Raw genomic sequence first — 71,658 nt, forward strand, 5'->3', positions numbered from 1 at the left:
GTTAGTAGTTGCTTTGGAGAGACAGGTTCCAATCAAAGCCTGTCTTGTTGGTTATTCATTGCCTTCTGTTGTCAGGGGCATTAAAGAGCCATTCGTCTTAATGCTTTTGAAGGTTAAATGCAAAAAATGGCCAAACAAAGTTCCCCATGAGCGACTACTAGAAAGGCACATGTCATGAAACAAAACCTAGGAGCCTAGATAGTTTCACTTTTCTGGCTGGTATCAGAAAGTGAGATGGAAAAGGTGTGGATTATAGGAAACAAGAAATATAGAACATAAATGAAAGATAAACATGGAATAATCTCCTATCATAGAATAAACATTGTGAAGGAATCTATAAATACTTTATCTTTGGTGCTGAAAGACTATTGGCACAGAACAACGCATGTCAAGAGTCCAGACTGCTCAGTTTACTGTACCACTACCAGGTCTACAGAACTTTTCTCGATCCTGCAAATTTGTGCTGAATGCAACTCACGCCTTTGGCCATTTGAAATACTCCCAATGTATTATTGTACATGGGTCAACTTCTCGTAGGGAGAAAAAATGTATGGGGGCTCTGAGTTACTGGTGTCCATTAAGATAAACAAAACTTTAAGTGGTGACAAATGAGATGTTATCTGGGAAAAATGCCAGCTCTCCAAAATGAACAGCCTGCCAAATGTAGAGGCTGTAACAATAATAATAAGCATTTGTATAAGGCCAGGATTCAATCCGAGGCACGGTATACAGCAGCACACTGGACAGCCGACAATGTGCTAAATTTGAGTCTTCTGTGTGCGTGTGTGTGTCTAGTCTGGAGGAGGTGGGCGTGCTAACATCTAGTGAACCACCCTGCATGTTCACCTCTGCCACCAATGAGGAATTGAACAAGACAGGAGAAGAAAAGCCCTCGCTCTCTCACTCGTTGAGTGGAGAGCACTGATTGGACCACTCTGACACTCTTACTTCCTCACACTGTACATTCCAATATGGAAGGAATATCCAGCTCCATCCTGTATGTGTTAGTGCTGTGGCTCCTGAGTGTGTGACTCGCCACATACGGTGTATGTTAACAAGTAATAATAGAACAAGACATGAGGAGCAGCTTGCTAATGTCTCTCTTGGGCACTTAGGAGTTTGATCCTGAGGGCTGAGAGGTCTTTTCTGGCTGGCTGCTTTGACATAGAGCCCTTTGGCATCTAGTCAGTCGTCCTGGTTACATCTCTCATATTTCCTTGTGTTATTACCCTACTATTTGGTTGAATGAAGGTGGCCTGAATTCATATATCTAGCTATTTTCTGGGTGTGACCGCAGTAGCAGAGTGGATGGATTTGATGTCTATTTCATGTAAGAGATTGTGTGACATTGCTTATCCAGCCCAATAAATTTGAGAACTAAATAAATCAGCTACAAGGGAGAGATGTTTGTTTTACGATGGACAATTGTGGACAGAAAAGGGGCATTGAATTGTTTGCTTTGTTATTAGTGTTGAAATTTGGTGTGAGTAGGCCAACTAAAATGCTCTTATTGTTGGGAGCAATCTTTCTAGCCCACAAAGTCTTTTAACGGTTCAAATGTGAAGTTCAGCTAAGAGAGGGGTTCAAACAGTCTAGAACTATATAAATACATGAGCAAGGCAAGCATCACTGTTGCCGGTACTATAAACACATTTCAACCGTTGCTGACAAATTATCAGCAAAAATGTGTGTCATCCAGGATGCACAAATTGTATGTTTTTGTTGATGAAGAGAAATACACATAATTGTGTTGATGTGGAAACGTGTTGCCTCAAATATTTTTTAAACGTCATTGAAGATCTGGATTTTATAGCACCAGGTTCATTCAAAAGGAGCAGTTTCCAATGGACGTGGATTCTTGAATCAGATGAACTATTATCTAAGAATGGTTTGGGAAAAGCAGCATGCCGAATATGCAGACCAGTTCATTGACTCATGACACACAAACCAGCTTTCCAACTGATAGCTGATAACCTCTCAGAGCTGTCCCATACTAAAACAAGACTACTCACAATGCACACTGTCCTGCTATGCTGTAGCAGCGCATGGTTCCTTGATATCTGAAAGGGATGGTGCCATCTAGTGTCAAATGACCACTGTAACAACGTGATTTGCGTGTAACATTGTGTTGGACAGTATAGTGATTGTCAAGCTACTCAGGAGCATACAGGCTAGTAGCCTATTGTAATCATTAGGCTAAAGATTCCATTATGTAATGGATTAGTGTTGGCAGTAGGCTATTAGTGATAATAAAGCCATAATGCAAATATATTAATCAAAGATCCACTTTGCTATATATAATGCTATCCATTCTGGATAGTAAATCCAGACTGTTGATAAAATTCGATATCAATCTTGGAGATATGTTGTAAGAACAGATCTGGTTGAATTAGTGTTCTTGAAAACATATAAATCACGACCCCATTGGTCATTTGGTCCCCTTGGTTTAACAGCGATTGGATAGATATGATGCCTATCATTAGCGGTGAACTGACTGAATTGACGTTCAATATACCCTTGCTCTAGTCGAGGATACAAACGTTTATTTCATAGCTACAGTCGTGTATAAATTCTAAATTACAGGCGTTGGGAAGTTAACAGGAAAATCAGAAGTTCTGGGACGTGATATTTGTGTGTCGAGTGAAGCAGATGTTATTGTTTTCTTTTCTGTAGAAATGGGCTCGACAAATTCCACCCTGTCAAAAATTCCAAACGTCGAAGAATTAATGCAAGAAACGGGTTGTAAGTTCTCGGACGGGTAGGACTGTAGTTTAAGCTACTAGAAAATCTGTATTTAGATTGTCATGATTGTACAATAACGTCATTGTTTATGCCAAACTCGAGGACACATCTTCGAGAGTGGGCGTATAACGGGATTTCATTATGAATGTTTTTGTGACAGCTATATGGAGCCCAGTTTTTCAATTCCTTCTATTGCATTTTTTCCCAAAATGTTTTAGAGCGCAGATATTTTGAAAAGTGTCCAAATTATTAATAGCTTTCGCAAACATAAGAGTTATGTTTGACAGGTGGGCAAATTGCGCGCACAACTTTGTCTGACCAAAATACGCATGTGTCTTACCCAACAAAATACAGTATTGAATATCTAAGCTTTGAACAGAGACTTATATTGACATATGCATGTGGCTTTGAGAAGTTGTAGGTAAATTAATAACTTGGCGTTTAGGCTACACAAATGCTACACAAACACAAATGCTTGAATAATTCATGGAGTGTTTGCTTGAACGCAATCCAGAGCAATGAACTGGCCTTGTTGCATATATTGATTCAATGATTTGGTGTGCCGCTGTCCTGCCCAATACTAATACTAATAGCATGAATCGATGGTTCTCCTGTTTTCTCTTTAACATAGTCACCCCTGCACACATTGTTCGACTTTATGACCGTTTCGAAGCATTGGACAAGGAAAAGACAGGCCATCTCCGGTACGTGGTGGTACCATGTCAGCTTTATGGAGTTGACCAGTGTTGACTAAAACCGTGCATGTCATAATAATGATATTCATGTCTGAATGTCCTTGTCTGAATGTCCTGTCTTTGTTTTATCCCCGTTACTGTGAAGCCCACAGGATTTTGGAGCCATTAATAGGTTGGCGATGAACCCCATCGGGGATCGGATCATTGGGGCGTTCTTCTCTCCAGGGTATAGAACAACATTTCTTACAGGTTTGAGTAAAATTGCTGACTTGATTACCTCACCAATTAAATGGTAAAGTGAAGGTTAATGTCCATTTTCACTGTAATATAAAAGTCCAGGCTTTTTGTAGGTCTCCTAAAAAAAAAGATTGCACAATCAACAAGACTAAATATTGATTTCACTTCAGTCAATTCTGTGCAACAATAAACGTATTTTTAAAATGTTTTATATCCATGTATCCTGTACATTTGGAATGCAAGCAGATGTTGGTCTTAACATAATCTCACTCTTAGACAGGAAACAGTGGACTTCCACTCCTTTGTGAGGATCCTGGCCCACTTCCGACCTGCGGACAAAAAACGTCCCAAAGATCCCAGTATGCCTGAACCTGTCAACAGTAGGACCAGTAAACTCAAGTGTGAGCCCTCTGGCATTTTTGTTGTTGTTGTGGTTGACTCACATAATAGATTTTAGCATTCAAATTCAACTCAATCAGATCCCCCCTGGTTTTCTCCTTCCTTTCAGTTGCCTTCCAACTATATGACCAAGATAAAGATGGAAAAATCTCCAGAGCTGAGCTTCTACAGGTCCGTAATAACTGTTAGCTTTACCGACAATAATACTCTGTATGGTGAGCAACACAATATACCACTAATAGTTAGTGATGTAAATTGTTTCTCTGTTGTAAACCAGGTCTTGTATGTCCCTACAATTTATGGCTGAAATGCCCACACCCTATACCAGAGGTATTCAAATCTTACACTATGAGGTCCGGAGCCTGCTGGTTTTCTGTTCTACCTGAAAATGTATTGAACCCACCTTTTGTCCCAGGTCTAAATCAGGCCCTGATTAGAGGGGAAGAATGAAAAAAAGCAGTTGAACTGGTTTCATAGTCGGTATTTAAATTTTGAGGGCCCTATACAATAGAATGAAGCCATTCTCCATGGGTTTGGGATGTGATTGACAGCTGAGGGGGATTGACAGGTGCTGCGGTCCATGCTGGAGATGCAGGTGACGGAGGAGCAGCTAGAGAGCATCGCCGACCGCACCATCCAGGAGGCTGACCTGGACAAGGACGATGCCATCTCCTTTGAGGAGTTCCGCAAGGTACCACCGGCTAGAGCTCTAAGACTGACTTATCAACATGGTGCATTGCAGCACAGGGCACCCAGAATACTAAGACATGCAAAGTTCATGCCCATAGAAAATGATGTCGGCCATTGCTCAAACAGCATACTGTACATTGTACGTTGACAGTATTTTGCCCATCCTCTCTCATATTCAGTGGCTGCATTTGCTTATAGCAATATAGCAATTCCACCATTCCATTCAGTCTAACTTTGGCTGTTCCTTCTCCTTACAGTCCCTGGAGAAGGTGAACATCGACCACAAGATGAGCATTCGCTTCCTGCGCTAGCTAGAGTGGTTGCACTGGGTCAACTGACTGTTCATGGAGATGTTTCCCACTTTGTGTCTACTCATCCCTCCATGGTAAAAACAAGGCTTCTGCAGGGAAATATTACTGATTCCTTTAACTGGATGACTAACACCAAATACCTTAAATGACTGAATAATATGCTGTAACCTAATATGTTGTTTACAGCAAACTGGATTATATGGGCATCATGCTCCAAAGTCTAACTGTACTAGAGGCCTACCTACTATAACTACATAGTAACTGCTTTTATATAATACAATCAAATGCAATTTAATAATAATAATTATACATGGGACTTATTTAGTGGTAATCAAGGACACAAAGTCGCCTTACAATTGTAGAAGCAAAAAAATATGTTTGTTTTGACAATAAGCTTTTATGAAGGGAAACAGATACTTGAAATTCATTTTTTTGAACTACACTATTTTTTGAACTATACTAGCGGTCAAACGTTTTAGAACATCTACTCATTCAAGGGTTTTTCTTTATTGTTACTATTTTCTACATTGTAGAATAATAGTGGAGACATCAAAACTATGAAATAACACATAGAATTAAACAAAAAAAAGTGTTAAACAAATCAAAATATATTTGAAATTCTTCAAATAGCCACCCTTTGCCTTGATGACAGCTTTGCACACTCTTGGCATTCTCTCAACCAGCTTCACCTGGAATGCTTTTCCAACATTCTTGAAGTAGTTCCCATATATGCTGAGCACTTGTTGGCTGCTTTTCCTTCACCCTGCGGTCCGACTCATCCCAAACAATCTCAATTAGGTTGAGGTCGGGGGATTGTGGAGGCCAGATCATCTGATGTAGCACTACATCACTCTCCTTCTTGGTAAAATAGCCCTTACACAGCTTTGAGGTGTGTTGGGTCATTGTCCTGGTGAAAAACAAATGATAGTCCCACTTAGCCCAAACCAGATGGGATGGCATATCGCTGCAGAATGCTGTGGCAGCCATACTGGTTAAGTGTGCCTTGAATTCTAAATAAATCACTGACAGTGTCACCAGCAAAGCACCCCTACACCATAACACCTCCTCCTCTATGCTTTACGGTGGGAAATACACATGCAGAGATCATCCATTCACCCACACGCGTCTCACAAAGACACGGGAGTTTGAACCAAACTTCTCCAATTTGGACTCCAGACCAAAGGACAAATTTCCACCAGTCTGTCCATTGCTCGTGTTTCTTAGCCCAAGCAAGTCTCTTCTTATTATTGGTGTCCTTTAGTATTGGTTTCTTTACAGCAATTTGACCATGAAGGCCTGATTCACACAGTCTCCTCTGAACAGTTGATGTTGAGATATGTCTGTTACTTGAAGTCTGTGAAGCATTTATTTAGGCTGCAATTTATGAGGCTGGTAACTCTTTAATGAACTTATCCTCTACAGCAGAGGTAACTCTGGGTTTTCCATTCCTGTGGCAGTCCTCATGAGAGACAGTTTCATCATAGTGCTTGATGGTTTTTGCAATTGCACTTGAAGAAACATTCAAAGTTGTCATAAATGTAATGTCATAAAGTAATGATGGACTGTCATTTCTCTTTGCTTATTTGAGCTGTTCTTGCCATAATGTGGACTTGGTCTTTTACAAAATAGGGTTATCTTCTGTATAGGGCTATGTATAGGGTTATCTTCCCCCCCTACCTTGTCACAACACAACTAATTGGCTCAAACGCATTTAGAAGGAAAGAAATTCCAAAAATGTACTTTTAATTGAAATTGCATTCCAGGTGACTACCTCATGAAGCTGGTTGAGAGAATGTCAAGCATGTGCAAAGCTGTCATCAAGGCAAAGGATGGCTGCTTTGATTTGTTTAACACTTTTATGGTTACTACTTGATTTCATATGTGTTATTTCATAGTTTTGATGTCTTCACTATCATTCTACAATGTAGAAAATAGTAAAAATAAAGAAAAGGCCATGAAAAACCACATTTTGACCCAGAGTAACGAAAGGGTCTGTTTGTGACTGATTGGATGACTTTTGAATTGTGTGCCAAAATGTATTTCTCAAATCTCAGCATTTTTTTGTCACGTACATGGAATCTTAATTAAATAACCCTATTGGTATTTGGCTGGAGTATTTTTTTGCAACTGATTTTCATATTTCCAGCATCAGTACACTTTCAGTAAGTAATTTCAGTAAGGTAAATTGTTAATATTCATCTATGCATGTGATGTCATCTAGTAACATCGGTAGATTCAAATAGTGACACCTCCTGTTGCCATCCACGGCAATCCAACACTGGGTTCTTTTCAAAGTTTGTTCTGTGTGAAATGTTCCTTCTAATTTCTCTGATTGAACACAGGGTGGCAGGAATAGATCATTTCATTGAGGTTGAAGTGAAATGACACATGGGTTGATAGAGGAAAATAGGGCTTGCCTTGAAACAGAGGCATAATAGAGAGATTTCTGTATTCTGTACATAAAGTGTCCCATGACATTAGAAGAAGGTCATAAAGTGGAATTGATTTAAACAAACACATGCATTCGCAGGGCTTCCTCATTTGCCCTTGGGCTGACAGGCACGTAGAATCCAGAATAAGGAATATCCAGTGCCTAAAAAGAACACAAAGACACACTGATTACAACATATACGATGCAGCATAGAAAACCATCAGCACAGTACTCCAAATGTACAGAGTGCGTTGATGGAAGAATGTAACAGGTACCTGCGGAGGGTGATGGTCATTGTTAGCCGGTAGAGAAGGACATCAGTGGCCCCTCCCTTGATGTGGACTGGCAAGCCGTTGTCCGCCTGTAACCAAAGTTAGGGATCAAATACCTATTCATGATCATGAATCACTGGGGCCTTTATTGTAAAGCCAACTTTGGGATATGTGATGATAAAACCAAATGAAATTGCGTTACAAACCATGACGGAACAACTATTCCCTCAAGCCCCTTTAAAACCGGTAATGCTCTTTTTCTATGTTCAATACTGTGATAAGATTCTAGGTGCTGACCAACAACAGTGGACCTCGGGCAATTCCTCAATTTCGTAACACGACACATGCAGTAGTTCAAAATCAGGTCAATGTTGCTCAAATCACATCTGGTTGACATTGTTGGCCCATTTGATTGCCAATAAATATCTAAATTCACTGATTAGATACCTCTTGTTTTCCTCGTTTGGGATTGTTTCTCACCCAGGTGTCCTAATGATGTCATGCTCCCCTGGAATAGGTTCTGACGATCTGGCACCTTGTTCTTCATCTGTTTGGTTGTTGTGCTGAAGGCTCTGGTAGCCAGCCGGGGCAGCTTCTGAAAGGATCCCACAGTCACATGTTGACCATGTTACCCTGCGTCTGCATATGATGTGAAAACTAAATAGAAAATGCAGGGCTTATGACAAAACATTCCTCTGCATCCCTAATTTCCAAATGTCCAAAAACAAATGGGTCGGATGCTTTCTGAGCGGCTGAGGCTAGATGCTGTTTTCATAGTGTTTCCAGTAGATTAAATCTTTTGATAATAACATAACAATAGTATATGAAGTTATTTAGAGAATGGATGATCCGGATTAGATGGGAATATTAGCGTGGTGTTTACCTTTGGGGTTCCACACCTGTTTTTCTACTTTCACTTTTAAAGAGATGTGATACTAGCCTGTTGTTTCCTATAGGAGGAAATAGCTATGGGAAACGTTGGGTTACTCTTACTTCCCTCTCCGTCTTCATCATGACAACATCTGCTATTGTGTACAGTCTTGGTTAGGAGAGGAGATTATCCACCTCTAACTGTTTTTGACGTTTTGAGTACCAAATAAAGTTCAAGTGGTTTGCATACACAAAAAAATTTAACTACACATTTGTATTTCATTTTAACAGCATGCAGGGGGGAATTACACATACTTGTTGGTGTAGTATCACCTTCTTCCGTATGTTTTAGACTTTTTGAGTGAATATACCATTTTGGCATCTTAGACATGCTTTCCATCCAAGGTGATGCTAGTTTCAAAGACAGCTGTGTTGTCACCTCAAATATGCTGGATTAAATCAACATCCTCTAAAATACAAAAAAAAAAAACCCACAAAGGCCTTCTCTGTGAACAAGGCAGAGATTCAACTTCCTTTGACAGATAATCTGTCACTCCTAATGAAATATAAAATCAGACCACTTATCGATGTTCTATAAAATGACCCTATCAAGTGCATAGCGGTACATAAACATTATTGTCAATTAGATAATCTGTTGAAAATAGAGGTCAAACCATACCCATACCACTTGGTCTGACCCATTGTGTTTATTCATTACAACAGGACTATTTCATCACTGGGTACTTGTGTTCTGAAAGAAAGTCATCTCTTTTCAAGTTTTTAATCTATTGGTCTTTGTATCACGTAAACATTCTCTTGCTACTTTTTACTATCACAGGCAAAACCTTCTAATTTCATTGAAGACCATTTTGTATACTTCTGTTGACTTGGGTTCTGTCCCTTGAAGATCCCAACGCTCTAACCACTAGGCTACCCTGTACGTATGTGTAAGCTATATGTGGACACGGCACAGTTTGCTTAGAGAAATCATAAAGGACCGATAGAGGAAATGTGAATCAATAGAAATAGACAAGACTAATATACCATCGCATTTTTCCACCTCACCTAGAAGTGAGAGGGATATAATTAAAATGATATGACCTCTCAGTAGGAGCTTGTAAACTAGATATTTTAAAAGAACAATAAGACCAAGTTGTTTTTAAATACAAATTTAATCTGAATGAAAATATGAGTCCAATACGACCTTACAGAGAGATCATCTAAATTATTTACATTTCTGTAGAATGACATCAGAATCTCCTGGGACCAGCCATTTTGTTTTACTATCTAAAGCACCTTATATGCTGGCCTCACTATCAGTCGACCACCGGAGTTGAGACAAGGCCTGCAACAGGTTAATTGAGGCCAAGGTCCGTCTAATTTATCCCCCACGCATACTGGAATTATTTACTCCATCTAATACTTAGCAACAGGTAATCAGGAAGACAGATTGCACAACTCATTTTGCATTCTACTCTCCACATTAAAAAAGTTGGTACAAAGGTTAGTCCAACTGTACTTCCCTTTCCAATTAAGATCCAAGGTTCTACTAATAATATTATGAATCTTTATATGATTCAGATGACAGAACATTTAGGAAAAATTGTTTTTTTACCAGTAGGTGATTCATGGTGGAGTTTGTACTCTTGCTGGGTACAGTCACATACTGTATTGCAGCAATTCTGAATAGGAGCCAAACTATGGAAGTGCTCAAGCCTTCACTCCCAAGGTCTAAAATTACTTCTTTGGTTGCCGTTGTTCATACTGATTTCTGTCCTCACACGCTAAATATAAATATGTTTATTTTGAATTTAAGTGAAATTCTTTATATGGAAGATGTACGCTTCTCATTGACAGTTTATACTTACACTACCATTCAACGGTTTGGGGTCACTCGCAAATGTCCTTGTTTTTGAAAGAAAAGCAACATTTTTGTCTATTAAAATAACATCAAATTGATCGGAAATACAGTGTAGTCATTGTTAATGTTGTAAATGACTATTGTACCTGGAAACTGCAGATGTTTTATGTAATATCTACAAAGGCATACAGAGTTGCAAAGAAGAAAAAGCCATATCTCAGACTGGCCAATAAAAATAAAAGATTAAGATGGGCAAAAGAACACAGACACTGGATAGAGGAACCCTGCCAAGAAGGCCAGCATCCCGGAGTCACCTCTTCACTGTTGACGTTGAGACTGTTTTTTTGCAGGTACTATTTAATGAAGAGAACTTGAGAACTTATAAGGTGTCTGTTTCTCAAACTAGACACTCTAACGTACTCGTCCTCTTGTTCAGTTGTGCACAGGGGCCTCCTACTCCTCTTTCTATTCTGGTTAGAGCCAGTTTGCGCTGTTCTGTGAAGGGAGTAGTACACAGCGTTGTACGAGATCTTCAGTTTATTGGCAATTTCTCACATGGAATAGCCTTCATTTCTCAGAACAAGAATAGAATGAGGAGTTTCAGAAGAAAGTTCTTTGTTTTTAGCCATTTTGACCCTGTAATCGAACCCACAAATGCTGATGCTGCAGATACTCAACTAGCATAAAGAAGAATGTGCTTTTCTTTAAAAAACAAGGACGACAAGTGACCCCAAACTTTTGAATGGTAGTGTAGGTGATATCAATCCTGTATTTGCATCATTCTAATTGATTCACTTGCTTTCAGGGCACACTGTACATCTTCCAGTTGTGTGAATAATATTATTTAAAAGTCTCAAAGCCAGACAGTCTTGGTTTAATTTCTGGGTTGAGGTCCTCAGAAAGGGGAACTGAGTATGTTGTCTCACCTCTCCCCAGCTGTGATCATGAAAACAGACAAACACCTGGTTTAGCTTCTTTTTCCCCCACATTTGCAGAGAACTGTCAGTATTGATCAGTCGCACATGATCACTGTCTCTGGTAAGTCTCATAACAGATGTATTAAAGTCTCATAGTTGTTATAGTTGTACCATAGGGTTTTTGTAAATGTGACGTTTATAGGCATACATGTATGTCTCTAGCTGTCCTTGTTTGTAGTTAGAGGTGATAACGAAGATAAGAAGTAGCAAAGTGTAGACTCGACAGTAAGGAATGCCCATGTGAATTGTACGATGCCTCTTCGACGCTCAACTGGCGTCGAACACAAGTTGTTAGCGCGTCATTTACAATGACGTTCCTATGAATAGACACATTTGCGGTTTCTTTAATGTTTACGAGAGCAACATATTTCAGACTTTTTCCCACAAACAATTGTAGCCAACATATGTTTTATGTCACTCACTCCTAGAATAGAGTAAATATGTCAGGGCTGCTCATGGTGGCCTTGCTCACTGTCCTTACCCTCACCCTGGAGTCTGACCACTGGACAGTAGGCCCTCCGGAAAAGTAAGATAAGGATCTTGCATTGTAAATACTCCAATCCAATGGTGTAATGTAGACTTTTCAATTTAAAACTGCTTTTATATTGCAAGTCGATTTTTGACTATTATCTTTTTGGACAAGTATACTTGAGTGTGACGTATTGTTATGTTGAAATATTAAATAGTCTTGGGCATTAGGATACAGAATCATTCCATCTCTCCCAGGTTCTGTACATGGCAGTGTTTGAAGTTGACTCTGCAGTGGCCTGGGAGCTTTTGTTTGGTGAGTTTAACCACTTCTCCATAGCACATCACCCATTCCTGTTATTCTAACTCAATCTAACTCTGCACAGGGTCTAAAGAATTCATCTCAATGCAGAATACCTCCAAACATCCAGAACTGGACCATCCATGGACTGTGGTATTATTATTTATTTATTTAATCTTAAAGGGGAAATGTGTGACTGGTACATTAAAATTAATTATATATATATCAACTGATTTGTTATTCCCCGTCAGAATAAAACATTTTGACTGATCTTAATAAACTGAATGAGAATGCCAATTCATATCAGCATTTTTTTTTTATTTTTTTACCTAGGCCTTTGAAAGCTCATACATGTTGTCGCTGCTGGCCAATATTCCACTCTGACCTCAAGGTAAAACTCGTCTCCGGTTACAGTCACCATCGAAGGACAATGAAGAATCCATGTGTTCAGCAGAGATCCCTCTTTCTTTCAGGAGCTGGACCCTGAACTCTCTCAACTTTGGCCATCCCTACTCAAGACCCACTCCAGTTTTCTCTTCTGGTAAGAGGCAGTACGTGGGTCAATGTATCACCTAAATAGCTTCTCCTTTCGGGTCATGGAGAAGTCGTTAAAAATATATGCCCTTTTTTAAACGATTGAATTGGAATGTCGGTTTACTTCCTGAATCGACTGGCTTTAATTCAAATTGACCCCAACCCAGTTAAGGTCTTCTTACAAATGTGATTCTTCATCTTTTAATATTACCTGTCCACCGTCTGTTATACAATTTAGCATTATTTTCTTCGTTAGATTGAATGGAAATAGTCAAGTGGTCGCCACAGAATATTAGTTACTACTGTATTCCGGTTAACAGAATGTTGGTTATGTGTTACAGGAACATAATAGAGCGTGTCACTGAGTGTGCATGTGTTTCTCCAACAGGAAAGATGAATGGATCAAACATGGTTCCTGTGCTGCTTGTGTGGAGGGCATGAACTCTACTTTGCGTTACTTCCAAATATGTCTGAAACTACGCGAGCGCTTCGATATTGACCGGTCAGCCCCACTGATCACATTCACACATCTAACCTGCCTGTTTCACCATTACACATCGTCAAACCTGTGTTGACAGCTTGCATTTTTATTCTGGCTGAGCTACCTGTTCTCCACCCATTGTTCAGAGCCTTAGAGGATGCAGGCATCAAGCCCTCCTGTAACCAGTCTTATCAGGTAGGTAATACCCATCACCTTGGGGAAGGATTAAAATACAGCTATTGGCATTAAGGTTTACAGAAATTAAACTATGATTTTCCTGTACCCTTATTTGGATGTACAGACAGACACTGCATCCAAATAAGGATATGAAGGCTATAAACATTGTAATTCAATAATCGTGTATTTTTGCAGCATGGGTTTCAGTAGGTGCCTTATAATATATAACCACTTAAGTGAACTTGTTTGGTTGAGATCTGAAACATTAGAAAAGAGAAACCCTGAGAACATGGCAAACAATTCCTATTTATGACAAAAAAAGCAATTACCTTTTAACATAAAACGTTTTCATGAGGAAGTAGGATGAAACTTGAGGAATTCCAGCTGAATAAGTCTACTACTGCATTGTTCTGCCATCTGTTCAGAGCGATGAAGTCAAACGTGCACTGGCCCCAGTCATTGGAGATGACCCCGGTGTCCAGATTCAGTGTATAAATGAAAAGGTAAGCATCCCTAGCCTGAGGGCCAGTCTGTCTGTGCCATCATTCCAAACTGTTTGGCTTGACAAGGTCAGCAATGAAATAGGCATGAGCACAAACAAATCTGTGAACAAGCTAAAGCATCACCGTAGTACTGTACCAAACCATACATTATCACCACTTGAGTGTTGTCTGTTTGCCTTTGGTGTAATTCGGCAATAGCGTTGATGCTTCAAATAGATTGGTTGTAGAGAAACATTGTTTATTTGTGGCTGTGTAAATGGAATAACCCATCACTTCCCTCAGGGACGAGAAGTGTTGGTCCAGGTGAAGATCCCTCTGTCTCAAAACCTCACCCTTGGATGTCTTCACGAAGAGGACCAGGGAACTGAACCTCAACCTACCCAGCTCTGGCACCCCTGTCCTCATGACTCCCCCGTCTTCTACTTCCCTATAAACCACGACCGCCCACACCAGCCCTGTGACTAGTGTTACGTCTGCCCTCACCACAGACTGGGTTGCCATGCCATGCCTGCTGGCTTAACCTAACGATAAGCAAGTTGTTGAATTGCAGGGCTTACATCTTTGAGGTAGATTACATTAAGGCACTCATTTAGTATACAGCCACTATGTTCTTTCAGTATTTTTCTTCTGCAAAACATGCTTTTGGAGATAAAAAAAAAAGACAAAACCCTTTAAGTGTATTTTAAAGCACCTTATTGTTACCTATATACAAAACACAATGTTTTTAAAGACACCACACATTGAAACAGTTCACATTTATTGACATAGTATACTCTCACCCAAAAGGTAGTTTCTAAACCAAAAATGTAAAGCAATAGACCAAAAATTACAATCACAGAGCACTAAAAACCGATGGGATTTCACTAAGACCACACATTTGACTAAATGAAAAAACATTTCTCACTTTAATCTTTGATAGTGAACATGGGGGCACATATTCTGCTTGTTTTGAGTGACGCTGCTTTGCAGTGAGGGCGTGAGGTTGGGGTGTGATGGCTCAGAGCTCCAGCTTGCCAAGGAAGCGGAGGTTGAGAATCTTCAGCTGGTCATCCAGCTCCATCCTTACGATGCCGTCGTCCCCGTCGATACTCAGTAGGATCCCCGTGGCCTCGCGGTCCTCCCCTAGAATCACCTTCACCTGGAGAGAAGCACCACAGACAACACACCATGAGCAGCCAGGGCCTTATGAACCCAAAGAACCATGCATCTATGCACTGCCCAGTTTCCCCAGACCCCTGTGAGCTCAAAAGGGGTGTTGTTTTGAGAAGAAGCCTTACCTTGTTGTTCTTAGTTGGGGTGACAGGCTCCAGGTGTTCACTGGAGATGCTCACCACCTTCTCTGTGTCCTGGAGGAAGACGGAGCACATGCCACCCTGAAGAAGGAGAAGATTCATCAGGTCAACGATGGAGTACATGGTTCAGAGCATTCATGTTGTGTTTGATAGAACAAACTCGTCAACGTAACACATGGTTAAGACGGGTAAAGGGGGGCTCAGCCCCCTCGAATGAGACATGAGATCCCCTATATGTGTCTAACCTGGGGGGGTGGGGTCTAATTTAACCGTTCTCCTATGTGTTTATACCTATAATAACAATATATAATAACAACGTGGAGAGGTGGTGTGATCTTTGCTACTCACCGTGACACTGCGAATGATGCCTGTCTGGTTAACCACTTGGCTGTCCAGGAAGGTGTCTTTAACGCGCACCAGGATGTCGGTGGTGACCCAGTCGCAAGAGGTCTGGTCGATGTTGGAGCCGGGGGTGTGGGGATTGTAGCCGCCCGGGGAGGGGGCGCCGGGGGTCATGGGGCTGTAGCCTACCGGGCTGGGGCTCGGACTGGCCTGGGTCGACAGTAGGAGACAAAGATCAAAGCCGGGATTCTTGCGATGGAACTTAGGCCATCACACCCCACCAGCTATGCTAGCGGTCTTCAGCTAACCGGTCATCAGCTAAGCTAACCTTTAGCTCGGAAAGCTCTCGCCAGCTCGAACAACGCGACTCTAACCAGAGCATAACGGACCTATTTATTTTTCATCCCCGGATTCATCCCTGGATTCCCACCGCAAACGGAACATTTCAGCTGGATCTTCACAACTAGCTATCTAGCTAAACCGCAACCCCGGATGATTACTCCTGGCTAGCGCTTCCACCCACTTAGCGTGAAGCTAGCCCGGCCAGCGCACCTGTACCACCACCGTAGCATACTCCTGGGCTACAATACCCGGGCCCACGACCGGTCTATCGATGTCACTGCATGAAGAGGAATAAACAGACTCACCCCATCGCGACGTCCCCTAAAGGCCAACTCTCTAGCCCTCGCTATCTCCCTGCTTGCTAAACTCGGCCTGCTAACTGCTAGCTTGTCTAGCCCCGGTCCGCTAACTGCTACCTTGTTTAGCCCGGGCCTACGAACTGTTAGCTTGTTAGCACAGGCCTGCTAACTGCTAGCTTGTCTAGCCCGGGCCTACGAACTGTTAGCTTGTTAGCACAGGCCTGCTAACTGCTAGCCCGGGCCTACGAACTGTTAACTGTTAGCTTGTTAGCACAGGCCTGCTAACCGTCTGAATCGCCGCGTCCCAAACACTCACCGGACCCATATTTACTTTCTATCTCTTCTTGATTTTTAATCTGTTTACACCTTTCCGGAAACCTGCCTCACCCAATGTGATACGGAATCGCTATTATTTTTAATTTTTAGAACACACTCAAGAACCTCCAGAAGCTAACCAGCTAACTAGCTACAAGCTATTTAGTCATTGTTAGTTTTTTTTAACCTGGATAACACTCGCCAGTCCAGCTTCCCTCCCCATCCACCGCCCCATCCACATAGCTGATGCACTGCCCCCTGATCTCTTTGGCTACATAGCTGATGCACTCTGGACTGTCCATTAATCACGGTACTCCATTCTGCTTGTTTATGTTTTATCTATGCCACTTGGCCCTCATATGTTGCCATCTAGTCAACGCCATTTTACCTGCTGTTGTTGTGCTAGCTGATTAGCTGTTTTCTCACCTACTGTTTATGTGACAAATAAAATTTGATTTGATTTTGATTTGATTTAGCTGATTAGCTTTCCCTAATTCAACACCTGTGATTACTGTATGCCTCGCTGTATGTCTCTCTCAAATGTCAATATGCCTTGTATACTGTTGCTAAGGTTAGTTATCATTGTTCTAGTTCACAATGGAGCCCCTAGTTCTACTCTTCATACCCCTGATAACTCCTTTGTCCCACCTCCCACACATGCGGTGACCTCACCTATTTCAACCAGCATGTCCAGAGACACAACCTCTCTCATCATCACCCAGTGCCTGGGCTTACCCCCGCTGTACCCGCACCCCACCATACCCCTGTCTGCGCACTATGCCCTGAATATATTCTACCATGCCCAGAAACCTGCTCCTCTTATTCTCTGTCCCCAACGCTCTAGGCGACCAGTTTTGATAGCCTTTAGCCGCACCCTCATACTACTCCTTCTCTGTTCCGCGGGTGATGTGGAGGTAAACCCAGGCCCTGCATGTCCCCAGGCTCCCTCATTTGTTGACTTCTGTGATCGAAAAAGCCTTGGTTTCATGCATGTCAACATCAGAAGCCTCCTCCCTAAGTTTGTTTTACTCACTGCTCTAGCACACTCTGCTAACCCTGATGTCCTTGCTGTGTCTGAATCCTGGCTCAGGAAGGCCACCAAAAATTCAGAGATTTCCATACCCAACTATAACATCTTCCGTCAAGATAGAACTGCTAAAGGGGGAGGAGTTGCAGTCTACTGCAGAGATAGCCTGCAAAGTAATGTCATACTTTCCAGGTCCATACCCAAACAGTTCGAACTACTAATTTTGAAAATTACTCTCCAGAAATAAGTCTCTCACTGTTGCCGCCTGCTACCGACCCCCCTCAGCTCCCAGCTGTGCCCTGGACACCATTTGTGAATTGATCGCCCCCCATCTAGCCCCAGAGTTTGTTCTGTTAGGTGACCTAAACTGGGATATGCTTAACACCCCGCCAGTCCTACAATCTAAGCTAGATGCCCTCAATCTCACACAAATCATCAAGGAACCCACCAGGTACAACCCTAACTCTGTAAACAAGGGCACCCTCATAGACGTCATCCTGACCAACTGGCCCTCCAAATACACCTCCGCTGTCTTCAACCAGGATCTCAGCGATCACTGCCTCATTGCCTGTATCCGCTACGGAGCCGCAGTCAAACGACCACCACTCATCACTGTCAAACGCTCCCTAAAACACTTCTGTGAGCAGGCCTTTCTAATCGACCTGGCCCGGGTATCCTGGAAGGACATTGACCTCATCCCGTCAGTTGAGGATGCCTGGTCATTCTTTAAAAGTAACTTCCTTACCATTTTAGATAAGCATGCTCCGTTCAAAAATGCAGAACTAAGAACAGATACAGTCCTTGGTTCACCCCAGACCTGACTGCCCTCGACCAGCACAAAAACATCCTGTGGCGGACTGCAATAGCATCGAATAGTCCCCGGGATATGCAACTGTTCAGGGAAGTCCGGAACCAATACACGCAGTCAGTCAGGAAAGCTAAGGCCAGCTTCTTCAGGCAGAAGTTTGCATCCTGTAGCTCCAACTCCAAAAAGTTCTGGGACACTGTGAAGTCCATGGAGAACAAGAGCACCTCCTCCCAGCTGCCCACTGCACTGAGGCTAGGTAACACGGTCACCACCGATAAATCCATGATTATCGAAAACTTCAATAAGCATTTCTCAACGGTTGGCCATGCCTTCCGCCTGGCTACTCCAACCTCGGCCAACAGCTCTGCCCCCCCGGCAGCTCCTCGCCCAAGCCTCTCCAGGTTCTCCTTTACCCAAATCCAGATAGCAGATGTTCTGAAAGAGCTGCAAAACCTGGACCCGTACAAATCAGCTGGGCTTGACAATCTGGACCCCCTATTTCTGAAACTTTCCGCCGCCATTGTCGCAACCCCTATTACCAGCCTGTTCAACCTCTCTTTCATATCGTCTGAGATCCCCAAGGATTGAAAGCTGCCGCAGTCATCCCCCTCTTCAAAGGGGGAGACACCCTGGACCCAAACTGTTACAGACCTATATCCATCCTGCCCTGCCTATCTAAGGTCTTCGAAAGCCAAGTCAACAAACAGGTCACTGACCATCTCGAATCCCACCGTACCTTCTCCGCTGTGCAATCTGGTTTCCGAGCCGGTCACGGGTGCACCTCAGCAACACTCAAGGTACTAAACGATATCATAACCGCCATCGATAAAAGACAGTACTGTGCAGCCGTCTTCATTGACCTTGCCAAGGCTTTCGACTCTGTCAATCACCATATTCTTATCGGCAGACTCAGTAGCCTCGGTTTTTCGGATGACTGCCTTGCCTGGTTCACCAATTACTTTGCAGACAGAGTTCAGTGTGTCAAATCGGAGGGCATGCTGTCCGGTCCTCTGGCAGTCTCTATGGGGGTGCCACAGGGTTCAATTCTCGGGCCGACTCTTTTCTCTGTATATATCAATGACGTTGCTCTTGCTGCGGGCAATTCCCTGATCCACCTCTACGCAGACGACACCATTCTATATACTTTCGGCCCGTCATTGGACACTGTGCTATCTAACCTCCAAACAAGCTTCAATGCCATACAACACTCCTTCCGTGGCCTCCAACTGCTCTTAAACGCTAGTAAAACCAAATGCATGCTTTTCAACCGATCGCTGCCTGCACCCGCATGCCCGACTAGCATCACCACCCTGGATGGTTCCGACCTTGAATATGTGGACATCTATAAGTACCTAGGTGTCTGGCTAGACTGCAAACTCTCCTTCCAGACTCATATCAAACATCTCCAATCGAAAATCAAATCAAGAGTCGGCTTTCTATTCTGCAACAAAGCCTCCTTCACTCACGCCGCCAAGCTTACCCTAGTAAAACTGACTATCCTACCGATCCTCGACTTCGGCGATGTCATCTACAAAATGGCTTCCAACACTCTACTCAGCAACCTGGATGCAGTCTATCACAGTGCCATCCGTTTTGTCACTAAAGCACCTTATACCACCCACCACTGCGACCTGTATGCTCTGGTCGGCTGGCCCTCGTTACATATTCGTCGCCAGACCCACTGGCTCCAGGTCATCTACAAGTCCATGCTAGGTAAAGCTCCGCCTTATCTCAGCTCACTGGTCACGATGGCAACACCCATCCGTAGCACGCGCTCCAGCAGGTGCATCTCACTGATCATCCCTAAAGCCAACACCTCATTTGGCCGCCTTTCGTTCCAGTACTCTGCTGCCTGTGACTGGAACGAATTGCAAAAATCGCTGAAGTTGGAGACTTTTATCTCCCTCACCAACTTCAAACATCAGCTATCTGAGCAGCTAACCGATCGCTGCTGCTGTACATAGTCTATTGGTAAATAGCCCACCCATTTTCACCTACCTCATCCCCATACTGTTTTTATTTATTTACTTGCTCTTTTGCACACCAATATCTCTACCTGTACATGACCATCTGATCATTTATCACTCCAGTGTTAATCTGCAAAATTGTAATTATTCGCCTACCTCCTCATGCCTTTTGCACACATTGTATATAGACTCCCCCCCCCTTTGTTTTCTACTGTGTTATTGACTTGGTAATTGTTTATTCCATGTGTAACTCTGTGTTGTCTGCTCACACTGCTATGCTTTATCTTGGCCAGGTCGCAGTTGCAAATGAGAACTTGTTCTCAACTGGCCTACCTGGTTAAATAAAGGTGAAATAAAAAAAAAATTAAAAAAAAGGCTTAAGTGTTTTACCCGAAGCATCGTTCCTACAGCAGCCGAAGACGTAACGCTCATTTTTCAAAACACCACGCAGAGAGAACGTTTGCATAGTTGTTGGAGCATGTGTCCATACTGATGGGATCAAATAAAAGGCTGCTCTCTGATCAGTTTTCTTTTCAAATCTTACTTAGACACCTTAAAGGAAAACACTTAAACTATAGCTGAGATATATATATATATATACACACATATATATATATATATAGTTGAAGTCATAAGTTTACATACACTTAGGTTAGAGTCATTAAAACTCATTTTTCAAGCACTCCACAAATTTCTTGTTAAACTATAGTTTTGGCAATTCGGTAAGGACATCTACTAAGTAATTCTTTCCAAAAATTGTATCACAATTCAAGTGGGTCAGAAGTTTATATACACAAAGTTGACTGTGCCTTTAAACAGCATGAAAAATTCCAGAATATGTCATGGCTATAGAAGCTTCTGATAGGCTAATTGACATCATTTGAGTCAATTGGAGGTGTACCTATGGATGTATTTCAAGGCCTACCTTCAAATTCAGTGCTTGACATCATGGGAAAATCAAAAGAAATCAACCAAGACCTCAGGAAAACAATTGTAGACCTCCACAAGTCTGGTTCATCATTGGGAGCAATTTCCAAATGCCTGAAGGTACCACATTCATCTGTACAAACAATAGTATGCAAGTATAAACACCATGGGACCACGCAGCCGTCATACTGCTCAGGAAGGAGACACGTTCCGTCTCCTAGAGATGAACGTACTTTGGTGCGAAAAGTGCAAATCAATCCCAGAACAACAGCAAAGGACCTTGTGAAGATGCTGGAGGAAACAAGTACAAAAGTATACACATCCACAGTAAAACGAGTCATATATATCAACATAACCTGAAAGGCCGCTCAGCAAGGAAGAAGCCACAAAACCGCCATAAAAAAGCCAGTGTACGGTTTGCAACTGCACAAGGGGACAAAGATCGTACTTTTTTGAGAAATGTCTTCTGGTCTGATGAAACAAAAATATAACTGTTATAATGACCATCCCTATGTTTGGAGGATAAAGGGGGAGGCTTACAAGCTGAAGAACACCATCCCAACCGTGAAGCACAGGGGTGGCACCATCATATTGTGGGGGTGCTTTGCTGCAGGAGGGACTGGTGCACTTCACAAAATAGATGGCATCATGAGGCAGGAAAATTATGTGGATATATTCAAGCAACATCTCAAGACATTAGTCAGGAAGTTAAAGCTTGGTCGCAAGCTAGGTTGCAAATGGATCTTCCAAATGGACAATGACCCCAAGCATACTTCCAAAGTTGTGGCAAAATGGCTTAAGCACAACAAAGTCAATTTATTGGAGTGGCCATCATAAAGCCCTGACCTCAATCCTATAGAAAATTTGTGGGCAGGACTGAAAAAGCATGTGTAAGCAAGGAGGCCTACAAACTTGACTCGGTTACACCAGCTGTCAGGAGGAATGGGCCAAAATTCACCCAACTTATTGTGGGAAGCTGGTGGAAGGCTACCCGAAACGTTTGACCCAAGTTAAACAATTTAAAGGCAATGCTACCAAATACTAATTGAGTGTATATAAACTTCTGACCCACTTGGAACGGGTCATATATATTAAGACAATAATTACAGACCTAGGCAGTATTTAAAAATTAGCAACAGAACTTGATTGAACATGAAATTGATTTCAATATATAAGCATATGTAGCCTACTGTATTCATCTTTTAATGCAGACATCCCAGTTCAACTTAGCCTACACTTGTTTGAATCAATTGCAAAGACCTTGGCACCGTTGTATTTATAGTGAACTTCATTGTGAAGTTATCAGCAGTCAAAGAGACGGATAAATATCTTGATTATATGTTTAGCAGAGAACTAAGTATAAAGTGACACAGAAGGGAAAGAACACATCTGGACCACAAGAATAGTGGAGGCTGTCAGTAATTAACAAGAGTTCTAGGGAACTTATTAGCCTTTTGGGAAACTGGATACAGATCAGCATTTAAACGCGTTTGATCCTAAAATACATTTTCCCTGGCAAGACCTTACATTTTATAAACAAAGTCTTAGCGGGAAAGAATGAGCACACACAATGTCAACACATGCTACAACCGCATATTGCATCAACCTTAAAGAGAAATAAATACTAGAGACAGATGTCTGGGAAATATGACGTGTGTGGCAGGGCTCGACATTAACTCTAACCCAGCCCCCCGCAAAAAAAGGTTGGACAAGAAGAATATACCCCCTTAGCCTAAATTCGTCGTGGCATGCACTATACAAGGTGTCATAAGTGTTCCACAGGGATGCTGGCCCATGTTGACTCCAAGGCTTCCCACAGTTGTGTCTAGTTGGCTGGATGTCCTTTGGGTGGTGCACTATTCTTGATACACAGGAAACTGTGTTGTAGTTCTTAACATAAACCGCTGTGCCTGGCACCTACTACCATACCCCATTCAAAAGGCACATGTTTTTTTTGTCTTGCCCATTCACCCTCAATGGCATACATACACAATCCATATCTCAATTGTCTCAAGGCTTCAAATCATTCTTTACCCCATCTCCTCCCCTTCATCTACACTGTTTGGAGTGGATTTAACAAGTGACATCAATTAAGGGATCAATGATTTCACCTGGTCAGTCCGTCACGGATATTTTGTAAACTCTGTGTAGATTTAAGTTGTCCAAAAAAACTATTTCAATCAGAATTTGATCAGAGAAGCCAACAATGGAATAATATTCAAATCTATTTTTCATATACAGTACCAGTCAGAAGTTTGGACACACCTACTTATTCCAGGGTTTTTCTTAATTTTTTACTATTTTCTACATTGTAAAATAACAGTGAAAACATCAAAACTATGAAATAACACATATGGAATCATATAGTAACCAAAAAAGTAGTCACCCTTTGCCTTGACAGCTTTGCACACTCTTGGCATTCTCTCAACCACCTTCATGAGGTAGTCAACTGGAATGCATTTCAATTAACAGGTGTGCCTTTTTAAAAGTTAATTTGTGGAATTTCCTTCCTTCTTAATGTGTTTGAGCCAATTAGTTGTATTGTGACAAGGTAGGAGTGGTAGTATTTTACCTTATTTGGTAAAAGACTAAGTCCAGAAATGCAAAGAGTGTGCAAAGCTGTCATCAAGGCAAAGGGTGGCTACTTTGATGTTTTAAAAAAATTATATATTTTTATTGTATTTTAAATTTTACCCCCCAATTTCGTAATATCCAATTGTGAGTAGCTACTATCTTGTCCCATCGCTACAACTCCCGTACGGGCTCGGGAGAGAAAGGTCGAAAGTCATGCGTCCTCCGATACACAACCAAACCAACCCGCACTGCTTCTTAACACAGCGCGCATCCAACCCGGAAGCCAGCCGCACCAATGTGTCTGAGGAAACACCGTGCACCTGGCAACCTTGGTTAGCGTGCACTGCGCCCGGCCCGACACAGGCGTGACTGGTGCGCAATGAGACAAGGATATCCCTACTGGCGAAACCCTCCCTAACCCGGACGACGCTAGGCCAATTGTGCGTCGCCCCACGGACCTCCCGGTCGCGGACGGTTACGACAGAGCCTGGGCGCGAACCCAGAGTCTCTGGTGGCACAGCCCTTAACCACTGCGCCACCCGGGAGGCCTCATTTTGATATGTTTAACACTTTTTTGGTTACTACATGATTCCATGTGTGTTATTTCATAGTTTTGATGTCTTCACTATTATTCTACAATGTAGAAAATAGTAAAAAATAAAGAAAAGCCCTTGAATGAGTAGGTGTGTCCAAACATTTGACAAGTACTGTACATAAATAAAGAAAAAGGCTTACATATCCAAAGTGTAGGTGATATGCAGATTGGCTACAGCTTCATGTCCAAACCGATGCTGACATGAGGTGGCAAACATTTTTGCCAAACTTTAATGACACTTCTAATTAGATAAATATAGGCTAAACACCAGTTATGTTTGACAAATATAACGAAGGATAATAAAAATGAACGCCTAAAGGCTTGATTCTGTTGACGGGCATGGTTTGTTTGGATCAAGTCATCACAAGACCGGAGAGTGAAGGACAGTGCTTTTTGCAAATGACATTAAACTTCCAGGTTTTAAACAATTAAGTTTATTGTTAAATAGTTTTAAAAATGTTGACCGCATTGCTCAGATTCAAGTTGGGTGATGTCTTAACTTGTTTCAAAGAAGCTTAGTCCTATGTTCCATTGTTTTCCAATTTAACTTATGTTATTGTCAAACAGCCAAAAGGCACAATCCTGGTCATATTAGTAACCCATTGCTAGTTGCTGCACCTTTAGATCCCCCCCTCTTCATTTCTAATGGATATTCTCTGTCACGTGAAAACGCTTGCGAGTGCGGTGTGCTTTTGAGAACGGTGTTTTCCCACCAATTGCACTTTGGAATATTCATGTGTAGCCTACAGCCATCAACATTTCTATCAACATTTTAAGCTAAACGGTTTGATCGGTTGCAGCAGCCTTATTGCTTTAAAAAAGTGGTTATATGAATTTTGGATTTGTCATGTTTTCTCGTCCCAGGGACGACGCCCTTAATCTCAAGCACTAGAGGGAATTATTTTATAAAGACATAAAATGTATTTGGTTGTGATTGTTATGTTCCAATATTTTCATAGGCTACCAGGCGTGGCCCACCATCCTTCAGGGGAGCCTTGAAGGGGCAGTGTTGTATTTTGAAACAGGCTTGAATACATTTGTCTGATACATTCATTTTATTTTGTAAAATGGTTCCTTGCATCATACAGTGACGTAGAAATGGTGTTAAGTAAAAAAAAAACTTTAAAAATCCTACTAAGTGGCTAAAAAGCTAATGTCAAGCGTGGTGGGTCTTACCTGATATGCCATGGGTGAGGGGGTGGGGTGGTAGCTGGCTGGTGAGTGTGTGTTCTGGTAGCCCACTGGGCTGGGTGCCACCTGATGGTAACTCTGAGGACTGGGGCTGGGCTGGTACGAGCCCTGTGGGGAGGGGGCAGCGTACGGCGAGTACTGTTCTGTGTTGTACCTGAGGAACACACACACAGTGGACTTGGCTAGGACAGAGAAAATCAAATCCACATTGAGCAGTTGATCGCCACTGTAAAAGGGGCCTAGAGACATTGAAGATGACAGGAAACAACCAAAAATATTGTGTGTGTGTGTGCGTCTCACATGGCTGGGGTGCCTGGTGTCTGGGGGTTGTACTGGGGGTTGACCTGGGGTGACGGCACCTCTGGGTAGCCGGGGGTCTGGGGGTTAGGCGTGCCCCCGTAGCCCTGAGGGGACGGGGAGGGCTCGTCATCATAACCAAACTCATAGTCGTCATCCGCCCTGAAACCAGAGGAACAGGTTAAAGACTGCTTCCAAAAAATCATCCTATTAGGGAAACATCTCAGGATCTGTAGTAAGTACAGACAAAAGCTGTATTCAACTTTGACACAAAAGACCAACAAACCCTTATCAACCATAGATTTATTTTTTCTACTAATCTTTCATTTAATATTTTTCTGTAGCTGAAACATTGTTGAGAGGAGAGCTGGCAAGAACTCTATTTTCATTGTACTTGTGTACACTACCCATATGGTTGGCATATGACAAAGACACTTTGCTTTGACATGACAGAGAGAGCCCTATACAACACAAGCGGGGCCTCCAGGCTGCCAGGACGTGTAGCCTACCTGGACGGTGTGTTGGGGTTATTGGGGTCCCACGCTCCGCTCTGCCCCGGCGTCCTGCTCCCATCATGCAGCGGAGTCTGCGAGCCGTAGTGAGGAGTACGGCTCCCTGTGGGGAACAAGAATCACCACAATGAGAACAAGCTCTACTGCAGGTCATGGGGGTATATATTCTGACGGAGGTCCATAGAGGTATTCCCTTGGTGGGGGTGTGCGTCTCACCATCGTGTAAGGGGGTCTGAGAGCCGTACATAGGGGTACGGGAGCCTGTCCCGTACATGGGGGTCTGGGAACCGTACATGGGGGTGCGTCCGTGGGTGGAAGTCATTCCTCCATGCCTCTTGGCTCCCCTGAATGTAACAAAAACACGTCAACACTCAATAACACTCAAAAGGTGAAATACTGCATTAATATAAAACTGAATTCACAATATATCACTGTAATATATCTGTGATGTGAACAAACATTGTGGTGAGACGCTGTCGGTCCACAGAGATGGTCTGGCATGTCGAGTGCAGTTCCACTCTGGCTGTCGACTCTGTGGCGTCCTTCACTACTCCAATATACCCTGGGAAATAATGGCAACAGTTAAGCCAAAAGATAATCCGTCTTAGTCACATTGGGGTAAGTGTTGGAAGTCAAACACCCATGGTGCAACAGCATCTTCTGCAAAACGTGCCTATTGTTCATTCTATGGCAGAAGACAACGCTGTCTGGTTCCCATGTGACCTAAACTATGAGAAACTAGTGTGTATTCACATGCTTTGAACTCATTAAGAACTCAGATTGGCTAATGGCAAACAAGCTGCGTCAACCATAAACTGAAAGTACACGTATCAGGCTCTCAAACAAATTATATTGTTAGAAATATCTATTGTTTATTAAAATGTTTATTTTATTATTATAAAATAATATTTTTCTGTTGCATTTGCCGCCGAAAATGCTGTTACTGAGATCATTTCAATAGTATGCGATGTCAGATTTCAGCATGTGGGAGAAGTCGGAGCTCAGAGATGATAAATGTGTTTCCCACTAGTAATTACCAGAAGAGGTGTTCAAGCAGATTCTTCCCAGTTGTAAGCTGATATTTACTAATTTACGAGATGTTATGAACGCAGCATTACCCTTGTATGGTCCCTGGGAGATGCGGACGGTCTGTCCAATCAGGTCGTTGTCCCTCCTGCCCCGGCCACGCCCCATCTGTCCTCCACCTCCACCGCCCCTCTGCTGCTGGCCTGAAGTAGAGGACAGGGGTTGTTTAAGACTTCTGGCCTGATAGTAGTTTAGTGTTGTATCCTGCACTAAGAGTCCGTTCCCTAATATCTACAAATGAACAACAGCTGTGCAATAAACAGTTTATGATGACTGGGTCTATCAACACATGATCTCTGTGAGCTGAGCTGTACTCTACTCACCACCACCACCTGGATGCATAGGGCTGCTGATGCGTGGACTCATAGGCGCGAAGCCTCCCACAGTGAAGTTGGTGACATCTCGGGGCTATAGCCAAAGAATGGAAGAATCAGATGTCAACAACACCTCTGATGGGTCCCACTGGAGAAGGTTAAGAGTAGATGGAAGACTTGAACGTGATGTAAAAGTGGTGATGCGGTGAAAGCGAGTGGGAGACTGACCTTGGAGCCCCCGGCCAGCACCACGTGGCGTGTCTTGCAGACAAACATGCCCCCGTTCTCCACCAGCTTCTTGCAGTGCAAGAAGGCAAAGCCTCGGAAAATGTGGCGGATCTCCCCCTCACGCCCCTGGCAAACAAACCACACACCACTGATATGCTAACAATCTATTCATGCTAATCGTACCTCAACATACAGTCCCATTTTGAGCATGAAAAGGCTCTTCAAGCCAACTGCTCCAAATTTGTAAATGAGGGAAGAAACTGGCCTTTAAAGTATAGTAGCCAAACCTAGATGGAGGCCAATAGTAGAGCCCTAGAAAATATGACATTTTTTGCTTAATTCCGTTTAGTTTCCCCCCAAATGACATTTTCCAGTTTTCAGATCCTCGCACTCTTTAAAAATCAGGATACAAAAACAAGATTGTACAACAACAAGGCTTAAACGATATCAGGAAACCACATTTAACGTCTGGGGAAAATCTAAGGAATTTTCATTTTTGGGTACAGATGCTCTTTACCTCAAGTGTGCAACTGCAAAAGACTTTTGGTTAGCAGTGTTTCTATAGCACACGTGTGATTGCAGACTTTGCTAAACAACTCGCCACTAGAATGATGCAAATAATTAGGATTATTCTGCCAGGTAGACAGACTACTTTGTAGTTAACATTCCATTAAGGTTTTTTGGAAATCTTTTCCATCTACCAGAACCCGGTTCTCATTAGCATCATCGCTAACGGCTACACAAAGTGGTGCTGTAGACAAACACACTCACAGATAGAGGCAATTTTGTGTTGACTCTTCAGAAAGTAAGAATCACTGATGCATTTTGTAAATGTATTATGATCATCTTAGGCAAATTAATAAAGTGTTCTAATAAGTTCAATACGTTTATTTGATTTCCAACCAACATATACATTTTGAAATATTGTTGAATTACGTTTTAATGTCTGGATTCCATGATTCCGTCCGTGTTCTTCCGCATCGATTTTATAGGGCCCTACTATAGCTGGAGTTGAGAAATACATTTTCTATGAGTTTAGACCTACAGAAAGCAGAACTGTGGTCGTGAATCTTACCGAGTGTGGCCCGTCGATGACCTTGACGATGTCTTTGACGTGGATATTGTTCTGCTCAGAGTCCAGTGCCACGGCAAAGCGGTTGTCTTTCCGTCGATTCACTGCCTGGTGACGCACTGTCAGCACCTTGCCATGCATGTTGAGGACCTGGGGAGAAGAGGAGGAATAAATGTGTGAGCCCTATAGGGATTCTCAGGGATTTAGACTCATCTGTCACAATTTAATATACGTTACACATGGAACCAATTTTAAAATTGCGCAATATCACAAGTACCCATTCCAAGAACAGATGAAATGGGACAAAACATCTTTCCAGCAGACACGACTCTAAGCCCACATACCCAATCGCTTATAAAATAATTTGCCTAGATCTGAACCTGATTATTTCTGGAAGATTAAGGATAACAACCTGGAATGTCTCCCTCTCCAGCCTGACAATAACTCCCACGGTCTGGGGGTCCAGTTGGACCAGCTCCCCCCACTCGTGCTGGCCCCCGGCATCTACCCCTGACGCCGTCTCAGAGCACAGCTGTAAGTCCCGGGGCAGGACCTTCAACTGTAAAGCACACACACCCCCGTAACATTGATAATGGTTCACTGAAGTTACATGGGAATTATGCAAAAAACATCATTATAGCAAACAAGTTGATAGAGTCCAATAATGTGACGTTGCTTACCTCGTGCATGGTGAGGTCAGAGAAGAGGATGACAAAGTTCTCCTCCACACGTACGATGAGGCCGGTGTCGCCCTCGTAGCGGCCTGCTATCACCTTGACGTGGTCACCCATACGGAAGTACTTCCTCAACTCGTGGGCCGGGAACTCCAGAGGATCCTGCACACAGACCAGGCATCAATGACAAACCATTATTTTGCATCAGTGCCGTTGAGAATGAACAGAACACAGTGGGAATGTCTGGTTGCCTCGTGAATGTGTTGTGTGAATGTGTCCTGTAATTCTATCCGTCCCACATTTCTGGGAAGCCTAATGTCTTCATCATGCTCTGATGTTATGTTGCTGGTATTTCTCTCTAACTTCCAGTTTATGTGGCTTGACTAATAAATACCACCAGACTAGAGGTCGCCCGAATATGATTTTTCAACGCCGATACCGATTATTGGAGTGCCAAATAAAGCCGATACCGATTAATCGGCCGATTTTTAAGATGTATTTGTAATAATGACAATTACAACAATACTGAATGAACACTTATTTTAACTTAATATAATACATCAATAAAAATCCCTTTAGCCTCAAATAATGAAACATGTTCAATTTGGTTTAAATAATGCAAAGACAAAGTGTTGGAGAAGAAAGTAAAAGTGCAATATGTGCCATGTAAAAAAGCAAATGTTTAAGTTCCTTGCTCAGAACACGAGAACATATGAAAGCTGGTGGTTCCTTTTAACATGAGTCTTCAATATTCTAAGGTAAGAGGTTTTAGGTTGTAGTTAATATAGTATTTATAGGACTATTTCTCTCTATACCATTTGTATTCCATATACCTTTGACTATTGGATGTTCTTCTAGGCACTTTAGTGTTACCAGTGTAACAGTATAGCTTAAGTCCCTCTCCTCGCCCCTACCTGGGCTCGAACCAGGAACACATCGACAACAGCCACCCTCGAAGCAGCGTTACCTATGCAGAGCAAGGGGAACAACTACTCCAAGTCTCAGAGCGAGTGATGTTTGAAATGCTGTTAGCGCACACCCCGCTACCTAGCTAGCCATTTCACATCGGTTACACCAGCCTAATCTCGGGAGTTGATAGGCTTGAAGTCATAAACAGCGCAATGCTTGAAGCACAGTGAAGAGCTGCTGGCAAAACGCACAAAAGTGCTGTTTGAATGAATGCTTACGAGCCTGCTGCTGCCTACCATCGCTCAGTCAGACTGCTCTATCAAATCGTAGACTTATTTATGACATAACACACAGAAATTAATATGGTTGAATCCGGAAACTATCATTTCGAAAACAAAACGTTTATTATTATCGCATATACCCTGACTCTGCGTGCAATGAACGCAAGAGAAGTGACACAATTTCACCTGGTTAATATTGCCTGCTAACCTGAATTTATTTTAGCTAAATATGCAGGTTTAAAAATATATGCTTCTGTGTATTGATTTTAAGAAAAGGCATTGATGTTTATGGTTAGGTACACGTAGGAGCAACGACAGTCCTTTTTCCGCGAATGCACACCGCATCGATTATATGCAACGCAGGACATGCTAGATAAACTAATAATATCATCAACCATGTGTAGTTAACTTGTGATTATGATTGATTGTTTTTTCTAAGATAAGATTAATGCTAGCTAGCAACTTACATTGGCTTCTTACTGCATTCGCGTAACAGGCAGGCTCCTCGTGGAGTGCAATGAAAGGCAGATGGTTAGAGCGTTGGACTAGTTAGCTGTAAGGTTGCAAGATTGAATCCCCGAGCTGACAAGGTAAAAGTCTGTCGTTCTGCCACTGAACAAGGCAGTTAACCCACCGTTCCTAGGCCGTCATTGAAAATAAGAATGTGTTCTTAACTGACTTGCCTAGTTAAATAAAGGTGTAAAAAATACAAATTTAAAAAAAGAAAAAGGACAAATCGGTATCCAAAATTACCGATTTACGATTGTTTTGAAAACTTGAAATCGGCCATTCCGATTAATCGGTCGACCTCGACACCAGACCCTTCCTATGCAAAAAAGAATCTGGGACCGGACTCACAAAACATTACTTAAGAAGTTAAAAGGAAAAAAAATAAGTTCATAAGTGCAATTCCTCAAAATGTTCTTAGGAATGCATAGTTCTTAGGAGCTTCGTAAATATCTTTCCTAAGAACTTCGGATATATCTTCTTTGTGGGATTGACATTAGTGACGTGCTTGGAACCAATAAATAAGCCTATGTGACAGGGAACATAGGCTTTGGCCCACTATAATGAAGTGTAGATATTTCCATTTATTAATCTGCTTTATGTCTCGAGAATATATATTATTATTTTTTAGCTCGCAAACTATAAACAAAAACACTTCCCCCCCCAGATTATAGCCATAAGACTAGCTATATCACAAATAAAAATGGAAAACCAAGGAAAGTGCAAGAAATCTTCAGCAAACAAGAGCTTGACGACATGGTTCGAGAAAATAGCAGCACGGAAAGATTGCTGTTGGGGAGACTCGATAACTGCGGGTCACTGCAGAGACCAAAAAGAGGATGGCCGAGAGAAGCTGATTCTGTCTCTGCCATCGGGGGTATGGCAAGGGACAGTGACGCTGTAAAAAAGTGGTCCGGCATCAAGTTGGCAGCTAAGAAGGGAGCTGACAGAAGCAAGGAGTAGAAGAAGACTGGAGGGGGAGTATCGACCATTCATGTGGACCAGCTGGAGGAGAAGGTGTTGTCCATGATTGGAGAGACGGTGGTAGAAGGACTGCGTGACCGGTAAGTTAGCTAGCTAAGTTAGCCAAGTTCTTCTTTGCAAATTGACAAGCTAACTCTGGCTATTTAACACTAGCTAGCTACATAACATGCATTTCATTTGTTTTCTTGTTGTATTTAAAATGTCCGGTAGCCAACTTTGTCTGTGGCATTGGCGTAACAAAACGTTAATGGCTACAAAAATATCCAGTTGTTAGAAGACAAGGGTTTAGCTGTCCTAAAGTTAAGTACATTTCCAATAACAAATCCTAAAACATAAGAATCCTATTTTCTTTTCTTTATTAGGAAGAAACATAGGGAAAAAATAAAACTTAATTGAGGAATAGCAACTTTTTACTTTCTTCATATAGTGAAGGAAAAAATGGCAGTTAAGAAGAATCTTCTTAAGGTTTTGTGAATCTGGGCCCTGGTTTGTAACCGCTTGACCCCGGGTCATTCATTAGATGTGTTCGAATACCCATACTAACATACTGTATACTACATACTATGGGGCGGCAGGGTAGCCTAGTGGTTAGAGTGTTGGACTAGCAACCGGAAGGTTGTAAGTTCAAAACTCCCGAGCTGGTAAGTCTGTCGTTCTGCCCCTGAACAGGCAGTTAACCCACTGTTCCTAGGCCGTCATTGCAAATAAGAATTTGTTCTTAACTGACTTGCCTAGTTAAATAAATAAAAAACTATACACTTTCATTTTAGTATACCGTAAACAAACGATATGCTTTCAGTTGAGTGTACTTGTCTACCGGAAGTTGATGCTGTTGCTATGCAACTTCTTGCTAGCTTGTAAGTATAACACATTACTAGCTAGACATCTTACGACTTCATTAACAATGTCCATTGAGAACGCACAACCACTATACCACTAAGGTATGCTAAGAAATACATGAATAATCAAGACAAAATATGTTGGGTAGTTAGATAGCATATAGTTAATACACTGGCAAGTTTTATGTATTAGTAGCCAACTAACTAACATTAGGTAGCTAGCTAACATACTGGTACATATAGCTGCTGTAATGATATGCTATGCTGTTCGTAAGGCTAGCGAAGCTAACCAATTGTCAGCCAACATAAAGTGTAACGTAACTTATTTGAAAAATAATTACTTCATTACATTGATATGCAATGAATTTGTATATCCTCTAGTCGGACTTCGGCTGCATATTTTCCGCCTTTTTCTTCAAATCTGAAAAATGTGTGAAGCCACACCCATTTTCTGAAGATTTGCATTATTGGCCCTAAAAGCACAGAAATAGTGTCCACTGCTTGTATACTTCGTATTTTGGTGATTGTAGTAGGACATCCAGGAACTTTTGGCATACAAACTATATCCATACTATGACCAATAAGCATACTACATACTCAATTTGTCACAAATAGTAGGAAATCCAGTTTCCTCTGCAGGCTATTTGACTTGGCTGAAACAGGATCTGGCCCGCCAGCCAATTAAATGCAGCCTGCGGTGGATTTTATATATATATTTTTTAAAAGAGCTTGTCTGTAGTCAGCTGATTGCGCCGCTTAGTTTATAGAATTGTAGTAACCCCCGATGTCTGCTATTAGCGGATTTTGGCTCTAGTGTTTGAACGGTTGGAAGAACTCAGGAACACTGTCTTCTGTTTTCCTCTACGACACTCACAAGCCGCGCAGGACACTGATGAGCTTCCCGGATGTTTTCCTGAACTTTACAATGCATTTCAGATGCATTTCAGTCACTTTGTGATGCAAATAAAACCATTTACACCTTTCCTATACTAAAGTAATTTCACATATTTTCTTATTATCTGTAAAAAACATAGAAACTTGGTTGCAGTATGTGCTAAAATAGTTAAAAAGGCCATAAAATGGAAATGCACCACATTGGTGCATCCTTATAAATGATTATTTTGGATTGAAAAACAAATCTAGGCTACACTTGAACGTCTAAAAATGGATAGAAAGTATGCAGAAATTATAATGGACTTTGGAAAGTGCCTTTTTTTCTGGCCCCATATTGATGCCGATTTTGACAAATATCATCCCTAAATGTATTACTTTTTTAAAGATTTTATTTTATACAGTCCCTCCGTTGATTGCCCACCCCTGGTTTATAGTGGTAGTTCTCATTAAATTCCAATTCATGTGGCTAGAATAATAAATAACAACACATCATTCCTATGCAAAACAAGAATTTGGCTTGTAATGGCTTGACCCAGGGTCCTTGCCTTTGTCTTGCTTTCAACAACATGTAGACTGAATGTCTTACTTTTAGGGCATGAGAATATCTGCACTAAATTCTGTTGAAAACCTACAGAACATTATGTACTGTTTTGACAATTCTAACCAATGTGAACGTGTTTCCAAACAATTTGAATTTAGGCCCAAATCTAGTAGGACGAATGTGAAATGTCCTCCCAATGTAGTCGCCTGTTTGGCGCTTGCCATTACCTTGAGGTCCTCATGCTTGGGCATGATAGTGATCTTGTTGCCATCCACACTCAGGATTTTGCCCTGCAAGTTGATCAGCTCCCCTTCACACACCTCCACATTGTCCCCGGCCTGGAGGTTGTGCTCACGCTCTTTACCTGTGGTCACACAACAAGACACATCTCTTACAAAAACAGATACACATGTAAATGAAAACCAGAAAGTAAATACCAAATCTCATGTCCTGAATATGCTTTAGAAGTGGGTGTTACCTGCGGTTTCAGTCACCACCTCCAGATCAATGCCTTCTGGCTGGTCCTCAAACTTCTCCAGCTCCGACAGAGTGGGTTTCACTCCTTCAGTGATCTGTAAAAGACGATAAAAGAGACTGGGCCACGGGTACAGATAACGAAGACCACTTTTCTGCCCCGTTTTTCCCCTATGGGGTTGTCAACAAATGGCCAATAAAACAGTGGTTTTGAGGCAACGTGGTCGTCTTACCACAGCAGACATGGCAAAGCTTTTGAAGAGGAACCCTTTGCGGCTGTAGCGGTTAGCTTCAAATATCATGAAGTCTCCATCATGGCTGACATCCCCACCAAGTGACCTGGAAGAAAACACAGTCAGGAAGTAACTGAGGCAACGATCTTACCCATTTATGATAGCGTAATCAAATCCCCAATAATGATGGTCTTTAAGACATGTTTCTGTGTACCTGATCTTTTCTGCATCGAAGAGTCTCTGGGTTGGTCTCTTGAACTTCTTCCGCTTTGCAAACCAGTCTTTCTGGGAGACAGACAACAAGAAAAGTGTCAGGGGATATCAAAGTGGAGGGTGGTGAGTAGACAGGTGGTGACAGAGTGCTGCTGTTGCTTACCATGCTCATCCGGGCCTTGATTCTGTCCAAATCTATCCTGGGAATCATCTTCAGTGATATCGTGTTTTGACTGGGCTCCACATAGTCCACCTGAAGGAGGAGAATACATTTATGTTTCAAGAATATGATAAGGATATTTACCTATGTCTTCAAAATACATGTCACACCTTTGTCTTCCATGATGTGTTTCATGCGTACCTGGGCGATGTCATCTTTGTATAGGCCTCTCTTGAGTCGGACCCAGGACTTGGGCTTGAGGTTGGTCACCTCTTTGACCACCTTGAGGACGTCTGTCATCTCCTTGATGGGAACCATCTGCTGGTTCCAGAAGCCCATCCTCAGGTTGCCTATTCCGTCAATTGCAGCTTTGACGTGAGTCTGCTTGTACGACTCTACATAGATGTAACCTTTGACATGTTCGGGAGCCACTACCGACTTGATTTGGAGGGGCTGAGTAGAAATGGTGTATAGGAAATTAAAACAGTTTCACAGGTTGTCAAAGCTCCAATTTTATTTTTGATCTACAAGAGATGTACAGGCTATCAATCGATCAATCATATAAAACACTAAATGCAAACATTAGCATCTTAATACATGGAACATATACATGCAGAGAATGAGGGCGGGGACATACCGTTTCTGTGAATTGATAGGCAATGAATTTCCTCATCAAGGCAATGGCAGTTGCTCTCTCTTCCCCAATCTGTAATGGCAAAATAATGTTGCATGACATAGGGGGGAAAAAAGTATAATTGTGTACTGAACTTCTAGATGTCTACCTACACAAAAATATAAGCTCCATACCTTACACTTGACTGTCCAAAGATTAGGATCCCTTTGAAAAAGAAAATATAATACCAAGAACATTGAGAAAAATTATATTTTGGATTGTTGTAGTCAACTAAAAATCTATTTCCCATTTTGGTGAAGTGATACATACTTGACACCAGGGAGCAGCTGCTGCTGGGTGATGTCATCAGACAGTTCCTCAGAACCCCCGGGAAAACTAAAGGGAATCAAAAACAATATTTCAGTCAAGGGGATAACAGGTCAAATCAATTCTGAAACAAATTTGGGCCAACTATTTCGACAGATTACTGTGAAAATACTCACTCATTTCCAGATTGCTTGGCATATTTCCTCATGTAATATTCCCCCAAGGCCTCCTCTCTGGAATCTCTGAAACATCCAAACATTCAAATGTCAGACTTCAAGAACACAGCTCTGCATAGTAACAACTGAAATATCAATGGAAAGAAGCCTAGCCACTCGTAGCCCATTAGAACAAATTACCTCCAGAGGTTCTGCAGCCTGCGGGAGCCAGAGTTATCCTCATCCAGGACCACATGGTCAATGTTGGACACTGAAGAGTAAAGCAGACTCATAAATCAAACAAAAAACAATTTAACGTATAAGACTGAACGTAAAAGTTTCCTTCAGTTCAAACAAGTGGTATATTAAGAACCTACACCTACAGTGCATTCGCAGAGTATTCAGACCCCTTCCCCTTTTCCACATTTTGTTACACTATAGCCTTATTCTAAAATTGATTAAATGTTTCCCTCAATCTACAAACACCCCACAACAACAAAGCAAAAAAAGTTTTTTTTTTTAGAAATGTTTGCAAATGCATTAAAAATAAAAAACAGAAATACCTTTTTTAAAATAAGTATTCAGACCCTTTGCTATGAGACTTGAAATTGAGCTCAGATGCATCCTGTTCCCATTGATCATCCTTGAGATGTTCCTACAACTTGATTGGAGTCCACCTGTGGTTATTTAACTAGGCAAGTCAGTTAAGAACACATTCTTATTTTCAATGACGGCATAGGAACGGTGGGTTAACTGCCTCGTTCAGGGGCAGAAAGACAGATTTTCACCTTGTCAGCTCGGGGAACCAATCTTGCAACCTTACAGTTAACTAGTCCAACGCAATAACGACCTGCCTCTCTCTCGTTGCACTCCACAAGGAGACTGCCTGTTACGCAAATACAGTAAGCCAAGGTAAGTTGCTAGCTAGCATTAAACTTATCTTATAAAAAAACAATCAATCAGAATCACTAGTTAACTACACATGGTTGATGATATTACTAGATATTATCTAGCATGTCCTGTGTTGCATATAATCTGACTGAGCATACAAGCATCTAAGTAACTGACTGAGCGGTGGTAGGCAGAAGCAGGCGCGTAAACATTCATTCAAACAGCACTTTCGTGTGTTTTGCCAGCAGCTCTTCCTTGTGCATCAAGCATTGCGCTGTTTATGACTTCAAACCTATCAACTCCCGAAATGAGGCTGGTGTGACTGAAGTGAAATGGCTGGCAAGTTAGCGCGCGCTAATAGCGTTTCAAACTTCACTCGTTCTGAGCCTTGGGGTGGTTGTTTCCCTTGCTCTGCATGGGTAACGCTGCTTCGATGTGGTGGCTGTTGTCGTTGTGTTGCTGGTTCGAGCCCAGGGAGGAGCGAGGAGAGGGACGGAAGCTATACTGTTACACTGGCAATACTAAAGTGCCTATAAGAACATCCAATAGTAAAAGGTTAATGAAATACAAATGGTATAGAGGGAAATAGGTCTATAATAACTACAACTTAAAACTTCTTACCTGGGAATATTGAAGACTCATGTTAAAAGGAACCACCAGCTTTCATATGTTCTCATGTTCTGAGCAAGGAACTGAAACGTTAGCTTTTTTACATGACACATACTGCACTTTTACTTTCTTCTCCAACACTTTGTTTTTGCATTATTTAAACCAAATTGAACATGTTTCATTATCTACTTGAGGCTAAATGGATTTTATTGATGTATTATATTAAGTTAAAATAAGTGTTAATTCAGTATTATTGTAATTGTCAATATTACAAATACATTTTTTAAAAATAATTATATATTTGATTTATTAAATTAAAATGTTTATGTATTTTTTATTTATAAAATAGGCCGATTAATTGGTATCGGCTTTTTCGGTCCTCCAATAATCGGTATCGGTGTTTAAAAATCATAATCGGTCGACCTCTAGTTAGGACATCTACTTTGTGCATGACACAAGTAATTTTTCCAACAATTGTTTACAGACAGATTATGCCACTTATAATTCACTGTATCACAATTCCAGTGGAAAATACATTTACACACACTAAGTCATGCCTTTAAACAGCTTGGAAAAGCTTCTGTCAGGCTAATTGACATAATTTGAGCCAATTGGAGGTGTACCTGTGGATGTATTTCAAGGTCTACCTTCAAACTCAGTGCCTCTTTGCTTGACATCATGGGAAAATCAAAAGAAATTAGCCAAGACCTCAGAAAACAAAATTGTTGACCTCCACAAGTCTGGTTCATCCTTGGGAGCAAGTTTCAAACGCCTGAAGGTACCACGTTCATCTGTACAAATAATAGTACGCAAGTATAAACACCATGGGACCACGCTGCAGTCATACCTCTCAGGAAGGACGTGTCTCCTAGAGGTGAATGTACTTTGGTGCGAAAAGTGCAAATCAATCTCAGAACAACAGCAAAGGACCTTGTGAAGATGCTGGAGGGAACAGGTACAAAAGTATCTACATCCACAGTAAAACAAGTCCTATATCGACATAACCTGAAAGGCTGCTCAGCAAGGAAGAAGGCACTGCTCCAAAACCGCCATAAAAAAGCCAGACTACGGTTTGCAATTGCACATGGGGACAAAGATCTTACTTTTTGGAGAAATGTCCTCTGGTCTGATGAAACAAAAAACAAACAACTGTTTGGCCATAATGACCTTCATTATGTTTGGAGGAAAAAGGGGGAGGCTTGCAAGCCAAAGAACACCATCCCAGCCATGAAGCACCGGGTGTGGCAGCATCATGTTGTGTGGTGCTTTGCTGCAGGAGGGACTGATGCCCTTCACAAAATAGATGGCATCATGAGGCAGGAAAATTATGTGGATATACTGAAGCAACATCAAGACATCAGTCAAGAAGTTAAATCTTGGTCGCAAATGGGTCTTCCAAATGGACAATGACCCCAAGCTTACTTCCAGAGTTGTGGCAAAATGGGGTAAGGACAACAAAGTCAAGGTATTGGAGTGGCCATCACAAAGCCCTGACCTCAATCCAACAGAAAATTTGTGGGCAGAAGTGAAAAAGTGTTTGCGAGCAAAGAGGCCTACAAACCTGACTCAGTTACACCAACTCTGTCAGGAGGAATGGGCCAAAATTCACCCAACTTATTGTGGGAAGCTTCTGGAAGGCTACCAGAAACATTTGACCCAAGTTAAACAATTTAAAGGCAATGCTACCAAATACTAATTGAGTGCATGTAAATTTCTGACCAACTGGGAATGTGATGAAATAAATAAAAGCTGAAAAAATCATTCTCTACTATTATTCTGACATTTTGCATTCTTAAAATGAAGTGGTGATCCTAACTGACCTAAGAGAGGGAATAATTTTTACTATGATTAAATTGTGAAAAACTGAGTTTAAATGTATTTGGCTATGGTGTATGTAAACTTCCCGACTTCAACTGTATATACACATTTGCAAACATTTCTAAAAACCTGTTTTTGCTTTGTCATCATGGAGGATCACATTTTCAAATAAGTCTGTAACGTAACAAAATGTGGAAAAAGTCAAGGGGTCTGAATACTTCCCGAATGCACTGCATGTCTAGCCGCAAGTGCTAGGTGGGTATTTTTCCTATTGGAAGAAGATAGATAACACTTACCCTCAGCTTCCTCTGCTCCAGGCCAGCCAGGTTTTGGTAGAGGGAGGAACACACATTAAGAACCAAATGAGATTGTCATGTGCACACAGAGTGGCAAGTGCACAGGTAGGAACAAATTAAAGGAAAAAATAAACATTAATGATGATATAAGACTAGACCAAATGGCACATGAGACTATGGATAATTGTATTGTGGATGATTGTGAGTCTTTGTGATATGGCTGATTGATGTGCAACAAAAAGCTTAAACAATATCAGTTAGCTAATTCACACATATATTAGCTTTCTTCTAACAGGTAGCATTTCAGGCAAATGGTCACATTTGGTTCCCTCTTTGATCATGTAAGTGCCTAGAACACCATGGTCAGATTATTGACAAGTCATAACTCTGCCGGTGTGAGGTTAACATACCATCCAACAACATTTCTACAATATTTTCCTGACTAGTAAATAGGTCACAGCTGTCAAATACAATACACTAATGTATTACTTCATACAGGTAGTCCAGTTACTATAGGAGTTCCCAATAATGTATTTGCCGTCTGTGCTCCGTTAGATGTGCAGTAGTGCGGAAATGTGGGTGGAGTTATAACATAATGTGACTTGTTGAATGAGATAACACTAATCAATTTAATTAGATACAAGGAAAACAGACAGCAGAAAATCTGGAATTGATTTACCGTTAACTGAAGGAGGCATGCACAAGAAAAGGAATTATTAGCGCAGGAAGAACACAGTCAATACTCTCACAAATAATAGTTTGGGCTTAGATGTTTTGATTGTACTTGTAATGCTTCTCGTCCCTTCTGGAATCCAAACAATACTACAGACTAATCCATCATGCCTAAGCATCTGCACACCACCCATAGGAAAGTTATTTTCTAATAAGTTAAACGCAACAAAGTTCATGAACTGAGTCCTCCTCAACAGACAACTACCCCCAACGTTGTTCATTCATAACTCCCTCTTAGGTGTTAGATATCCTCAAACAAGGCAGCATGTGTGACCTCACCTTTCTCCAAAATATCCTCAGCACCTTCCTCCCACGGGTCTTCATCTTCATACTCATCGTCCACATCTAAACAAACCAGAGGGAAAGGGAGAATTTCAGATAGATTCAATGAAAACCTTCTGGTGAGCAAGAACATGTGGACAACTATTATTAGAGTGAAGATTTGGCTTACCGGCTTCATCCAAGATGAAACCTCCATGCCTGGGTTTCTTTCTGGGACGGTCATCATCGTCCTCTTCCTCCTCTTCGTCATACTCCTCCTCATCTGCCAAGTCTTCCCCTTCCTCTTCTGCTGCTTTATCACTGCCAGATAAACTTGCCTGCCCATCTTCCTATTTAGGGGGAAACATTCAAACCACTCACAAGTTTTGTCAAATGCAGTGAAACTTGCAATGTCAATTTGGAGCCAAACTAGGATATTTGTTAGCATCAATTCGGATACAGTAGAAAATTGAGGGCCATGCATGCACAGGTGCATCTGTTCCACCCACCCATTCAACTGTGCAAGGTCCATCCATGCACAGCCAGGCTAGCTACTTTGGATAGCCCGAGGTTAGCGCTGTGCTGTTACAGATAGCTAGCTGCTTGTTACATTACTTTGGTCTTTATTTATTATGGGTGTAATAACAGTGCTGAAAACCCTATCTTACACGAATTACAATGCTACGATTGTGACCGACCTAACGTACGTTAGTTAGATAAGGCGGCTTAATGTTGTTTGCTAGTATGCAGTTTTAGCCAGAACCTTGTGCGCTAGCTTACCTCTGCCTCATTTTTGTCCACCTCCTCGGCTTCGCTGCTTTGTTCACTCTGGTTGTCAGAGAAGTCGCTGTCCTCACTGTCCGACATTCTTGGAGCAGCAGCCACCTCTTCAGAGACGGAGTTGAAAAACGCATTTATTTTAGTTTGCTAACTAACGTCAACTGTTAGTTCAAACAGTCCTTCTTTGGGCGAGACTTGAAAAATAATTGCTAGCTGCTAACTAGCACTGTACTAACTAGTTAGCCAAAAAGCTGGAGTAAGGATGTTTCAGGATAACAAGCTTAGCTAAGTTCTTCTCCAACAATACATGTTGTAGTTAGTTAGTTTATTAAAATAATGTAAACCACCGAAACCATACAGAGAATGTACAATGTTGATAGAAGGCAAGGCCTAGTAACCTCCGGATCACGCTAGCAAGCTAACGTTAAGCTAGCAAACAACCCACATTTTCAAGTATATTTTGATAAATACATTCCAAGCATAGCTATGTATTACCTTTCTAAAACGGGCGTCTTGGGGTGGATTTAACTAAAACAAAACAAAAAAATATGGTTTTACGTAGATCTGTTTTTTGCACTTCCACGTCTTCCGCCGATACACAGAATCACGAGATTTGGAAGGGGTACCGAATCAAATTCCCGCGAGGGTTCGAAATCATGGTTCAAACAGTGGTTAAATTGGTGCAGTCTCGTCAACGAGTTTTATTTCAGTGGTTGAGTTTTATTTCAGTGGTCATGTCCACGGCAGAACACCTACTTTGTAATAATAATGGCGAAGATGCATAAAGCTGGCATTGTATGATTTTTAAGTCATTAATTTGCATTTTATTGCATGACATAAGTATTTGATCACCTACCAACCAGTAAGAATTCCGGCTCTCACAGACCTGTTAGTGTTTCTTTAACTGCACCTGTTTGAACTCGTTACCTGTATAAAAGACACTTGTCCACACACTCAATCAAACAGACGCCAACCTCTCCACAATGGCCAAGACCAGAGAGCTGTGTAAGGACATCAGTGATACAATTGTAGACCTGCACAAGGCTGGGATGGGCTACAGGACAATAGGCAAGCAGCTTGGTGAGAAGGCAACAACTGTTTGACACAATTATTAGAAAATGGAAGACGTTCAAGATGACGGTCAATCACCCTCGGTCTGGGGCTCCATGCACGATCTCACCTCGTGGGGCATCAATGATCATGAGGAAGGTGAGGGATCAGCCCAGAACTACATGGCAGGACCTGGTCAATGACCTGAAGAGAGCTGGGACCACAGTCTCAAAGAAAACCATGAGTAATACACCACGCCGTCATGGATTAAAATCCTGCAGCGCACGCAAGGTCCCCCTGCTCATGTCCAGGCCCGTCTGAAGTTTGCCAATGACCATCTGGATGATCTAGAGGAGGAATGGGAGAAGGTCATGTGGTCTGATGAGACAAAAATAGAGCTTTTTGGTCTAAACTCCACTCGCTGTGTTTGGAGGAGGAAGAAGAAGGATGAGTACAACCCCAAGAATACCATCCCAACCGTGAAGCATGGAGGTGGAAACATAATTCTTTGGGGATGCTATTCTGCAAAGGGGACAGGACGACTGCACCGTATTGAGGGGAGGATGGACGGGGCCATGTATTGCGAGATCTAGGCCAACAACCTCCTTCCCTCAGTAAGAGCATTGAAGATGGGTCGTGGCTGGGTCTTCCAGCATGACAACGACCCAAAACACACAGCCAGGGCAACTAAGGAGTGGCTCCGTAAGAAGCATCTCAAGGTCCTGGAGTGGCCTAGCCAGTCTCCAGACCTGAACCCAATAGAAAAGTTTTTGAGGGAGCTGAAAGTCCGTATTGCCCAGCGACAGCCCCGAAACTTGAAGGATCTGGAGAAGGTCTGTATGGAGGAGTGGGCCAAAATCCCTGCTGCAGTGTGTGCAAACCTGGTCAAGAACTACAGGAAACGTATGATCTCTGTAATTGCAAACAAAGGTTTCTGTACCAAATATTAAGTTATACTTTTCTGATGTATCAAATACTTATGTCATGCAATAAAATGCAAATTAATTACTTAAAAATCATACAATGTGATTTTCTGGATTTTTGTTTTAGATTCTGTCTCTCACAGTTGAAGTGTACCTATGATAAAAATTACAGACCTCTACATGCTTTGTAAGTAGGAAACACTGCCGATTTTGCAGGTTATCAAATACTTGTTCTCTTGACTGTATGTTTGTCATGTTGGTTGAAAGGGGTGTATCTTGGCTATAAAATACCTTTACATTTGTCATGGCACTCTCAACGGTGATTCGTCGACAAGCTATTGCAAAGCTCTCACTATTAATGATTTAGTTTAAGTACAACTCTGACTTGTTTGATAAGTTTGTCTCTCCTCATTTAATAGTAAAGAAATGAACCACAACACTTTACTCAAGAATAAAAACTGTGGATGGGAAACTATTTTTATCTGTCAACTGGCAGTCAAGCATTGATCATCTCACCAGAAAAAGACCCTTGATTAATTATTGGAAAGGAACACCATGCACTTTCACCACCCCTATGAAGTTCATAACATAGGGCCTATTTTATCTGTAGCCTAATAAACTGCATGCTTTCTTAAGTCATAGTGGACCATCATCTGTGACTCCAAGTTTACTTCAATATGATGGTTATTATAGCAATATTGTTACAATCGCAATACATATTGAATTGGCACCTAAGTATAGATCAAATCGTATCGTGAGGTCCCTGGCAATTCCCATCCTTACTGGCCACACACACAGAAAAAGGTTCTAAATAGTGAAAAATATGTCTTGTAAACATAGCGGAACTGTATTTGGTGCTATATAGAACCTTTTATTTGAATATTCAATAAAGAACCATGCTCATAAGGCTAAAAATGGAACCATTTCCTAATGTTCTTGATAAGAGAATTATGTTCTCCAGGTACATAATAATTTTTAATTATATTACTCTGTCTGCACACCAGAATTTGTAAGGTCCTGGTCGAATGAAACAGACAGCTAAAATAGTTAAATGTTTATTCACGGGAACGTTCTAAAATCAAGAATACAAAACTATTCATTTTATACTGACTTCTCACGCCCACACATACACACAAACATACGCACACACATGTCCTGCTACGCACACACTGTCTGTCTCACTACGCAGCCGACAGAGATAGTGACTTTGAGACGTACTCCCCGTTCTCTCCCAAATCTCTGGTCAGGTCGGCACCAAGCTCAGACAGTCTGTGTTTAAAATACCATAAAGGCATATTGTTTTACCCTAATTCTGACTAGGACTACACATTTATTGATTATGATTTCATACATTCTAATCAATTCCATACAATTATATGTTTCAGGGCGGAATATTCTAATCATTCAATTAATAGACAAGTCTCACCTATCAGTTCTATAAAAAAAAAACATTAATAAAAGGTTCTATATTTCACCAAAAAAGGGTGCCACTATAGTTACAAGCCTTTTTGGTGCTATATAGAACCCTTTTTTAATGGTTCTTTATATAACATTTATGGAAAATTGTTCTATAAAGAACCTTCCTCAATCTTAAAAGTAATTTGTAGAAGATTATGAAAAACCATACAGGTTTTTATTTTATTTTACTTATATTATGTTGTTAAGGTTCTATAGGTGTTGTCATTGTGTGAATCAGGTGTGCAAGCTCTGAAACGACTGGGCCGCACTGATGAGATTTTTTTTTAGAACTGATGTAGAAGACAGTTATTAATTCATATAAGGCCATACGTGAGTCTTTCACCAGACACCTTCACTGGTCATAGTCATATTACATTGTGGCATGACACACCAGATTAGATTGACTGAAAATGACACTCACTCAAGGTTGGACAAAAAGAGCTCTGAGCAAACCACACCCCAAAATATTTAAATTATCACTAAAAGAGGAAAGAACCCTTTTCTGAATTGCAAATAACCATTGAAGGGCTGAATAAAGTATAAAAGGTTCATTTGGAAAGTATTCAGACCCCTTGTCTCTCCTATATCTCTCAGATATGGGAGACACACTTCAGAACAAACTTACTTGTGATATTTTTTGGGGACTATCTGTTGTCCCATGTAGTGAATCTGTTATTCAATGTGTTTGTATGGGCTAATAGCAGTAAGGCCCAAAATAATCTTTCATCAAATCATTTTTTATATATATTTTTTTCATAATTCAAGGGGTCTTAAAATTCCTAATCAAATAGCTATATGATCCTTGGTACGATCTTATTAAAACAAATCCATATAGTTTAGTGGAACTCCCCCTCCTCCGGCTTAGACAGAGCTTAGACTCTGATGGGTTAACATTTGAGTACATTTGACTATAGTTTATATGTTGTTATGTTGAAAAGTGTATCAAAACTACAACTAATATTACAGGTTTACGGAACAGACATGACAGCAAGTCAAGACACATGTCTAGACACACTGCCCAGGTAAATCATTTCTCATTCCAAAGAGACCTGGATAGACAACTTGATGAGGATGTCAATTGACCATGAAACGAGAGGGTAAAAGTAAACACAGAGGCCTTTTTTCAATCCAAGAATGGTCAAATGTGTATGGGTTAAGAAATGAGCAAGATGCACAGGTTAGCGCAAATCAATATGCATTTTAAACATAATAACACAAAAATACAGTCCTTGACACAACCGTGAGTCAATCTAAGCAACATATTAAAATATTCCCACCCAAATCCATCAGTTTAAGAGATATCAGTTTTTTGCATGTGCTGCATCTCAATCCACTGTATCCGCCTATGTCAGCCTTCCACATCAGTGTTGAAAGATGGCCGAGCTACCTACAAACTATGACCACTCTATGGATTTGGGAGATTCTCACGAACGCGATGGTGCCCTCAGTTTTGCTGTACTACCCCCACAAGTGTTACGAGACTCGTCTGAAGGTAACCCATACAAATTAATGGAAGTATGGAGGTAGTTTTGTGCCAACAAAAATAAGGGGTTAAATATGTGTAAAATACAAAAATATTTCCTGAGCTTTCTTATATCTCCTAGATATAGGACAGACACTTCAAAACCTTATTTTTTTTACTGTAGGCCAAATTCAATATTTTATCAAAACATTTGTATATTTATTTTGATACCTAAAGGGGTCCTAAAATTCAAAATCAAATAAAAAAATGTTAAAATAAAGAGCTTAATCTCAAGTAATCTACACAACATATGACACACTGTATTCAAACACTGCTAGCTTGTTTAGCCCCGGCCTACGAACTGTTAGCTTGTTAGCACAGGCCTGCTAACCGTCTGAATCGCCGCGTCCCAAACACGCACCGGACCCAGACTCACTTTCTATCTCTTTTTGATTTTTAATCTGTTTATACCTTTCCGGAAACCTGCCTCACCCAATGTGACACGGAATCGCTATTATTTTATTTTTTAGAACACACTCAAGAACCTCCAGAAGCTAACCAGCTAACTAGCTACAAGCTATTTAGTCATTGTTAGTTTTTTTTCAACCTGGATAACACTCGCCAGTCCAGCTTCCCTGCCCCATCCACCGCTGCCCCCTGGACACTGATCTCTTGGCTACATAGCTGATGCACTCTGGACTGTCCATTAATCACGGTACTCCATTCTGCCTGTTTATGTTTTATCTGTCGGCCCCGTTGCCTAGTCAACGCCATTTTACCTGCTGTTGTTATGCTAGCTGATTAGCTGTTGTCTCACCTACTGTTTTAGCTAGCTTTCCCAATTCAACACCTGTGATTACTGTATGCCTCGCTGTATGTCTCTCTCAAATGTCAATATGCCTTGTATACTGTTGCTCAGGTTAGTTATCATTGTTTTAGTTCACAATGGAGCCCCTAGTTCTACTCTTCATACCCCTGATACCTCCTTTGTCCCACCTCCCACACATGCGGTGACCTCACCCATTACAACCAGCATGTCCAGAGATACAACCTCTCTCATCATCACCCAGTGCCTGGGCTTACCTCCGCTGTACCCGCACCCCACCATACCCCTGTCTGCGCATTATGCCCTGAATATATTCTACCATGCCCAGAAACCTGCTCCTCTTATTCTCTGTCCCCAACGCTCTAGGCGACCAGTTTTGATAGCCTTTAGCCGCACCCTCATATTACTCCTTCTCTGTTCCGCGGGTGATGTGGAGGTAAACCCAGGCCCTGCATGTCCCCAGGCTCCCTCATTTGTTGACTTCTGTGATCGTAAAAGCCTTGGTTTCATGCATGTCAACATCAGAAGCCTCCTCCCTAAGTTTGTTTTACTCACTGCTCTAGCACACTCTGCTAACCCTGATGTCCTTGCTGTGTCTGAATCCTGGCTCAGGAAGGCCACCAAAAATTCAGAGATTTCCATACCCAACTATAACATCTTCCGTCAAGATAGAACTGCCAAAGGGGGAGGAGTTGCAGTCTACTGCAGAGATAGCCTGCAAAGTAATGTCATACTTTCAGGTCCATACCCAAACAGTTCGAACTACTAATTTTGAAAATTACTCTCTCCAGAAATAAGTCTCTCACTGTTGCCGCCTGCTACCGACCCCCTCAGCTCCCAGCTGTGCCCTGGACACCATTTGTGAATTGATCGCCCCCATCTAGCCTCAGAGTTTGTTCTGTTAGGTGACCTAAACTGGGATATGCTTAACACCCCGCCAGTCCTACAATCTAAGCTAGATGCCCTCAATCTCACACAAATCATCAAGGAACCCACCAGGTACAACCCTAACTCTGTAAACAAGGGCACCCTCATAGACGTCATCCTGACCAACTGGCCCTCCAAATACACCTCTGCTGTCTTCAACCAGGATCTCAGCGATCACTGCCTCATTGCCTGTATCCGCTACGGAGCCGCAGTCAAACGACCACCCCTCATCACGGTCAAACGCTCCCTAAAACACTTCTGTGAGCAGGCCTTTCTAATCGACCTGGCCCGTGTATCCTGGAAGGACATCGACCTCATCCCGTCAGTTGAGGATGCCTGGTCATTCTTTAAAAGTAACTTCCTCACCATTTTAGATAAGCATGCTCCGTTCAAAAAATGCAGAACTAAGAACAGATACAGTCCTTGGTTCACCCCAGACCTGACTGCCCTCGACCAGCACAAAAACATCCTGTGGCGGACTGCAATAGCATCGAATAGTCCCCGTGATATGCAACTGTTCAGGGAAGTCCGGAACCAATACACGCAGTCAGTCAGGAAAGCTAAGGCCAGCTTCTTCAGGCAGAAGTTTGCATCCTGTAGCTCCAACTCCAAAAAGTTCTGGGACACTGTGAAGTCCATGGAGAACAAGAGCACCTCCTCCCAGCTGCCCACTGCACTGAGGCTAGGTAACACGGTCACCACCGATAAATCCATGATTATCGAAAACTTCAATAAGCATTTCTCAACGGCTGGCCATGCCTTCCGCCTGGCTACTCCAACCTCGGCCAACAGCTCCTCCCCCGGCAGCTCCTCGCCCAAGCCTCTCCAAGTTCTCCTTTACCCAAATCCAGATAGCAGATGTTCTGAAAGAGCTGCAAAACCTGGACCCGTACAAATCAGCTGGGCTTGACAATCTGGACCCCCTATTTCTGAAACTATCCGCCGCCATTGTCGCAACCCCTATTACCAGCCTGTTCAACCTCTCTTTCATATCGTCTGAGATCCCCAAGGATTGGAAAGCTGCCGCAGTCATCCCCCTCTTCAAAGGGGGAGACACCCTGGACCCAAACTGTTACAGACCTATATCCATCCTGCCCTGCCTATCTAAGGTCTTCGAAATCCAAGTCAACAAACAGGTCACTGACCATCTCGAATCCCACCGTACCTTCTCCGCTGTGCAATCTGGCTTCCGAGCCGGTCACGGGTGCACCTCAGCCACACTCAAGGTACTAAACGATATCATAACCGCCATCGATAAAAGACAGTACTGTGCAGCCGTCTTCATCGACCTTGCCAAGGCTTTCGACTCTGTCAATCACCATATTCTCATCGGCAGACTCAGTAGCCTCGGTTTTCGGATGACTGCCTTGCCTGGTTCACCAATTACTTTGCAGACAGAGTTCAGTGTGTCAAATCGGAGGGCATGCTGTCCGGTCCTCTGGCAGTCTCTATGGGGGTACCACAGGGTTCAATTCTCGGGCCGACTCTTTTCTCTGTGTATATCAATGATGTTGCTCTTGCTGCGGGCGATTCCCTGATCCACCTCTACGCAGACGACACCATTCTATATACTTTCGGCCCGTCATTGGACACTGTGCTATCTAACCTCCAAACAAGCTTCAATGCCATACAACACTCCTTCCGTGGCCTCCAACTCCTCTTAAACGCTAGTAAAACCAAATGCATGCTTTTCAACCGATCGCTGCCTGCACCCGCATGCCCGACTAGCATCACCACCCTGGATGGTTCCGACCTTGAATATGTGGACATCTATAAGTACCTAGGTGTCTGGCTAGACTGCAAACTCTCCTTCCAGACTCATATCAAACACCTCCAATCAAAAATCAAATCAAGAGTCGGCTTTCTATTCCGCAACAAAGCCTCCTTCACTCACGCCGCCAAGCTTACCCTAGTAAAACTGACTATCCTACCAATCCTCGACTTCGGCGATGTCATCTACAAAATGGCTTCCAACACTCTACTCAGCAAACTGGATGCAGTATATCACAGTGCCATCCGTTTTGTCACTAAAGCACCTTATACCACCCACCACTGCGACTTGTATGCTCTAGTCGGCTGGCCCTCGCTACATATTCGTCGCCAGACCCACTGGCTCAGGTCATCTACAAGTCCATGCTAGGTAAAGCTCCGCCTTATCTCAGTTCACTGGTCACGATGGCAACACCCATCCGTAGCACGCGCTCCAGCAGGTGTATCTCACTGATCATCCCTAAAGCCAACACCTCATTTGGCCGCCTTTCGTTCCAGTACTCTGCTGCCTGTGACTGGAACAATTGCAAAAATCGCTGAAGTTGGAGACTTTTATCTCCCTCACCAACTTCAAACATCAGCTATCTGAGCAGCTAACCGATCGCTGCAGCTGTACATAGTCTATTGGTAAATAGCCCACCCATTTTCACCTACCTCATCCCCATACTGTTTTTATTTATTTACTTTTCTGCTCTTTTGCACACCAATATCTCTACCTGTACATGACCATCTGATCATATATCACTCCAGTGTTAATCTGCAAAATTGTAACTATTCGTCTACCTCCTCATGCCTTTTGCACACATTGTACATTGTATATAGACTCCCCCTTTGTTTTCTACTGTGTTATTGACTTGTTAATTTGTTTATTCCATGTGTAACTCTGTGTTGTCTGCTCACACTGCTATGCTTTATCTTGGCCAGGTCGCAGTTGTAAATGAGAACTTGTTCTCAACTAGCCTACCTGGTTAAATAAAGGTGAAATAAAAAAAATAAAAAAAAATAAAAAAAACTGGTGTGTGTCTTGTGCATCAATGTACAACATAGATCAGACAGACTTTTATTCTAAGTGAAGGAGATGATGTCCCCGGCCGATCCTCAGCTACTCTCTCTGGGAAAGATAGCGGTGGTCTGGTACATTACATTACATGTATAGCATTTTCTACATATAGCAATTGTTCAGGTAGCCTTCTGCACGTATGTGAGTCCTTGGATGTGCCCGTCTATGGATGTGTCCATCTCAATGGCTGGATGGCTTCTGACACCCCTGATCGTTCATCCACTCCAGAATTGTTTGCAATGTTGTTAAGAAATCCTTTGCTGCCCTTTCTCTGTGGGCCTCACAGTCTGGACAGTTGGCACCTTCTTTCTGCAATATAGAGAGGAAAACACTCACAACATATGCATAACATAGTCAAAAAAGAGAGGCTCTATGATACAGCGAGTGAGAAAAAGCAAGAGACAGAGAAGTCATTATTTTAATATTATAATAATGTAAGTACTATAGTAATTCTCTCCTGATTGCTCAGTTTGGCCGAGCGGCCAGCTCTCGGAAGAGTCTTGGTGGTTCCAAACTTCTTCCATATAAGAATGATGGAGGCCACTGTTTTCTTTGGGATCTGCAGAAATGTTTTGGTACCCTTCCCCGGATTTCCCAGACACCTCATTTGGCTGCCTTTCCTTCCAGTTCTCTGCTGCCTGTGACTGGAACGAATTGAGAAAATCGCTGAAGTTGGAGACTTATCTCCCTCACCAACTTTAAACATCTGCTATCTGAGCAAATCAAATCAAATCAAATTTTATTTGTCACATACACATGGTTAGCAGATGTTAATGCGAGTGTAGCAAAATGCTTGTGCTTCTAGTTCCGACAATGCAGTAATAACCAACGAGTAATCTAACTAACAATTCCAAAACTACTACAATACACACAAGTGTAAAGGAATAACCGATCGCTGCAGCTATACATAGTCCATCGGTAAATAGCCCACCCAATTCACCTACCTCATCCCCATACTGTTTTTATTTATTTACTTTTCTGCTCTTTTGCACACCAGTATCTCTACCTGCACATGACCATCTGATCATTTATCACTCCACTTATCTGCTAAATTGTAATTATTCGCCTACCTCCTCATGCCTTTTGCACACAATGTCTATAGAATCTTTCTTTTTTTTCTACTGTGTTATTTACTTGTTTATTGTTCACTCCATGTGTAACTCTGTGTTGTTATCTGTTCACACTGCTATGCTTTATCTTGGCCAGGTCTCAGTTGTAAATGAGAACTTGTTCTCAACTAGCCTACCTGGTTAAATAAAGGTGAAAAAATAATAATATGAAACTCGACACAATCCTGTTTCGGGGCTCTACAGACAATTCCTTCGACCTCGTGGCTTGGTTTTTGCTCTGACATGCATTGTCAACTGTGGGACATTATACAGACAGGTGCGCCTTTACAAATCATGTCCAATCAATTGAATTTACCACAGGTGAACTCCAGTCAAGTTGTAGAAACATCTCAAGGATGGTCAATGGAAACAGAATGCACCTGAGCTCAATTTTGAGTCTCATAGCAAAGGGTCTGAATACTTATGTAAATAAGATATTCTGTTTTTTATTGAGAATAAATTTGCAAAAAATGTAAAAAACCTGTTTTGGCTTTGTCGAATGTGACCTTAGTGTGTAGATTGATGAGAAAAATAATAACATTGAATCCATTTTAGAATAAGGCTGTAACGTAACAAAATGTGGAAAAAGTCAAGGGGTCTGAATACTTTCCGAATGCACTGTAAAACAGGATTTATTTGTATGGGCAGACAAGGGACAGTTATACTGATAGTAGTCTCGCTAGACTATACTGATAGTAACATAATGGTCAATGTCAATGAATTGAGAGTTAAATATTCACATCAATCCACTGTTGTCTATCATCTACACTTACACAAACGGTCTCTACAGTAGGCATGTAAGACGCTGCGAGGGGATTTTTTATTATTTCACTGTTACTCACCTTAAATTATTATCAAGTACTTGCAAAAAAAAATTATGTTGAGAATTTATAATGCAGGCACATTTATGTTAATTTGCCTAACGCAAGCCATGACATTTTAAGACTGTGTTTTTAACAATTAACCAAGGTTTCCAATTTCAATTTCAACAATGAAAATGAATGCGATTTGAAATACATTTACTGAACAGGCAGATATGTAATCAGAGCTGGTGCAAAGTGGTGTTATTGTCACGCCCTGACCGTAGATTGCTTTGTATGTTTCTATTTGTAGTTTGGTCAGGGTGTGATGTGGGTATTCTATGTTTTGTTCTATGTTTCTATGTTCTATGTGTTTGGCCTGGTATTCCCAATCAGAGGCAGCTGTCAATCGTTGTCTCTGATTGAGAACCATACTTAGGCAGCCTGGTTTCGCCCCCTTGAGTTGTGGGTAGTTGTTTTCTGTCTCTGTCTCAGACAGGACTGTTTCGTTTGTTCCGTTTTTGTTATTTTGATTTCACTGTTCAGTGTAATAAAAAGATCATGAACATGTACCACGCTGCACCTTGGTCCTCTCCTCCTTCCACCTACGACGATCGTTACAGTTCTGCATTACTTTTTTGTCTAAATCGGAATATCAGTTCTAAAAAGATATAGCTGCAAGTGGCAATTCCAGGGGCCAAGCACACCATACTCACATTCAAGCCACCATGTGGTCAATCGGAGTGACCTTGGAGTGACTTTCTATCATTGTGCAAAGTTTCGTGACAAAAGACCAGGAGGTTATTTAGTGTCATCAAATCATATAGGAAGGAAGAGTAGCAGCATTTTATTAAAAAAATATTTATAGTGGGGGATAAAAAAGTATAATTTGCGGAAAATCTAATGGGCAGAGTTTATAGGTCCTTATGGGAAACAAAAATGGGAAACAAATGTCCATTTATGTACAAATTGGCATTGACTGTAGCTCAAACGGGGCAGGTGATATGCTTGTTCAAAGTTTGGAATTTCAGTTGATCACTATACACAGTATATTAGAGAAGGGGGCCAGCAACCGGACGGTTGCCGGTTTGAATCACAGTGCTAATTGTTCTCATCAATAATGTCCAAAATATCAGAATTGGGCTGCCTGTGTAAAAGCAGCCTTGGTAGTGCTGGGATTTCTAAACTATTCCATTGAGATGGTTTGCATCTTAAAATAACAATGTCTGAGTAATGAGCACAAAATGCTATCAGTCAATGGAGACATGAACTTTATGTTTCTCTTATAAACACAGATGGAAAATGTTAAACAAATGTGTTAGAGCTGGAATTAAAGTGCACTAAGACAGTCAAAGGAAAAGGTAGAATCAAAAACATCCCAATGCACCTCAAATGCAGCTGGCCTGTGTCTCCCTCACACTGATTGGCTTACCTGTTTGATCAAGGACTTCAGCCGGATGGATAGTTTTGGCTTGTATATGGGTGAGGACTTATTCCCAGATTCTAACACCAGGACATTCACTTCTTTTTCAAAGCATATGAGTGTGGACGTGGGGCACTTCTGCTGAAGAGAGTAGGGGATATAATTAAACTCAAACAATGGATGTAAAACATCTGTAAGAAAGTCAAACAACACGATGGGGGGTCAAGAGGGTTTTGTAACAATGAGAACCTCCAGAACAGATATACCAGATCCAGATGTCTCTTTCTTTGGTGATGAGAGAGGAGAGTTACATTCATGTCATGTAAAATGCTTTGAGTTATAATCCCATTATATACATTTAAAAAATAAATAATCAGGCCGGAGCATGGACGCCTCAAAACAACTCAGTTAACTCAGGATGATACAATCCAACAATTATAGTTCAATATTGTGTCTAACTGTCTAACCTTCAGCGCAATGAGTGTCATTTATTATACAGTAACAGCCAAAAGTTTGACACACCTACTCATTCAAGGGTTTTTCTTTATTTTTTCTATTTTCTACATTGTGGAATAATAGTGTGTCACGATCACTGTAATGAATGTACCAAGGCGCAGCGTGCGTAGAGTTCCACATATTTTAATAAATCGAAACTCACCAAACAAAACAAACAAGCAAACAAGCAAGCAAGCAAGCACAAACGAAACTTTCTGGACTGCTCACAGATAGCTACACAAACACAAGATCCCGCAAAGCACAAAGGGCTGCCTAAACATGATCCCCAATCAGAGACAACGATAGACAGCTGCCTCTGATTGGGCAAAGTACCAGGCCAACATAGATGATTAAACACCTAGATAGCCCACCCTAGTCATTGTCACGCCCCAATCAACATAGAGAATAAACAGCTCTCTATGGTCAGGCTGTGACATAGTGATGACATCAAAGCCATGAAATAATATGTATGGAATAACGTAGTAAGCAAAAAAAGTGTTTCCAGATTGACTGACCTTCATGTCAGTAATGTAATGGTGTAGCAGTCGGACGTGTCAAAATCAAATTTTATTTGTCACATACACATGGTTAGCAGATGTTAATGCGAGCGTAGCGAAATGCTTGTGCTTCTAGTTCCGACAATGCAGTAATAACGAACAAGTAATCTAACTAACAATTCCAAAAACTACTGTCTTATACACAGTGTAAGGGGATAAAGAATATGTACATAAGGATATATGAATGAGTGATGGTACAGAGCAGCATAGGCAAGATACAGTAGATGATATCGAGTACAGTATATACATATGAGATGAGTATGTAAACAAAGTGGCATAGTTAAAGTGGCTAGTGATACATGTATTACATAAGGATGCAGTCGATGATATAGAGTACAGTATATACGAATGCATATGAGATGAATAATGTAGGGTAAGTACATTATATAAGGTATCATTGTTTAAAGTGGCTAGTGATATATTTACATCATTTCCCATCAATTCCCATTATTAAAGTGGCTGGAGTTGAGTCAGTGTCATTGACAGTGTGTTGGCAGCAGCCACTCAATGTTAGTGGTGGCTGTTTAACAGTCTGATGGCCTTGAGATAGAAGCTGTTTTTCAGTCTCTCGGTCCCAGCTTTGATGCACCTGTACTGACCTCGCCTTCTGGATGACAGCGGGGTGAACAGGCAGTGGCTCGGGTGGTTGATGTCCTTGATGATCTTTATGGCCTTCCTGTAGCATCGGGTGGTGTAGGTGTCCTGGAGGGCAGGTAGTTTGCCCCCGGTGATGCGTTGTGCAGACCTCACTACCCTCTGGAGAGCCTTACGGTTGAGGGCGGTGCAGTTGCCATACCAGGCGGTGATACAGCCCGCCAGGATGCTCTCGATTGTGCAACTGTAGAAGTTTGTGAGTGCTTTTGGTGACAAGCCGAATTTCTTCAGCCTCCTGAGGTTGAAGAGGCGCTGCTGCGCCTTCTTCACGATGCTGTCTGTGTGAGTGGACCAATTCAGTTTGTCTGTGATGTGTATGCCGAGGAACTTAAAACTTGCTACCCTCTCCACTACTGTTCCATCGATGTGGATGGGGGTGTTCCCTCTGCGGTTTCCTGAAGTCCACAATCATCTCCTTAGTTTTGTTGACGTTGAGTGTGAGGTTATTTTCCTGACACCACACTCCGAGGGCCCTCACCTCCTCCCTGTAGGCCGTCTCGTCGTTGTTGGTAATCAAGCCTACCACTGTTGTGTCGTCCGCAAACTTGATGATTGAGTTGGAGGCGTGCGTGGCCACGCAGTCGTGGGTGAACAGGGAGTACAGGAGAGGGCTCAGAACGCACCCTTGTGGGGCCCCAGTGTTGAGGATCAGCGGGGAGGAGATGTTGTTGCCTACCCTCACCACCTGGGGGCGGCCCGTCAGGAAGTCCAGTACCCAGTTGCACAGGGCGGGGTCGAGACCCATGGTCTCGAGCTTGATGACGAGCTTGGAGGGTACTATGGTGTTGAATGCCGAGCTGTAGTCGATGAACAGCATTCTCACATAGGTATTCCTCTTGTCCAGATGGGTTAGGGCAGTGTGCAGTGTGGTTGAGATTGCATCGTCTGTGGACCTATTTGGGCGGTAAGCAAATTGGAGTGGGTCTAGGGTGTCAGGTAGGGTGGAGGTGATATGGTCCTTGACTAGTCTCTCAAAGCACTTCATGATGACGGATGTGAGTGCTACGGGGCGGTAGTCGTTTAGCTCAGTTACCTTAGCTTTCTTGGGAATAGGAACAATGGTGGCCCTCTTGAAGCACAGCAGACTGGTATAGGGAATGATTGAATATGTCCGTAAACACACCGGCCAGCTGGTCTGCGCATGCTCTGAGGGCGCGGCTGGGGATGCCGTCTGGGCCTGCAGTCTTGCGAGGGTTAACACGTTTAAATGTCTTACTCACCTCGGCTGCAGTGAAGGAGAGACCGCATGTTTTCGTTGCAGGCCGTGTCAGTGGCACTGTATTGTCCTCAAAGCGGGCAAAAAAGTTAGTCTGCCTGGGAGCAAGACATCCTGGTCCGTGACTGGGCTGGATTTCTTCCTGTAGTCCGTGATTGACTGTAGACCCTGCCACATGCCTCTTGTGTCTGAGGCGTTGAATTGAGATTCTACTTTGTCTCTGTACTGGCGCTTAGCTTGTTTGATAGCCTTGCGGAGGGAATAGCTGCACTGTTTGTATTCAGTCATGTTACCAGACACCTTGCCCTGATTAAAAGCAGTGGTTCGCGCTTTCAGTTTCACACGAATGCTGCCATCAATCCACGGTTTCTGGTTAGGGAATGTTTTAATCGTTGCTATGGGAACGACATCTTCAACGCACGTTCTAATGAACTCGTACACCGAATCAGCGTATTCGTCAATGTTGTTGTCTGACGCAATACGAAACATCTCCCAGTCCACGTGATGGAAGCAGTCTTGGAGTGTGGAGTCAGCTTGGTCGGACCAGTGTTGGACAGACCTCAGCGTGGGAGCTTCTTGTTTTAGTTTCTGTCTGTAGGCAGGGATCAACAAAATGGAGTCGTGGTCAGCTTTTCCGAAAGGGGGCGGGGCAGGGCCTTATATGCGTCGCGGAAGTTAGAGTAACAATGATCCAGGGTCTTTCCACCCCTGGTTGCGCAATCGATATGCTGATAAAATTTAGGGAGTCTTGTTTTCAGATTAGCCTTGTTAAAATCCCCAGCTACAATGAATGCAGCCTCCGGATAAATCGTTTCCAGTTTGCAGAGAGTTAAATAAAGTTTGTTCAGAGCCATCGATGTGTCTGCTTGGGGGATATATACGGCTGTGATTATAATCGAAGAGAATTCTCTTGGTAGGTAATGCGGTCTACATTTGATTGTGAGGAATTCTAAATCAGGTGAACAGAAGGATTTGAGTTCCTGTATGTTTCTTTCATCACACCATGTCACGTTGGCCATAAGGCATACGCCCCCGCCCCTCTTCTTACCAGAAAGATGTTTGTTTCTGTCGGCGCGATGCGTGGAGAAACCCGTTGGCTGCACCGCTTCGGATAGCGTCTCTCCAGTGAGCCATTTTTCCGTGAAGCAGAGAACGTTACAGTCTCTGATGTCCCTCTGGAATGCAGCCCTTGCTCGGATTTCATCAACCTTGTTGTCAAGAGACTGGACATTGGCAAGAAGAATGCTAGGGAGTGGTGCACGATGTGCCCGTCTCCGGAGTCTGACCAGAAGACCACTTCGTTTCCCTCTTTTTCTGAGTCGTTTTTTTGGGTCGCTGCATGGAATCCACTCTGTTGTCCTGGTTGTAAGGCAGAACACAGGATCCGCGTCGCGACAAACATATTCTTATATACACACAGTGTTTATAAGTGTGTGTTTGTCTTGTCCCGTGTAAACAGTAAATAGTCTGTTTCTTCTGGGTTTTTTCATATATATTTTAATCTCACTCTCCATCTATGAACTAAATATACTTTCCTGCAACCCGCCTCACCCAATGTTGTACGGATCTGCTATCTTTATACTTTATAACTGGAACCTCCATCAGAAGCTAGCCAGCTAACTAGCTACTAGCTATCAGTCACTGTTAGCCACGGCTAGCTGTCTTCACCTTTAGCTCGGACACCAGCAGCTTCAGCTCGATCAATACTTGCTAGTCAATACCTGCCAGCGATATCAACTTAGAGCATTTCGGACTGCTTTTCTCTACCACATCACCGGATTTCTGCCGCAAGCTCTGGACCATTACACCGGATCATCGCAGCTAGCTAGATGCAACGAGTCGCTATTGTTGGCTAATGCCTCTGTCCCGAAGCAAGCACCAGTTAGCCTTGAGCTAGCCTCGAGCTAGGCCCATCTCCTGGCTACCCGATAAAGAATACCAGCTAATTCCTGGGCTACAACGCCTCTTTTGCCAATTGGCCTGGACCCTTTATTGTCGACACAGAGCCCCGCCAATCCATCACGACTGGTCTGCCGACGTAATCGTCCGATGTGGTTTCAACAGGCTTTTCTGTTGCGATGTCGCCGAAGACCCATCTGCTAGCCCCGGCCCGCTAGCTTTCTGAACGCCGTGTCTCCCACTCACCTAGCGTAGCAGCAACTACCAAACGGCTCCCTGACTCACCTATTGCTGCTCTTTGGTCCATATGATCACTCGGCTACACAGCTGATGCCTGCTGGATGTTCACTAACATGGTCCCTCATTGTGGTTATCTATTGGCCCCAGCATCGAACTCAGGTCCTGTGTGTATATAACTGACCCTCTCTGCCCACTCACTGCCATTTACCTGTTGTTGTCTTAGCTCTTCTGATCAACACCTGTGATTGCTTTATGCCTCTCTCTGTTCTGACTTAGAATATGTGGACAACTACAAATACCTACGTGTCTGGATAGACTGTAAACTCTCCTTCCAGACTCACATTAAGCATCTCCAATCCAAAATGAAATCTAGAATCGGCTTCCTATTTCGCAACAAAGCATCCTTCACTCATGCTGCCAAACATACCCTCGTAAAACTGAATATCCTTGACTTCGGCGATGTCATTTATAAAATAGCCTACAACACTACTCAGCAAATTGGATGCAGCTTATCACAGTGCCATCCGTTTTGTCACCAAAGCCTCATATACTACCCATCACTGCGACCTGTACACTCTCGTTGGCTGGCCCTCGCTTCGCACTCGTCGCCAAACCCACTGGCTCCAGGTCATCTATAAGTCTTTGCTAGGTAAAGGCCCGCCTTATCTCAGCTCACTGGTCACCATAGAAGCACCCACCCGTAGCACGCGCTCCAGCAGGTATATTTCACTGGTCAACCCCAAAGCCAATTCCTCCTTTGGCCGCCTTTGCTTCCAGTTCTCTGCTGCCAATGACTGGAATGAATTGCAAAAATCACTGAAGCTGGAGACTCATATCTCCCTCACTAACTTTAAGCACCAGCTGTCAGAGCAGCTCACAAATCACTGCACCTGTACATAGCCCATTTGTAAATAGCCCATCCAACTACCTCGTCCCCATATTGTTATTTATTTTTTTGCTCCTTTGCCTCCCAGTATCTCCACTTGCACATTCATCTTCTGCACATCTATCACTCCACTGTTTAATTTTGTCACTGTTTAATTGCTAAATTGTAATTACTTCGCCACTACGGCCTATTTATTGCCTTACCTCCCTAATCTTACCTCATTTGCACACAATGTATATAGACTTTTCTATTGTGTTATTGACTGTATGTTTGTTTATTCCATGTGTAACTCTGTGTTGTTGTTTGTGTCGCACTGCTTTGCTTTATCTTGGCCAGGTCACAGTTGTAAATGAGAACTTGTCCTCAACTGGCCTACCCGGTTAAATAAAGGTGAAATTAAAAAGAAAGAAAGAAAATGATGGACTATCGGTCTCTTTGCTTATTTTAGCTGTTCTTTCCATAATGTGGACTTTGTCTTTTACCAAATAGGGCTATCTTCTGTATACCAACCCTACCTTGTCACAACGCAACTGATTAGCTAAAACACATTAAGAAGGAAAGATATTCCCCCAATTAACCTTTAACAAGGCACACGTGTGGTTCCCACCATGAAGCATGGAGGATGAGGTGTGATGGTGTGGGGGTGCTTTGCTGGTGACACTGTAGTTGATTTATTTCGAATTCAAGGCACACTTAACCAGCATGGCTACCGCAGCATGCTGCAGCAATATGCCATTCCACCTGGTTTGCGCTTAGTGGGACTATCATTTGTTTTCAAGAGGACAGTGACCCAAAACACACCTCCAGGCTGTGTAAGGGCTATTTGACCAAGAAGGAGAGTGATGGAGTGCTGCATCATATGACCTGGCCTCCACAATCACCCGACCTCAACCCAATTGAGATGGTTTGGGATGAGTTGGACTGCGGAGTGAAGGAAAAGCAGCCAAAAAGTCCTCAGCAAATGTGGGAACTCCTTCAAGAATGTTGGTAAAGCAATTCCAGGTCACTACCTCATGAAGTAGTTTTGATGTCTTCACTATTATTCTACAATATAGAAAATATTAAAAATAAAGAAAAACCCTGGAATGAGTAGGTGTGTCCAAACTTTGACTGGTACTGTATGTCTCCAAAATTTGGTCAAATGCAATGCCTAGTGAGTCTACACGTCCCTTGCACAGTCTTCACATCCCTTGCACAGTCTTCACATCCCTTGCACAGTCTTCACATCCCTTACACAGTCTTCACATCCCTTACACAGTCTTCACATCCCTTGCACAGTCTACATGTCCCTTGCAAGACCTGGGCGGACCAACCCCTGTATTTTGGTTAGCGTGCCAGGTGGTGCTAAAGATTAGGTAAGTAGTGGGAAGGCAGGTAGGGTAGGAGAGGGAACTCCTTTTAATTTTTACTTTCTTTGCTTTGGTTCCGTCCAGACCCTTTTCCCCTCTTACCGTGTTAAGGAATAATAAAATCCCTGTAAACTGTATTTTTCTCTGCCTCTGTCGTACTTCCCCGCACCTACGATCGCATACTTTTTTTCACTCCACAGGGAGTTGAGATGTAGCAGGGTGTTGCGTTCCATCCTCCAAGAGGCGTACATAACAGTATTGTGGAGTAACTACAATGTTATTGATCCATCCTCAGTTTTCACAGCCATTAAACTCTGTGACTGTTTTAAAGTCAGAATTGGCCTCATGGTGAAATTCCTTAGCGTTTTCCTTCCTCTCCGGCAACTGAGTTAGGAAGGACAACATCCTAAGTGTAATTAATAACTTCATGCTCCGCTTATTTATACCCATCTACCAATAGGTGCCCTTCATTGCGAGGCATTGGAAAACCTCCCTGGTCTTTGTGGTTGAACCTGTGTTGGAATTCCACTGCTCCTCTGGTGTGTCTTCAGCATTAACATTCTTTAACACAGCCTTCTGTCTTTTCACTTGATCATGCAGGCCAGTAATGTTATGTGAAATTAATATTGCTTAACCTCTGTCTTTTCAAGTATTGTGGTGGCAGTGAAGGGGGTTCACCTAGGGGTCATGATAGGGGCTGTACCAAATGTTTGATGTATTATAATAATTGATTATGCGTATGTTGTATTAATAGAAGGCCCCGCCCTCCTTACATTTATAGGGTCTGAGACTACAGATGAACAATATATATACATTATGAGGTTTAATATTGTTTCACAGTTCTTTTCTAGGCTCTCTGCCTCTTATGAAGAAAATGTCTGAGAAATGTGTGACTGTGAAGACAGAACTCTTCAGCGGAGTGTAAGAGATAAGAGATTAGTCAGACATTCCACTATAAATCAACTTGGATATTTACTGCTAAGCTTTTAGATAGCTATATAAACAAGAGTTAATGTTGAGTAGGCATGGTTTTGGTCTCATGAGTAAAAGATAATGATGTAGGCAGTGACATCACTAGGGCTGGACTTCGGGTTTAATAAAATAACTGGGGACCTTTTCTTTGATGCAGAATTTACTTTGAAATATGCGTTATGTTCCTGTTGTCAACTTCTGTCTGCAATTGCATTAATAAAGGTTTTGAATTATTTAATTAAAGATATTGTCATAATGCTAATTTCACCAATGAGCCAATGATTGACAAGGAACAAGGAAACTAACCCCATCATGTTCTGGGTATGATTGTCCCCAGGAGGGACCGGGGAGCATTACACAATTACACACGTTTATGCCAAAAACAAAACAGAATGGCTTTCCAATAGGTGTTGAGTGTTTCTGACTGATTTATTCTCATTCCTGACTTAAATCGTCATGAAAATCTGTGAAAAGGTTTGAATACTGCTGTTCAACAATTCCCAAACAAAATTATTAGCTTGAGTAATTCTGACAAAAAACATGGATATGTTGCCCTAAGAGTTGTGCAAGGTTGGTAGAATCTTATTCACAATTATTCACAGCTGCAATGGCTGCCAAAAGTGCTTCCACTAATTATTAACTCTGGGATAGAGTTAGTCTTCCGACTAGCTTGGAAAGACAGTACCGTGCAGTATCGAAGAGTACTTACTGCTGCTCGATCGTCCTATTTTTCCAACTTAATTGAGGAAAATAAGTACAATTCGAAATTTATTTTTGATACTGTCGCAAAGCTAACTAAAAAGCAGCATTCCCCAAGTGAGGATGGCTTTCACTTCAGCAGTCATAAATTCATGAACTTCTTTGAGGAAAACATCATGATTATTAGAAAGCAAATTACGGACTCCTCTTTAAATCTAGGTATTCCTTCAAAGCTCAGTTGTCCTGAGTCTGCACAACTCTGCCAGGACCTAGGATCAAGAGAGACACTCAAGTGTTTTAGTACTATATCTCTTGACACAATGATGAAAATAATCATGGCCTCTAAACCTTCAAGCTGCATACTGGACCCTATTCCAACTAAACTACGAAAGAGCTGCTTCCTGTGCTTGGCCCTCCTATGTTGAACATAATAAACGGGACTCTATCCACCGGATGTGTACCAAACTCACTAAAAGTGGCAGTAATAAAGCCTCTCTTGAAAAAGCCAAACCTTGACCCAGAAAATATAAAAAACTATCAGCCTACATCGAATCTTCCATTCTTCTCAAAAATTTTAGAAAAGGCTGTTGCGCAGCAACTCACTGCCTTCCTGAAGACAACAATGTATACGAAATGCTTCAGTCTGGTTTTAGACCCCATCATAGCACTGAGACTGCACTTGTGAAGGTGGTAAATTACCTTTTAATCAAATCAAATCAAATTTTATTTGTCACATACACATGGTTAGCAGATGTTAATGCGAGTGTAGCGAAATGCTTGTGCTTCTAGTTCCGACAATGCAGTAATAACGAACAAGTAATCTAACTAACAATTCCAAAAAAACTACTGTCTTATACACAGTGTAAGGGGATAAAGAATATGTACATAAGGATATATGAATGAGTGATGGTACAGAGCAGCATAGGCAAGATACAGTAGATGATATCGAGTACAGTATATACATATGAGATAAGTATGTAAACCAAGTGGCATAGTTAAAGTGGCTAGTGATACATGTATTACATAAGGATGCAGTCGATGATATAGAGTACAGTATATACGAATGCATATGAGATGAATAATGTAGGGTAAGTACATTATATAAGGTATCATTGTTTAAAGTGGCTAGTGATATATTTACATCATTTCCCATCAATTCCCATTATTAATGGCATCAGACCGAGGCTCTGCATCTGTCCTTGTGCTCCTAGACCTTAGTGCTGCTTTTGATACCATCGATCACCACATTCTTTTGGAGAGATTGAAAACCCAAATTGGTCTACACGGACAAGTTCTGGCCTGGTTTAGATCTTATCTGTCGGAAAGATATCAGTTTGTCTCTGTGAATGGCTTGTCCTCTGACAAATCAACTGTAAATTTCGGTGTTCCACAAGGTTCCGTTTTAGGACCACTATTGTTTTCACTATATATTTTACCTCTTGGGGATGTCATTCGAAAACATAATGTTAACTTTCACTGCTATGCGGATGACACACAGCTGTACATTTCAATGAAACATGGTGAAGCCCCAAAATTGCCCTCGCTAGAAGCCTGTGTTTCAGACAAAAGGAAGTGGATGGCTGCAAACTTTCTACTTTTAAACTCGGACAAAACAGAGATGCTTGTTCTAGGTCCCAAGAAACAAAGAGATCTTCTGTTGAATCTGACAATTCATCTTAATGGTTGTACAGTCGTCTCATAAAACTGTGAAGGACCTCGGCGTTACTCTGGACCCTGATCTCTCTTTTGACGAACATATCAATACTGTTTCAAGGACAGCTTTTTTCCATCTAGGTAACATTGCAAAAATCAGAAACTTTCTGTCCAAAAATGATGCAGAAAAATTAATCCATGCTTTTTTTTACTTCTAGGTTAGACTACTGCAATGCTCTACTTTCCGGCAACCCGGATAAAGCACTAAATAAACTTCAGTTAGTGCTAAATACGGCTGCTCGAATCCTGACTAGAACCAAAAAATTGGATCATATTACTCCAGTGCTAGCCTCTCTACACTGGCTTCCTGTCAAAGCAAGGGCTGATTTCAAGGTTTACTGCTAACCTACAAAGCATTACATGGGCTTGCTCCTACCTACAGTATCTCTGATTTGGTCCTGCTGTACATACCTACACGTACGCTACGGTCACAAGACGCAGGCCTCCTAATTGTCCCTAGAATTTCTAAGCAAACAGCTGGAGGCAGGGCTTTCTCCTATAGAGCTCAATTTTTATGGAATGGTCTGCCTACCCATGTGAGAGACGCAAACTCGGTCTCAACCTTTAATTCTTTACTGAAGACTCATCTCTTTAGTGGGTCATATGATTGAGTGTAGTCTGGCCCAGGAGCGTGAAGGTGAACGGAAAGGCTCTGGAGCAACGAACCACCCTTGCTGTCTCTGCCTGGCCGGTTCCCCTCTTTCCACTGGGATTCTCTGCCTCTAACCCTATTACAGGGGCTGAGTCACTGGCTTACTGGTGCTCTTTCATGCTGTTCCTAGGAGGGGTGAGTCACTTGAGTGGGTTGAGTCACTGATGTGATCTTCCTGTCTGGGTTGGCGTCCCCCCCTTTGGTTGTGCCGTGGTGGAGATCTTTGTGGGCTATACTCGGCCTTGTCTCAGGATGGTAAGTTGGTGGTTGAAGATATCCCTCTAGTGGTGTGGGGGCTGTGCTTTGACAAAGTGGGTGGGGTTATATCCTTCCTGTTTAGCCCTGTCCGGGGGTATCATCGGATGGGGCCACAGTGTCTCCTGACCCCTCCTGTCTCAGCCTCCAGTATTTATGCTGCATTAGTTTATGTGTCGGGGGGCTAGGACCAGTCAGTTATATCTGGAGTATTTCTCCTGTCTTATCCGGTGTCCTGTGTGAATTTAAGTATGCTCTCTCTAATTCTCTCTTTCTTTCTCTCTCTCGGAGGACCTGAGCCCTAGGACCATGTCTCACGACTACCTGGCATGATGACTCCTTGCTGTCCCCAGTTCCTCTCTAGGTTTCTTCCTAGGTTTTGGCCTTTCTAGGGAGTTTTTCCTAGCCAACGTGCTTCAACACCTGCATTGCTTGCTGTTTGGGGTTTTAGGCTGGGTTTCTGTACAGCACTTTGAGATATCAGCTGATGTACGAAGGGCTATATAAATACATTTGATTTGATCAATGAAGACATTTTAATTTCCTATTTTGTATTAATTTGGAACATTTCCTATAAAATGTTTTTTTTAGATCGGTAGGAAAAATACATTTTCTTATTTTATTTTAGGGCAGCGTAATGTGAAGGCTGTGCAACGGGTGTAGAGACTTTTACTAGCGACTGTGTTATTAATGCAGAAATAACACAAATAAACCACATACCTGATAATCAGCCAAAGTTGGGGTGTACAGTCTGCAATCAAATGATTCCTGGTAAGAGAGAAAATAACAGGTTACAACACAGATAATGTAAACATAAAAACAAACAGTCAAAAAGTAATGTAATTGTGTGCTGATGTTGATTCTACAGTGTGTTGAATTGTATTCCATCATAGACTGAGTGTACACAACATTAGGAACACCTGCTCTTTCACAGCTTTCACCTGGGTTCACCTGGGTCAGTCTATGATTCGTTATTGATGTCACTTGTTAAATACACTTCAATCGTGGTAGTCGGTGCCTGGCGCACCGGTTTGAGTGTGTCAAAACTTGCAATGCTGCTGGGTTTTTCACACTCAACAGTTTCCGTGTGTATCAAAAATGGGCCACCACCAAAAGGACATCCAGCCAACTTGACACAACTGTGGGAAGCATTGGAATCAACATGGGCTGGCATCCCTGTGAAATGCTTTGAACACCTTGTAGAGTCCCTGCCCCGACGAATTGAGTCTGTTCTGAGGGGAAAAGGGGGTGCAACTCAATATTTGGAAGGTGTTCCTAATGTTTAGTAAACTCAGTGTTTGAGGTAGTATGAAAAACAAGTGGAGAAAAAAATGAAAACATCTTGATACCATCTTGAGAACTTCCTCAATGCATTTTCGCACAATTCCGGGAAGTTCTTTACTGCACATGGATTTTCCATATGCCTGTTTCGTTGTCATGGCGATGAAGAAGAGAAACCACAGCAAAAGGGTTAGAAGAGTGTCAGTTCTCTGTCTCCTCAGCATGGCATGGGCCCACTCTTTCACATGAGCTTCCGATCAGTAGAGAAGTAGCTTAAATTTAAGATAACTATTTTAAAATCCTCCATTGTTTTGGGATTCAGCATATTGTCCATGTCAACTGCAGCCTTCTTAGTGACACTACATCTCCTGTGTGTCCTGGGAAGAAGCAGTAGAGATGAGGCAAGACTCCAGCTATGTGCCTCCTTCTTAGCCAGTAGGCTCCCCACTTTTGGATGAGGGGTAAAACACTCTGTCTTCTATCGTCCTGGTGACTTGTTATGCAGCATCTATCTTGTGTGTCCGGGAAAGCAGCGCAGCAGAAGAGATGAGGCAAGCCGTCAGCATCTGCCTCCTTTTTCTCATCTAGGCTCCTCACTGTTGAGAGAGAGAGAGAGTAACTGTTTAAGTGATTATGGAGAGAACATGACTGTCATTTATGTAGGCCATGTCATACATCATTCAGCGCTGATTATAAAAGATACTTTTAAAAAAAAGTATTCTGTGCAATTCACATTTAGTTAATCAATGTATCCTACTTGAAAAAATAAATACAATTTAAAAGGAGAAGAAGGCTGACATGGAAATTGGAACGTTCTAGAGAAATGACCTTTGTTTTGTATGGATGTATGCCTAATAGTAAGCCATTGTCAATTCTCATCTATGGTTACTTTGCTAACTGCTCACTGTCAATTAAGAACTGTCACCCCATGTTACATAGTATTGATTTCATACATACAATTAATTTGTTTGCAAATGCAACTGGGGCCATGTAAAATAATTGTTAGGCTACTCATTTTGAATCCACCGGTGGCACCTTGTGTGACCATAAAAGTCTGTGTGCGACCATGCACCGTAAAATGATTTAGTTGCAAAAGTTACTGGCCTGCCATACACCTTAAGGCTTGTTTAAAGTTTGTCTATCGACATGTCTGTGGACAGTTGTTGCAGTGACATCATGAACATTCTATTGTCGCCTGACATCAAACTTATCGTCAAAAACGACAAAAACGAAACTTAACATCAAAATGAAAGGTTGCATGACATCAGCAGCTTGATGGTCCAAAATAGTATAACTACTGTATTTTAACACCAAGAAACCCATCCTTTAAAAATGAATTAAATATATGTCAATCTAGCAAACCAGGCAACTTTCTAAAGAATGTTTTGATTATTTTCTGGCTTGGTAGCTAGCCAGTTCAAATAATGATCATATCATAGCTGTCAACGTCTTAACTTTAGAAAATGTAATGTATTCATTATTACAGGAAAACAAACGCACAACAAGATCATTACTTACAAGTTAATGGCGAGCTAATTACAGAAAACTGCTTGCAGTTGTGAGTGTGACGAAATAAAAGCAGGGTATTCTAATCGGGATGCTGGCCTTCTAGGCAGAGTTGCAAAGAAAAAGACAACTCAGATTGGCCAATAAAAAGAACAGACATTGGACAGAGGAAATCTGCATTGTTGGTTTGAGGCCAGTATCCCGGAGTCACGCTATTCTGTGAAGGGAGTAGTACACAGCGTTGTACGAGATCTTCAGTTGCTTGGTAATTTCTTGCATGGACTAGCCTTCATTTCTCAGAACAAGAATAGACTGACGAGTTTCAGAAGAAAGTGCTTTGTTTCTGGCCATTTTGGGCCTGTAATCGAACCCACAAATGCTGATGCTCCAGATACTCAACTAGTCTATTGCTTTTTTAATCAGAACAACAGTTTTCAGATGTGCAAAAAGGTTTTCAATTAGCCTTTTAAAATGATCAACTTGGATGAGCTAACACAACGTGCCATTGGAACACAGGATAATGGGTCTCTGTACACCTATGTAGATATTCCACAAAAATCTGCCCTTTCCAGATACAATAGTCAAGTACAACTGTATTTCCAGCTACAATAGTCAATGTCTACACTGTATTTCTGATCAATTTGATGCTATTTTAATGGACAAGAAATGTGCTTTACTTTAAAAACAAGGACATTTCTAACTGACCCCAAACTTCTGAATGGTAGTGTACATATTAACTCAATTACCTTGACTAATCTGTCCCCCTGCACATTGACTCGGTTCCGGTACCCCCTGTATACAGCCTTGTTATTGTTATTTTATTATTTTTTAGAAGTGTCCATCCAAGAAGGTTCAAGGTCATTGGCCACAGATAAAATTATGTCAAATCATGTTATATCTACCGTATGTCACGACTTCCGCCGAAGTTGGCTCCCCTGCCTGTTCGGGCGGTGCTCGGCGGTCGTCGTCACCGTCCTACTAGCCACTACCGATCCCTTTTTCATTTGTCTGTTGGTTTTGTCTTATTAGTTTCACCTGTGTGTATTTTAGTTTAATTAGCGTCCTTATATATCGTAGGTTGTCCCGCCCTTGTTTTGTGCGGGATTGTCTTTTGTTACTCTGTCGTATGGTGGTTTTCGTATGTGTATTCTCCGGACTATTTGGTCCTGTGTTTGGGCTGGTCAATTGTATGCGCCCTGTATGTTGGCGTGACCGTTTTTTTTGCGACGGAGAATAAATTGATGATCTACTGAACCCTGCTCTCTGCGCCTTATTCCACCCACCACTCCTAGTATCCCGTGACACCGTAGCTTTGACTGGACTGATCATGTCAACATCATACTTTCAAAATCTTAACTAGCAAGCTAGCAATCATCATCATGAATCAAGTCGACAATCTACTGTCAAATCATTTTCAATTCTTGTCATATGAAGAGAAATTGTAGATAAAATGTACCAATGCTCATCTGCCATTGGACATAAACATTACACAACAAATTGTAAATTGTAAATTCAACAATGAGTGGTTTTGAAGGAATCAGTGGCTAACTGTAAGCGATACAAAGCAACCACTAGCCTGCTATTCAGTGGAGTGGGTGTGTGGTCCAAGTCTGGGTATAAGGGTCTCTTTTCCAAACTTGAAATTATAAATATTCAACCTTGGCCATGCTATCAATCCAACATGACTTCTGCCACGTTCAAAACAACTGGAAACATGGATCTGGGAAATCTCAGACTGAAAAAACAAGCTCTGACTGGGAAAATATGTTTTGAACGGTCACCCAACTCTGAATTTCTAAAGCCCCAACCTGAAGATCACTGACGTCATGACTCAACCTTTTTTTTCCCGAGTTCCCAGTTGTCTTGAAAGCACCATAAATCCAGAGAATGCCATAGTTTGATGACAGAATTTGCACACGAAATACCGCCAAACCACCTTCCTCGAAACTGAGCTCAGGTGCATCCTCTTTCCATTGATCATCCTTAAGATGTTTCTTCAACTTGAAAGGAGTCCACCTGTGGTAAATTCAATTCATTGGACATGATTTGGAAAGGCACACACCTGTCTGTATAAGGTCCCACAGTTGATAGTGAATGTCAGAGCAAAAACCAATCCATGAGGTTGAAGGAATTGCCAGTAGAGCTCCG

General features: G+C 42.1%; 3 protein-coding genes and 1 long non-coding RNA gene across 7 annotated transcripts; 2 read left to right on the forward strand and 2 right to left on the reverse strand.

The window, feature by feature from the left end:
* Positions 1-2,455: 2,455 nt before the first annotated feature.
* Positions 2,456-5,613, forward strand: LOC112265150 (calcineurin B homologous protein 2). Of its 2 annotated transcripts, XM_024442220.2 has the most exons (7): positions 2,457-2,742; positions 3,374-3,446; positions 3,583-3,663; positions 3,951-4,075; positions 4,183-4,244; positions 4,642-4,764; positions 5,021-5,613. In XM_024442220.2, the coding sequence occupies exons 1-7, from the start codon at positions 2,676-2,678 to the stop codon at positions 5,072-5,074; spliced, it is 585 nt and encodes a 194-aa protein (XP_024297988.1). In that variant the 5' UTR covers positions 2,457-2,675; the 3' UTR covers positions 5,075-5,613. The 2 variants fall into 2 exon arrangements, with proteins under 2 accessions (XP_024297989.1, XP_024297988.1); XM_024442221.2 differs by lacking the exon at positions 3,374-3,446 and having other exon boundaries at positions 2,456-2,758.
* A 1,368-nt stretch (positions 5,614-6,981) lies between these two features.
* On the reverse strand, positions 6,982-8,410 carry LOC112265948. Its single transcript, XR_002955860.2, has 3 exons — positions 8,225-8,410; positions 7,781-7,866; positions 6,982-7,667 (listed from the first exon to the last, which is right to left on the reverse strand). It is a non-coding gene; the product is annotated as an uncharacterized LOC112265948 (long non-coding RNA).
* Positions 8,411-11,475: 3,065 nt separating this feature from the next.
* On the forward strand, positions 11,476-14,566 carry LOC112265152 (ribonuclease T2). Of its 2 annotated transcripts, none has more exons than XM_024442225.2 (10): positions 11,476-11,546; positions 11,919-12,011; positions 12,212-12,269; positions 12,340-12,407; positions 12,588-12,645; positions 12,728-12,795; positions 13,177-13,290; positions 13,416-13,464; positions 13,872-13,949; positions 14,232-14,566. In XM_024442225.2, the coding sequence occupies exons 2-10, from the start codon at positions 11,926-11,928 to the stop codon at positions 14,412-14,414; spliced, it is 762 nt and encodes a 253-aa protein (XP_024297993.2). In that variant the 5' UTR covers positions 11,476-11,546; positions 11,919-11,925; the 3' UTR covers positions 14,415-14,566. The 2 variants fall into 2 exon arrangements, with proteins under 2 accessions (XP_024297993.2, XP_024297992.2); XM_024442224.2 differs by having other exon boundaries at positions 11,497-11,546; positions 11,914-12,011.
* A 119-nt stretch (positions 14,567-14,685) lies between these two features.
* On the reverse strand, positions 14,686-42,985 carry LOC112265151 (transcription elongation factor SPT5). Of its 2 annotated transcripts, XM_024442222.2 has the most exons (31): positions 42,824-42,985; positions 42,329-42,435; positions 41,739-41,898; positions 41,567-41,632; positions 41,235-41,240; positions 40,556-40,567; positions 37,143-37,212; positions 36,963-37,028; positions 36,790-36,855; positions 36,654-36,684; positions 36,484-36,552; positions 36,048-36,299; positions 35,850-35,939; positions 35,688-35,758; positions 35,474-35,579; positions 35,245-35,338; positions 34,994-35,130; positions 29,818-29,973; positions 29,550-29,696; positions 29,141-29,287; positions 28,066-28,191; positions 27,847-27,931; positions 27,556-27,666; positions 26,897-26,999; positions 26,654-26,781; positions 26,435-26,540; positions 25,929-26,087; positions 25,614-25,782; positions 15,590-15,793; positions 15,227-15,322; positions 14,686-15,087 (listed from the first exon to the last, which is right to left on the reverse strand). In XM_024442222.2, the coding sequence occupies exons 2-31, from the start codon at positions 42,413-42,415 to the stop codon at positions 14,947-14,949; spliced, it is 3,261 nt and encodes a 1,086-aa protein (XP_024297990.1). In that variant the 5' UTR covers positions 42,416-42,435; positions 42,824-42,985; the 3' UTR covers positions 14,686-14,946. The 2 variants fall into 2 exon arrangements, with proteins under 2 accessions (XP_024297990.1, XP_024297991.1); XM_024442223.2 differs by lacking the exon at positions 41,235-41,240.
* Between the last annotated feature and the right edge of the window lie 28,673 nt (positions 42,986-71,658).

This window comes from Oncorhynchus tshawytscha, linkage group LG13, assembly GCF_018296145.1.
Source record: "Oncorhynchus tshawytscha isolate Ot180627B linkage group LG13, Otsh_v2.0, whole genome shotgun sequence".
Lineage (NCBI taxonomy): Eukaryota > Metazoa > Chordata > Actinopteri > Salmoniformes > Salmonidae > Oncorhynchus > Oncorhynchus tshawytscha.

Excerpts from the sequence above, each read along its gene's own strand:
- LOC112265150 (XM_024442220.2), top strand. The coding sequence starts at position 2,676 with ATGGGCTCGACAAATTCCACCCTGTCAAAAATTCCAAACGTCGAAGAA. Across the intron at positions 3,664-3,950 it reads GGGGCGTTCTTCTCTCCAGG|ACAGGAAACAGTGGACTTCC; the intron begins GTATAGAACAAC and ends TCTCACTCTTAG. Across the intron at positions 4,765-5,020 it reads CCTTTGAGGAGTTCCGCAAG|TCCCTGGAGAAGGTGAACAT; the intron begins GTACCACCGGCT and ends TTCTCCTTACAG.
- LOC112265151 (XM_024442222.2), bottom strand. The coding sequence starts at position 42,415 with ATGTCGGACAGTGAGGACAGCGACTTCTCTGACAACCAGAGTGAACAA. Across the intron at positions 37,029-37,142 it reads AGGCTGCAGAACCTCTGGAG|AGATTCCAGAGAGGAGGCCT; the intron begins GTAATTTGTTCT and ends TGGATGTTTCAG. Across the intron at positions 26,088-26,434 it reads AACCCCAACACACCGTCCAG|GGCGGATGACGACTATGAGT; the intron begins GTAGGCTACACG and ends CTCTGGTTTCAG.
- LOC112265152 (XM_024442225.2), top strand. The coding sequence starts at position 11,926 with ATGTCAGGGCTGCTCATGGTGGCCTTGCTCACTGTCCTTACCCTCACC. Across the intron at positions 12,270-12,339 it reads GGCCTGGGAGCTTTTGTTTG|GGTCTAAAGAATTCATCTCA; the intron begins GTGAGTTTAACC and ends AACTCTGCACAG. Across the intron at positions 12,408-12,587 it reads TGGACCATCCATGGACTGTG|GCCTTTGAAAGCTCATACAT; the intron begins GTATTATTATTT and ends TTTTTTACCTAG.